The following is a 72,089-nucleotide window of genomic DNA, read 5'->3' on the forward strand; positions in this document are numbered from 1 at the left end:
GGACATTTATAGGAAAATAATGAGATAACATTCCTCTCTTTTGTTAGAAGGTAAGCTTTATTCCTGCTAAAATGAACTCCTATTTCTACCCAAAATATAGCGTGCACGTGTGTGTGTGTGTGTGTGTGTGTGTGTCAATGAAAATATTTTGCCAACTACTGGACACTATTCACATGTAAAATATTTTTTTTATCATTACCCCATTAGGGTATTAGAAGTTTCTCATTTGTCTGATTCTCTTTAGCCTTTAGCGTCTGATTACTAGGCAATAGAGCTTCATGGATAATAAAGGTGAAATCTCCAACAAAATTTTTTGGGGAACAAAAACTCCAGCTATGCCAAAGTTCTGAGAGTTCCACGTTGTGCCGCAAAGCCACTGGCTTTGAAACAGTGCCACGATTCTAGCACCTTGTGCCAGATGCTACATTTACTCAGGGTCATTTGGGCAAAAGTAATGAAAAATATTAAAGTAATGTTTACATAGCAGATATGCAATATCAATCATGTTATGCTCATTGGTGATAAGAGTAAAGATTGGGTTGTTTGGGAGAAAAGTGACATTTTCTCTTTAGTAGTGGAAAATTACCAGTAGACAGTGTTTTTGAGTTCTCTTTATTTATTTCTTCTTTCTTCGTGCAGCTCCGCTGTAAATCATTATGATAACAAAAAAAAAACCCAGATATTTCCAGAAATGTTTTCTAGAAGTGACCTGAGAGTCAAAGAAACATAGTGATAAACTATAAATTATATGTTATCTAGACTGTTATTGCTATGATGAGATAAATGGACAAAGTGTATGAGCAATCATTATGCTCAAAAAATGCTTATTAGCTGCCCTCAAATGGCAGACCACTATCCAGATCCTACCCTTCCCAGCCTTACTCTGATAACAAATTTTAAAGGCTTACAATCGCAAATGAACATCCCGCAGTTCTGCTTAGTAATATATCGTAAGTCCTGGATCCACCAAAAGGTTCAAGTTGAGAGTTGTCTTCTGGCCCCAGATGTGGTTTTCTTCAAAACCCACTGAGCTGTAGCTGTTCCTCAAACTCTTACTATGCTTGCTCCATCCTAGTGACTGGCTTTTCGATATTGATTTATTCCGTAACTGTCTGGTTAGGTCCTTAATTTCTTACCTAACTCTTGTATCTCCTGAGAGCAAGCACTAGCCCTTGATATCTTATTTCCTATTCCCAAACTGAATACCATTCCGTAAAATAAAGGGCTCTGAATGGTCGTTAAACCCCAGTCCAACCCACAAAAACCTAATTAATCCATGGTACACCTCAAAGCAGTATTTCAACTACTTCCAGCTACCTCCTTTGCCATTCTCTTTCCCTTTGAGAAATGTATTGAATCTCCCTAGAGGAGCCAGGGAAGAATGTCTCCCCTTGATTGTAACAGAAACCTTTACTTATCCTTGAAGGGACGAAAGAGGAACTAACCTTACTACCTACATTGTTGCCCTGAGCACTTCACACAGGTTATCCCATCTAATCCCCAAGTAGGTATTACAAAGATTTTACAAATGGAGAAACTGAGGCCCAGAGGGCTCAAAGTGAGCAAAGGATCAAACCTGGATTTACACTGCTAGCAGTCTAATGTCATAGTTCGTGCTCCTTCCAAGGACATGGTCCTGACTTTCAAAAGAAAAGGCTGAAGCCTAAGTCAACTACTGTTTGGGTGTTCTAAATGAGGAATAAAGAGAAGTTATTCCTGTTATGAGCTGAATTGTGTTCCCCCCAAATTCATATGTTGAAGGTCTAAACCCAGTACCTCAGAATGTGATTGTATTTGGAGACAGGGCATTTAAAGAGGGAATTAAGTTCAAATGAGGCCACTAGGGGGGCTCTACTCCAGTCTGACTGGTGTCCTTATGAGAAGAGGAGATTAGGACGCACAGAGAGACAGGGATGCGCATGTGCGCATGCACAGAAGAAAGATCATGTGAGAATACAGCCAGAAGGTGATCATCTGTAGGCCAAGGAGAGAGGCCTCAGAGGAAATCAATCTTGTCAATGCTTTGCTTTTGGACTTCCAGCCTCCAGAAATGTGAGAAAAAAATTTCTGTTGTTTAAGCCACACAGTCTGTGGTATTTGCCATGGCAGCCCTAGCAAATTAATTCAATTCCCATAGTAAGGAGCCCTGGAGTTCCTACCCATTCAGGCGAGATGAGTTATCTTAAGGCCTTTGTTGAATGATGCAATTCTTTTTTCTAGCTTGAGGTCTGATGTCTATAGTGCTTTCTATATGAACCAAATAAGTCTAATTTCTATTAGGTCTTCAGTTATTTTCTTTAGGCACAGGAGATCACATTAATGTATAGGATTGGAGATACAGATACAAAATAAACATGAGAGAGATGTGTACAACCTACCTGGGATGATTGGCACCCTTCTGGTCTGTGGGAAAACAGATTAGCTCGCTAAATATGGGGGTGGGATAGGCTGGAGATTAAGCTCTATGAAAACTCCTGAACAACAAAATTTGATAAATCTCTAGATTGGTGAACACGTGGAGGTAGTGGGAGGTTGGCGAGCCCTAAAAGGACATGGAAGCTCCGTGCTGCTTCCCCTATACCTTGCCCTATGCATTTCTTCCATTTGATTTTTCCTGAGTTGTAATCTTTTCTAATAAATCAGTAAATGTAAGTAAATATTTCCCTGAGTTCTGTGAGCCATTCTAGCAAATTATTGAACTTGAGAAGGGGGTCATGGGAACCCCGGTCCATCAGAAGTGCAGGTGGCAATCTGGAATTGTGACTGACATCTGAAGTGGGATCAGTCTTGTGGGACTAAGCCCTTGACCTGTGAGATCTGATGCTATCTCCAGATAGACAGTGTCAGAATTGGGTTAAATTTATAGGACATCCAATCAGTGTCCACTGAGAGCTGGAGAATTACTTGGTGTGGGAAAAATCCACACATCTGGTGTCAGAAGTATTGAGAATAGAAGAGAAAAATAAAGTTTCCTCTTACACCACCCTAAAAAAGTCCCTTAACTTTGGGTTGGCCTCAGAACCTCATTGGCCTCCCACTGCCCTCTAGAAAGGAAATGACCTACAGCTGGGCGAGGTCCCCAGGCATTCTTCCAGGATACACTCACACCCTCAAAAAGGAGGGTCTACCCAGGGGCAGGGGAAGGTACCAGGAGTCCTGCTATACACTGCACTTGCCACAAGGTACAGCCTCACGATATAACCCTTCAGAAGCTCACGTTCTTCTGCTTCAACTGCAAGCTTTGTTTAATAGTTAAGATGTAGTATGAAGTATTTAACAAGTACCCCAAGACTCATTGCCTTTTTCTACATTACATAGCATGATATGCCTGATGACTAAATTAGCAGGTCGGCTTTCTATTGTCTCTAGTGTACACAGAAGATGACCTGGAAAACCATCTCCCCCCTCATTCATCCATTCCAATCCTCTGGGGTGGTAGGAGGATGGTGAAAGAGTTATAACTGTGTTTTTAAAATTTTCCAAAAAGTGGAGTAGGGCAAATCATTATTTAGATATTGAAGAAATTATAAGCCCCAATCCCTCCCCACTGGTAGTTATGGCGGCAAGTTGACTTGCCAGGATGTGTAGGGCTTCACCCTGCCACACAAGCGTGATTCTCCCGGCCTGCCCATGGCCCAGGGCACTCACCCTAAGTGTGAGCATGGACTGGAGCCTGTGGGAAAGACAGAAAGGACAGGAGGGGGACGAGCAGGGAGGGCAGATATGAAAATCAGTTCTCCACTACAATTATCAACTTGTTTTCCCCTGTCAAGGGAAGAGTTTGGTAAAGTGCCATTTTCCTGGTCCCTGAGACAAGTATAATGGTAATGCCAGGACAGCCAAGAAACGCCTCAACTCATGATCAAGGCTGGAAAGGTGACTCAGCCTCTGAGAGAAATGCTAGCACTTTCCCGGACTCAAAGGGAAATTGCAAACCTAATGTCCACTTGCCTGATACCGCAAATACATGAGCTTTATTTATTACATGAACTTTATTTCATCAGAACTCAAACCTTTATCACAAATTATCAGTACCATATCTTTCAGAAAAGCATATTCCTTGATTAGAGATCAGCTCCCACCTGCCACACATTTTTCCTCCATAACACTAGGAAATGAACCAAGTTCTCTACAGGCCCTCAGGGCAGGAAGGTATCTCACTCGGGTGGTGAAGTAGACTCTCCCCAGCCTCTTTCCTCTCCTTTGGCCCCTGGCCGAGGCTACTGGCAGAAGCTCACAGTTACACCACTTGAGAAGCCATGTATGATTATTCCCTTCAGGGGAGCTGAGCGGTGGCCTGTCCTGGAGGGAGAGCAGCTGCGCCTAACAGCTTCGCCTGAGCAGTCCCAGACATTCCATCTCTCTGGGAAGCACAGCCAAGAACGTTTGGGGAGCCAGGTGGAGATGCATGTGGAGAGCAAACCAGGTACACGGTTCTTCTCTAGAGAAATCTGAAAAGGAATCCGAGGAAGAGACAGAGTGTCTCACTAGGTATTTACCATCCAATAATAGGAGAAAATGTGCCCCTATTGGGATTCTAAAAAAAAAAAAGAGTTCCTTAGAGAAGTCTCATTTACCAATGTGTATTCTTATTTCCTCTCACACAACAGAGAACAGAGAAAACAGATTGTGAAATGACATGCCCCAGGTCACGTAGTATCTGAAACTAGGGATTAAAAGGGGAGGAGAGGAGGGGTGGTCTTCTACTCTCATTTCTAAAATCTCCCATTGCTAATCCACTAACAAGGCCCAAGTATCTGGAAAAACAATAAATTTACAAAACAAAGGGAATAAAATGAGTTATTATTCATTGCTACTTGCATAAAAAAAATTTCATTTAAAAATAGATTTAGCCTAAAAATGATATGTCTTACCATATACTTATAAATTAGAATCTAGAGCAAAGATAATCAATGGAAAATAATTTTAACAAATATTTAACTTAGGGTTTAGAATAATGTGCTACCTTTGGTACAGCATAACATACTTTTATCAGCCATACAAGAAAATTTAACTGGACATGTGAAAAAATGCTAATTCTACCCCTTTTTGAAAAATAATGAATGGCATTTGTTAACATTTTAATAGCCTAATGTTAAATATTTCTTCTATAAAACTGAACAGCACTTTAAAATTGATTATATTGCTCACTGTTACTATAATTTACAGTTCACAATTCTGTATACATTTGATAGCAAAAGGAACTCCCTGATAAACATACACATGGATGATCAACCCTCCACACATGTATTAAATAAAGACATTTTCAAGTCATGCTACCCAAATACATATATCATAAAATGTTGGATGCAGAATTTAAAAGTTGATTTTCACTTTTTAAAATTGTGCTTATTTTTTGTAGTCTTCCTCTTTTAAATTCTTGTTTTGTGTGTATTTTTCTCCTGTTTTAAAAATAACATAAGTAATAGAATTTCATTACACAAATTTAAAGAGTACTGGTGTATTTTTCTCCTGTTTTAAAAATAACATAAGTAATAGAATTTCATTACACAAATTTAAACAGTACTGGAATAAACAATGGTAGATGATGAAAGGACCCAGCAATATCACTCATAAGGCCAAAGAGTCTGGTAGTTTCCATGCAAACACTGGCTTTAGACTGCCTGCATTCAAGTCCCAACTCTGCTACTTGCTACCAGTGTGATATCGGCTGAGTTATTTCTATCCTTGAAAAGAGATAACAATAAAACTGACCTCAAAATGTTGTAAATAGGGCCGGCCCTGTGGCTTGGTGGTTAAGTGCGCGGCTGCGATGCTGGTGGCCAGGGTTTGGATCCCGGGTGCGCATCGAGGCACCACTTCTCCGTTCATCCTGAGGCCGAGTCCCGCATACAGCAACTAGAAGGATGTGCAGCTACGACATACAACTATCCACTGGGGCTTTGGGGGGAAAAATAAAAAAAAAAAAAAAAAAAATGTTGTAAATAGTAAATATAATAATCTACATAAAACACATAGTACATGGAGTCAGCCTGGTGGCATCGTGATTAAGCTGACTTGCTCTGCTTTGGTGGCCTGGGGTTCACAGGTTCGAATCCCAGGCTCAGACTGAGGCACCACTCATCAAGCCATGCTTTGGTGGCATCCCACATACAAAATAGAGGAAGATGGGAACGGATGTTAGCTCAGACCCAATCTTCCACAGCAAAAAAAGAGGAAGATTGGCAGCAGATGTTAGCTCAGGGCCAAGCTTCCTCACCAAAACAAAAAAACAAAAACACAAAAAAAACCACATAGTACAGTTCCCAGCATATACTAAAAGCCCAATAAATATTAGCTTATCATCATCATCATTATTATCATTATGTTTAATGGGCAACCACCTTCAACGGTTTGATTGATTTTTCAAAGTTACTTCACTATTCTTAGTGACTTGAAGAACCTTCTCAATTCACTTCCCTTCAACAGACACTTAGGCCTATTCTGTGAATTCACAGGAACCAAATTGTGTGAATTATAACTAAATCCCAAAATAAGTAGGAATAGAAAATTAAGACAGTATCTGCTCTTTTACTCTGCTACCTGTTGGAATTTGCCTATTCACCAAGCATTTATTTAGTATCACTGGAAACAAATTTGATAGTCCTGTTCACATGGGTTTCCTGGACAATCTTGGCATAGATTAGAAAAGGCTTGTGTAGAGGGATCATTCTTGGTTCGTATCTAAAGGGACTTTACCTTCTCTGCCTCATCTATCGTCATGGATCTACCCCAACACCACATTCACTTCCTATGCACCACTCGAGGCTCCACAAACTGCTCATTCGTCTCCTCTTTTCATAATCCCTTGTGACTATACACCACCTTGAAAAAGCCCGACAGTGGAATTCCAGCCTTGATTCCTAATGCGTGCCACGCTCTGACACTCATCCAGTCTGGAGGCTGCCGATGTGGACTGCGCATGACGATCTACTGTGGTCTGTGTATCTACAGTTAGTTCTGCTATAACGCTTGTTTTGAAGTCGAGAATTTGTTCTAACATGACTGAGAAATTAGGGGAAATTTTAGCACAACGCTAATTTCACATTTGCTCATGCCAATTTCACCACCAGGTCAACACAGAAAACTGCACTGGGCTGAACTGAGCAGCTAGAACCAAGAAAATGCAAGCACGCACACGCTTCTCAAAGACAGTGAGTTCTACATTTGCTGTTCCATTTACTGTTCCAACTTCCTATCTGCTGTTCCAGCTTTCCATCCTATTTCCTTTCAATAACTCACAAGCCACAACCCTGCCGACTGATCGCTCGGCCCCACGCCCTCCCTCTTGTTTCATTTTTTCCCTTTTCCTCCCAGTCTGTTTTGTATTTTTCCTCTCTGTTCTCTGTTCTTTTTCTCTCTTTATTTCCCTTTCCCTCACTCTTCCAATTGTTCTCTTCCTCTGGCACGCAGGGTGACAGCATGGGAACAAGGCGGGTGTGCGTGGAGAGCAATTGCGGGAGCATCCCCTCCCACAGACAAATGAGACATTTTTCAAGGTCAGGGGCCATATTTATTATAACAGTGATATATTTCTTCACCGTTTACCATGGATAAAACTGTGTTACCATTTTTACTACGTCACTATCTTTTTTATGTATCACTGATGAAATTATTTGAGTGTTGACCCCAATGCCAGCCCTGTAATTTCTATTGCATGCTTTTGCAGAGCATGGTGTGTCTTAGGAACACACGTGTTAGATATAGCAGAACTGACAGTATTTATCTGTCTTGATGATGTATTGAGATTTTATCAGATTCTCAAAAAAGTTATCATTCAAAAAAGTTTAAGAACTGTTGGTCTAGGAGAGTTCGGTCCAATAGAAATGTGAGCCACATAGGTAACTTAACATCTTTGAGTAGCAAAAAAGCAAAGAGAAACAGGAATTAATTAAAAGAAATTAATTTTAATAATGTTATATTTAACTCAACTATTGTCATTTCAACATAAAAATCAACACAAAAAATGAGATACTGCATGGTCTTTTTTTTTCCTACCAAATCTTTGAAATCTGGTGTAGTCAGCACATTTCAAGTGCTTAATAGCCACATGTGGCTAAGGGCTACCATTAACAGTGTAGCTCTAAAGGATTCTATCCCTCTGCCCAGAAGAGGATGGAAGTCAGGGAAGAAGATACCTAATTCACAACTTTTTCTCAGATAATATAAATAAACCAAAAAGGTAGCTTTGGTTAAAGAGAGCCTGAAAGAAATCCACGAGCCCTTTCATGCTTCCTAACCTGATTTAGATTAATGCCTTGCTTAGTGTCAGATTTGATGCGGCCCAAGGGTGAAGGAAAAGCGCATCCATCTAAACATATCACCTATTCCAAGTGGAACTCCTGGGGAATATAGAGGGAATTTCCTCTTTCCAAACTGCTTCTCCTAGACTATGATGCTTATGAACACATGAGCACTCTTTTGACTGAGAGTTCTTCTAACAATAAGAAGCATAGTTTTAAAAATAGCTTTGGTGAACAAAAAAAGAGAAAGAAACACATTTAATTTTAAGTTGATTCATATAGGACCAAAAAATTCATAAAGAATTTATTTATAAAGAAATCAATACTTAAGAAACCATCTTAGAAATGTAGGCCTTCAACGAAAAGTTCCCTACATTCAATTGCTTTTAAGTATCAATTTGATCATCATCAGCAAAACACTCTCATGGTTTCCTGAAATGTTTTTGGGCAGTTCTTTCTTCAAGAGAAATAAGAAACAAAAGCCAAATATGTAAAATCAAAGCTCCCTTCCCTCCCCCACATTCACGTGGTAACTCAGTGGATTTGCTACAGCTTTATGAGGCATCATTGGAAAAAACACCCCCTAATGTCTCTGTCATTTGGAATAATCTGGGCAGAAAATTAAGTTAAGCACTTAGGGAAATGCAAAAGGCCTGAAAAAAACAGTCCTGCATTTAAGAAACTTAAAATATGTCATCTGAAGAGACAGAACTAAAAACAAATACAGAAAAAATTAGAGAACAATTACGGGGGACTGATGGTAAATGTAGAAGTTGTTTGAAGAAGGGGTGTTCTGGTCTCTTTAATCCCTAACCTCTCATACAGAGTGACTTTATAAGTGGGCTAAGTAAGCATTAGCCCATATATCATGGCTTGAGAGGCAAGGGGCATGACCTCCCATCCAATAATATCCCCTAAAATTCCCACTTTGGAGCAGTTATCTGTTGGCTTGCATGTAGGTCCTAAAAGAACATGCATTCATGTGTGCAAACCTTCTCCAGACTCAGGACGAAGGAATTTAGCAGTACATTGGGGTCAGCCTTGACCTTGACTGCTCATATCCCACAATCCAGAACAGGGATTCTGCCATGAATCCTCCAGACCTCAGAGCCCAGCTACAGGAACTGAGTCTTGTCTTTACCTTGATTCATTGTCTGTTCCTCCAGGTCCTCCAGCATGGAGTACTAGAATTTGTGCACCCTCAATATAGCCCCATCCTCAACATTCATCACTCTCCCCACTCTTTCCAGAGCCTAGAAATCCCACACCCAAACTCTAGTAGCTGTGGCTGGATCTCTACTATTTGAAACTGCCTCTCCCTAACATTGTTACTTGCCTAAATCTCTACCTGGTGTTTCCAGGCTGTTAGGATGATCTGACTATGGTATCTGGCTCATCAATGATGAGCAAAGTTGATTTATGACATCTGGCTTTCTACCCTGTTACTTCCTTTGTCCTTTACCATTCTCTGAGCACTCCTCACAAAGATGACTTTTCAAGAGGAGAGCAGTTCTCTATCAAGGAAATACAGCCCCTGTTTTTCCCTGCTAAACAGCACCTCCCCCATTCTTTATGCCTATTGCTTGGAGCTCTCTTAATTCTCTGCTCCATTCCCATGGGCCTGTCCATTTTCTAGAGGTGTCCCTTCTCCGATCTACTTTATCATACTACAAGCCCTCTCCCTGAAACATAACTTTAAAAATGCTTCCTTTGAAAGCTCATAGATTCTTTACAGCTCCCTATTAAATGCAAATATCCCTAGAGGAAATAGTTTCATATATTCTATCAGATAATGCCATAACTGACATCTACCTAAGGGCAAAAGCTGGTAGAAGGAGTTGAATAAGTACAGACAGAATCTACACATTAAACATCTTTAAGACACAGAATATAGAACTATCATACAGATTTTAATAAAGATTTAAGCATAATTTAATACAAGTATTTGATAAATGAATAGTATATATGACTCAACATACTCTGATCCATGAAAGTCAGGATTTCCAGAAAACAAACTGATGAATTCAATGAATTCTAAGAATCCTGAGTTATACTTTAGATATCAACATTAATTAAATTAAGCAATTTCCAAATATCTTTTATATAGGAAGGTATATTACAATAACGATATAGCAAAGTGTTAATGTACTTGTCCAGTGATAATGTCATACCTCCCATCAGTTTTGCTTACTAATGTGAAGATGTTCAAATAGCCAACTGACTGCTAGATTTAGTTACTGACAGTTAGTTATATACGGTTAATCCCCACCCAAAATTCTCAATATATTGTGAATAGCTGTATTTTATGTCCTACTTTATGATATGAGAAAGGAGAAATTTATTTTAAAAAGGATTATAATTATCTAGCCCAACTTCAGTATCACTATTAAATGTTAGGAAAAAATCCATTTTCACAAACTGCATTGACACAATCAGGGATAAAACTTGGATGTAGAAATGATGTTTAAAGTTCAAAGAATCATCATAATTTTTTTCCTGCCTTTGCATCCTCCCAAGCTGGCCAGCTAATTGTTGCAGGCAAACCAGCAGAGGGAGCACCAACCATTGTGTTTTTTTTGTACATGCGCTCTAAAAACAAAAGAGACTGTCTATTCGTCATGGATTTTTAGACATTTTATCAAGATTGGCAAAACTTGTAAAATATAAATATTATTTGTGACTCCTAAATTTTCTCTTTAACTGTTTATATTAAATCAATATTGAAACATTTTCTTCATTAACGTTTTAACTATGAAAGTAATAGCTGTTTGCTGTACAAAGTGAAACAAATCAGAAAAAAGTTTAAAAAGTTAATAATCTCCCGCCTCCTCTCTAGCTCCTGTGCATTATAAACAGACTGGTGTGGATCTTTTCATATCCTTCTTATTAAAACAAGAAAAAAATTTTTTTTAAATATATATATCCCCCGTGTAGGAGTTTTTTACTTGCTTGGGTTTTTTTCATGGTGTCATACTAAAAAATCCTATCTATAGGTAGTAAAATAGCATGAAATATCCATGCATATACAGTGGATTCAATAGGAAATATCAAATAAACACAATGTCAAGCCATATAAAAATCATGTATGTACAGAAGATCAAAAACATGCAACACTGAAATGGTATCACTGCCTTCCAAATGAAAAAAAAGTCTAAACACATATCTGGAATGTGGAAAAACAAATAAGCAAGCCAGAATACACAATGCCATCTTAAAATGTCATGAGGAATACCAGGTGAATTAATTTCTGGTTTGTAATTTATATCACTGATCTCTTCACAAAACAAAATGAAAACAGCAATATAACTCAACCACTCAAGGTTTTTTAAAAAGTCATGTGTATTAAAAATGTATTCTTTAAAATTCACAACATTTCACATATTCTAACTGAAGTAGGGGGCCAATCTCTTTCCCCTCAAAGCTACACTCCATTGAGTTGCATAATTTAACTGAAAAAGGAAAAGAATGTAGCCATGGATGTGGTCAGAAGAGACCCTCCATCCCATCCCATTGAGAGAATCCCAGAATTTCCCTATAGATTCCTACGCTTATCTAATCCCATCTTTTCGAAAAAAGAAGCTAAATATGTGGTTCCAGGGCCCAGAGACCCATCTAGCCAGCTAGTAGCTGTCTCCTAAAGTTTATCTGTTTGAGCCCAAGAAATTTGCAGAGGATTCCATAGTCCTTACTGACACTCTCCATCCACTCAATTCAAAGTGCCCTCCTTGTTTTCTCTGTGTCTCTGCATACCTATTAGAGGACACCACCTATTAGGGGGGTTCATCTTTGCCAATTTCTATGCACCTTGATCTCATAGTATGTCGCCAAGAAGGAAGCATTGCAGGGGTAGAGGGAAAGGGAGAGGGAGACAGAGACAGACAGAGAGAAAGAGAGAGGGGGGGAAAAGAGCCAAAGAAAAGGATGAGGAAAAAACTGACAAGGGTAGGAGGGGAAATTCCCTACTTATGGGATTATAGAGAGAATTACTTCTGGGAGTGGGGAGTAATTAGTCAGCTGTGGTTTCCTTTCCATCTCCCCAAAAGCAGAATAAGGCCATTTTATCCGATTTCTTTTTCCTTTTGCTAAGGGCTTTAAGCATTTAGAAAGTCTTTCAATAACCACAACTTCGTGATAAAATAAGAGAACACAGCATACTGATCCTCATTTGATAGATGAGGAAAACTGAGGAATGGAGAGGTCAAAAGCCTGGCCCAATGTCACAGGAAAGGCAGTTGCAAAGTTAGGATAAGACCCAGGGTTCTTGACTCCAGCACTTTACTTTATCCACAAAGTCAACACAAGCAGTCTAGATTTGTTATCTCGCCCCCTTCTGTCTCAAAGGCTGAGTGACAAAGAGTGCTTAGTGTGATACTGAGTGTAAATGACAGCACAGGAAGTCCATTCTCAGGGCAAGCTGTGAGACTGGCAGCTGAACGGGAGGCCAGAAAGCAAGTCTGTACAAGCACTTGCAGTCTACACTTGCTATCTCGCCCCTACTGTGGCCAGAGTCCACAGGGCCAAGGGGAGGAGCTGTGAGGCTGCGGAAGGACACTAGCAGGTTCAAAGTCCACTTAACTCAGCAATTCCTGAGCATCTCTTAGCAAAACAAAAGGCTGCAACTTAATGAGGAAGAAATGAGTCATCTACAGAGCTGGATATTTTATATTATTTTAAATATGATATCTGTATTATAATTTACTTACAAATTATACTATATAATCATTTATGAACTGTACATATAGTTACTGTGAAAATTTTTAAGGAACCCTGTTTTCTGACATGGTACTAACCTCAGAATTCAACTCTTTGAAACATGTTAATACAGTTCTCAAGGAATTCCATCCAGTCACGTATCACATGTTTGGAGCTTAAATGTTGAAAGTAAAGAAATGTCACATCAAAACAGGTTCAGTATTAACAACCATATATGGAAGAAACATTTATATGGAAACCACACCCACTGCTGAATTCACAGTTGTATCAGCCAAGACATTGTATATATACAAAGTGTGTTACTCTAGCTGTATAGCATAAAGATGGATTTATTTATGCTGTTATGACATTGTCTTTTGCTGCAAATACAAAGGAAAAGAAATAGAAAAAGAAGCCTACAATGACCTAATTCTACGTAATTGACTTTCATTATCTTCCTGTAAACATACCTTTCATTACAAGTGTTTTATTAGAAATGAATAATCTCTTTAACAAAATGAAGGAGAAAAATAAACTTATCATACATATAGGACAAATATCCCAAAGTATAATTTATAATTTCTTATATAATGCTAAATTGTGATCAACAATTCTTTTTTTAATTGATTAAATAGTAATCAAAATATCCTGTAAAAGAGATGTTTTATATAATCTTAATATCTAATCTTAACATTGACTATTTAATTATACTTAAATTGATTGAGATAGACATAGTGTTTTAAAATCTGACAGATCCTCAAATACATTTCTTTTTTAATTCTAAATGTTCACAAATTGTGAAAAACTAATCTCTAAGATACACACATTGATAGATCATAAAATCTTTTCACTTAGAATGGATTTCTGTCTGAAATATCAGGCATCTATAAAACAAAGGTAAACAGTAATCATCACAGAAGGGAATTGTTTTATGTTATTTATTTATACTTATATTTCTAATTACTGGTAAGATCAATCAGAGGTTGGCAGATTTTTCCAGAATCGGGAGGGCAAACATATTCAAGGAGGGAAAGACATACACAAAGAAAAACACAAAGACAGATGCAAAGAGACAGAAAAAGTCCAAAAGGTACTTTCTTAAAATACCAGAGTATTTCAGTTATGACATATGCACTGGCTTCGGGTTTCTAAATCAACAGACTGAAGAAAAACCGCCTTATCATCAGAACTCCAAAATATATGGATCTCAGGAGAAAGAAACATGTAGAGCTGTAGATCTAAACCGAAACTCTCTCTTGTGGAAGAAAACAAATTTTAGCTGTACAGTAAGTGGAGCTATTTGACCAATACATTAGAAATTACACTGAAAATATTCTTCCAGACAGGATACTAAACTCCTTTTCCTTTCAAAAGTGGGGAGAGAACAGATAAGGGACACTCATTGCAGTAAACAGAATGCAAAAATAAAAGGCCTACATAAAAAGACGGATGAAAACATAACATTAAAAAGAGAAGTGTTTAGCTGTTAAATCATCCAAATTGCTTTGCCAAATTTTGACATGCTTGATTTCCCGTAGTAAAAATCTCTTCTTTTTTTTTTTTTTTTTTTTGTCTTTGGGGAAAAAAAAAAAGGTAAGGAAAAATAACCAGCTGTTCCTTGTATAGTTCAGGAAACAAGTTTGATTTATTACTTTAAGGTTATTTTTGAATGAGCTGCTTGTGGCAGCCAGAGTGCAAGAAAAGTCACTGAGGCCTGTCCACTTGAAGGGCTCAAACTGTTTCCTGAACAGTCCTTCTCCACTCCGCACCTCCGAAGGCTATTATTGACAACGTGTGACTGGGGCCTTCCAGGATTTTAAAACAGCAGGGGTCCCGGCCAAACAATCGGGCTGTCAATTACTTTTTCCCCTCTTGTGAAAAAGAGGCCCAAGACAATGCAACTTCTCAGCAGGGAGTTGTGCGGCTCTGAGTATGTAACCCACTCTTGCACCACTCAGCATTCAAAACCAAGCGAATGGTTGGTGCCTTCACTTTTGTCTGTGTGTGTCAGCTCAAGCCAGAATTACCCCAAGGTAGATGTCTCCATGGAAGGATTTTTAAATTCTTGCTAGGGCAAAATTGACTCTGTACATTGTTATCTTCGGGCTTCATGGATGTTTTTTCTAAGATTCAAACGGACACAAAGAGCGCCCGGCTCCCAGCCCCCTTCTGTAGACTTGTCCTCCGGGAACGCCCAGCCCTCTCTACCTATATTGTGGCTTTAAAAACTTCCTGTGGGCATTGATGACTTGCTGTGAGGACTGTCCATCATCCCACCCCTTTGTCCAGCAGTCACTTCCATTCGAATTTGACTGACTGAGGAAGCCTGAGTTATTTGTAAAGAACAACAAGGCTTTTCATTCATAATTTTAGCAGGGGGACAGGGTGCTAATGACTGAGCTTGAATAACTAGGGAATGTGGTATTCAAGGCAGGAAGAAGCCCAACCGCTGCCAAATGAGGGAAGGAGAGGACGTAGGTGAAAAGTGCCTGTGTAAAAAGCCAAACAATGACACGAGGATCACACATGTATACAAATACAAATCGAGTTTTAAAAAGGTGAGACAATCAAAAAGATGGAAGCAGGAAGGAGGGCAGGGAAAGTCTAACAGGATTTCATTAGCTTTGGGGTCAAGTTTCATGGCAGAGTTTACAGAATCCGAAACCTATAAAGTGTCTACAGAGGAAGTGATCTTTTCTTCCAGGGCTGTTTCTCCTACAAAAACAAAAAAGTTAAAAAAAAAAAAAAGTAAAACTGGTTTTCACTCACTTTTGGTACCTTTCATATATTCAGACAAAGAGAGTTTGTTTTCCAGGAGTATTCGGCTTGGCAATCAAGTCTGGGTTCCAAAGAGCTTACTTTTGGGGTCTCTAGTCAATTTTATGTACATACAGCATAAACACAATATATAATAATTTTACATACCTGCTGCTTCCAAGGAGGAGAATTTTTAAAAATGTAAACTCTGGTTGCATTTAACTGTATAGCTCAGCATGATGAGATTTATTTTTCTTGCTAAAATAACAAAATTGTGGTTTGGGTTTTTTTAATCAAGAAATTAAAAGTGTCGTACTGAAATTTTTTAAATGTGTGATTTTATATTGCCGGGAGAGAGGGAGAATCTCCCTCTGCCCTTTTCCTTAAGGTTCTGATGGCTGGCCAAATAATTAACAAGACAGGTTAGCAGGAGAAAATAATACCAAGTTTAATAACATGTATACATGGGAGAAACTCAGAAATGAGCAACTTGTTCCTCTGTCTAAGCTGCTTGCTTAAGTATTGTAGCTAAAGGCGAGGAAGGTGTTGGGGGTGGGTAGTGGTCTGGGACTTCAGAGGGCAAGAAGACAATTCTTTTCAGGGTCATCTATAGATAACGTGGTCAGAGAGATGGAGTTTTTTGATAAAAGGGGCTTGGTGCCCCTACCATTGTAACATCTATTTTACATTATCATTACAGCCATCATGATAGAAGATCTGTTCCAGGAAGGAGCCACCATGTCAAATTCTTTAGGCAGTTAGTGGGGGAGGTCAAATGTCCCTCAGAGAAAACAATCCAGGTAAAGAGATATATTTCAGGGTGACCAAATCTTGATCTCCCACAATATAAAGATTCTTAGAAAATAATCCAAAATAACAATGTTGCACATTTTTAATCTATTGGGATTAGCAGAATGATACAAGCTGCTTTTTTCAAGATCGGTGCAATTCCATAAGTGAAGAATATTTCAATCATTATTAGAAAATGTTTACTACGTCTCTTGTTAAAGCAAGACAAATAAAGGTTAAACTGAACAATAACAAATGCTGATTTATGTAGAGATCAGCAAAAGACGTCAGGCAATGGGACTCCAGCTCTTGGTTGAGTCCATGAGGACTGTTGGTCTTAGGGAGCAGTTAGGGTTACTGAGGCCCTAGGTCAAATTTCAGACTCTGGGCTGGGTGTTTACTTAGCTCCAATTTCCTGGGTCATAAACTGACTCAACAAACATTCTTAAAAACTGAGGAACTAACTACAACCACTATGCAGTTGAAATCCGTTATCTCATCTCATTCTGACAACCATCCTGTTCTGACCAATGAGGAAACCCAAGTGTGGAGATGCTCCAGTACTTTCCATCTATTTCCACCTGAGTACCCAACAAAGGCAAAGGACAGTGAACACGCTCCTGGAATGTTCTAAAACTAACGTCCAGTGGCCTCAAGGGGGGGGGTATCATCATCATCATCATCACCTTCATCATGATTATTATTATTATTTGGGGGCTTGTGTTTTAAGAATGTGTAAGAATTGAAATAGTTAGGTGGACCATATTTATCTTGTGGCTTTCTGTACTCCCTGGTATATCCCCACAAATCCTTAGTTGCTTTTTTCCCCCAGCTTTATTAAGGTATAATTGACAAATAAAATTGTATATATTTAAAGTGTACAACGTGATGATTTGATATATGTATACATTGTGAAATGATTCTCACAACCAAGTTAATTAGCACATCCATCAGTCACACAGTTGCCTTTTTTTTTTCTGTTGAGAACACTTAAGATCTATTCTCTTAGCAAATTTCAAGTATACAATACGGTATTATTAACTTTAGTCACCATGCTGTACATTAGATACTCAGAACTTATTCATCTTATAGCTGAAAGTTTGTACCCTTTGACCTCTCTCTCCATTTCCCCCACCCTCTAGCCTCTGGCAACCACCATTCTATTCTCTGTTTCTATGAGTTCAAATCCTAGGTTTTCAAGAACAGCATTAAATAACTTTGCCCAAGACTTAGAATTAATGATTGGTTGCGAGTTCAATCACATCTTGGTGATTCTAGATTCAAAATCAGGTGAGGATCACCATGCTCTTCCGTCTACCACCCTTTGGGATCCAAAGCTCATGCCTCAGTTCCGTGAATGGCAAACAGTCGCCACGACTGGCCAGGCCAATGCCCAGGCCAAAGCATAAAGTAAGAGTGTGTTGTTTTTCACCCCAGACGTCCCTATCAGCTGTCTCTATCCTAGTGTGGTGATAACTGTTAATAACTGGCTCTCTGGGATACAAAAAAACACTTGATTTCAGCATTTGGTGATTTCTGTGTTGTAAATAAACTCACCATGGCTGATTTTCAAACTTAATATCACTAAATGCGGAGATGAGAAGAGATATCCATAATCAGCTCTTACAAGCAGGTGTGAGCCTGTTCTAGCATCTTCATATCTCCATCCTTTGTTTGGTATCTATTCCACTTTCTATTCTTGTTCTCAGTGAGCTATGAATCTCTATCATGGTTTCATTATAATAATATAATGACTCATTTATTGAAGAGTTATGACAAGTCAGACCTCTTCTAAAACTCCACATGCATTATTCATTTAATCCTCACAATGACGCTCAGACATAGGAAATATTTTTATCCCTACTTTATGTGTGAAGAAACTAAGGCAGTTGGAGATTCAGAAATTTATATAAGGCCCCCTCCCAGACCAACCTAAATCAGACTCTATGTGAAGGATCTTGTCATCTGATTTTTAAAAATCTTCCCATGTAATTCTAATGTGCAGCCAGAGTTAAGAACCACTGATCTAGAAAACAAAGCAAGAACACTTGCTATTTGAAAAAAATATAACTTTCCAATTGAATGTGGCTAACTATATGTTAGGTCTTAGATAAAGCTCAATTCACACTTCTATTTGGCTGTGTAGACACACACCATACATGAAAAAATCTCTGTAGAGATGAATAAAGTGAGAAAGTGGGTCATCTTTAGGATGTGACACAGTTTTTCTAAAAAATATTCTGCATAACCTAAATATCTCAATAAGTAAGTTAGCAATAAATTTTGAAATTATCTTCTAGCTTTCACTTCAAATATTACTATACTGTTATTTACTTATTTTGCTTAATGTGAGGTCACCAGATAAAATAAAATACGGGATATATTTATAAAAAATTATTTATTGTTTATCTGAAATGCAAATATGACTGAGTGTCCTATATTTTTATTTTTTACATCTGGCAGCCCTCGCTTAATTTCAGGGCAGAATTTTCACGCTTTGAATTAAAACTCAAAGGATCCTCTTCCTTCATTACCTCTCACCATCCCAACTTATCCATCCTCCAAACTTGGCCAATGAGTATGCCGATAAGCAACATGGCTTTACTATTTATACCAATTCCCACTGGCTTTGGTCCTTAATGTTAAATTGTAAATTTAACCCTACAACGGTCAATATTTTTATAATTTGGATGCCAAGAAGCTGTTTTAAGCAATTGAACACAGCCAGAAACCATAAACGAAATGATTGCTAGACGTGCTTTTACATACAAATTGAAAATATCTTATATGGCAAAAGACAAAATAAAACAAAACAAAAAAATACTAAAAGTAACTTTGAAAGATAAATGGAAAATGGGGGAAATATTTGCATTTTAAAATAAGATAGACTAAAATAAACAAAAGGCAAGCACCCCAATTAAAACATGGATAAAGGATATAAAATTGAATTCACAGGAAAAAAAACACAGATGTCTGGTAAGTATAAGAAAATATGCTTAACTTTAGCAGTAAACAAAGAAATACAAAATGAAATACTGAGATATCATGAATCACCTATCAGATAAGCACAGATTTAAAATTTTGACAAAACTCACTATTGGTGAGAGTTTGGAAGAAACAGTCCTTCTCATAAACTGGGAATAGAAATGTAAACTGGAGTAATCTTTTAGCGAGCTTATTAGCAATATTATCAGAATTTTAACATGTATATAAATTTGCCTCACATTCTATTTCTACAAATGTATCTGATAAAGTAAACTCGTACACCAGGACCCACAAAATGGAGGCAGCCCCAGAGGCCTGGCCCACGTTACAAATCTAAACCTAAGTCAGTCTGCACTTACAGGAAATATCTGTCAAGGAAACCTAACATACAACAACCACAGTCGTCCAAGTCAGCTCTAGCTAGGTCACCTGACCCTAGAAGACAGGACCCGACAGCCAACCATGCCCCATTTCTGAATTGCCTCTTCTCACACTCTATAAAACTCACTATTGCCCAAAATCCCTTGGGAAGAGTGCCCCACTGTTTGTGGGGCACGGTACTCCCCCAATCCATGGATTGTTTTTGCTTGCATAAAGGACATCAAGCTCATTACTAAATCATTTTAGTTTTATGATTTGACATATCCTAAGAAGGTAAGACAAACATGCAAATATATATGAACAAGAATGCTTATCACAGCATTTTTTATTCTAGTAAGCAATCTGTCCCCAAGCCCTCAAAAAGTGAGAATCTGATGACTAGCAATGAAGGATTTTTAAATAAATACTCACCAAATATTAACGCAAGTGGGATTTTCACTTCTTTACAGTTTTCTGAATTGTTTGATTTTTTTTCTTACAGTGAGCATGTAATTCAGAAAAAAATAAAAGTAATCCATTTGTCATTTGGGAAGCAGTGATCAGAAAAAAGTAAAATCAGTTATCTCTAGATAATTCTGGAACATAAAGTACTCAATATAAATAGATGAAAAGTGGTCATCAAAAAATACTAGTGATTTTTGGTAAAATCCCCACTCTGTTACTGAATGCATGCTAAGTCCCTCTCTATCCCAGCTGATTTGATTTATAATACCTGCTGAGCCATAATGCTAATGACCGGCACTAGAAGATACCTTTTGCCCCCTAAGTACCATGGGCCCAGGATATTTGGTACTATCTTATATTTCAGAGGAATCATGGTCCACTAATAACTTGAAAAGTAGTTAAGAAGGTAGGGCATAAAAACAACTTACTTTAACAATTGTATGAAGTTCTTGGGAAAAGGATACCAAATATGTGAAGACAATCGTTTGTCTGTTGCCACAAACCCTGGCCCTGTCTGAGGTTGAAAAAAAGCTCCCTTGATGTCTTGAATATGCTTACAGGATACTTTAGTGAAATCCAAATATTTCAGCTTCTGTCTAGATCTCACTTGAAGTCCATTATAAAGTTACAGTAGTATAAACATAAGGCTCTTTTTCACCCACACTCTCAGGATATATTCAGAGAATTTTAGCTTCCTAATAAACCAGTTAAAATTGTACTGCCAAAATGAGAGAAGGACAGACCTGTAAACTGGGGCCCAAAGAGATCAAACAATTAGCCCAGGGCCCTGCTCAGAGGCTGCCTCCTTCATGAGCCTCCGGAACTCTGTTGGGCCAACAAACCCTCAAGCATCCATAGCTCCCAGTTGAAAACTGACTTAGTAGACTCCCTCGAATGGCTTTCCAGGATTTTCGTGGCTATTTATCTCATCTTCCCATTTAGATTGTCAGCTCCTTGTAGTCAGAGACTAGTTAGTTCTCATCTCAAACCCACTGATCCAGCAGCTTCCAGGCAAGGCCACGAAGACAAGAATTCTGCCCCCAGGAGGCCACAACATGTTGATATTAAACAAGAGGGAGTACTTGATATGTGTTTTCCCCAGAATGCTGCAAAATAGGACTTGTTATATAGTTCAAGACTCTAAATCTAAGACTTGTGTTAGATTATTATTATTCTGAGTCATATGCAAATTCACCTTTGTTGTTGTTAGTGCCATGGAGTTGATTCTCACTCCTAGCAACCCTGTCTAGAGCAGAACAGCACCCTGCCCAGTCTTTTTGCGCCATCCTCTCACCTTCAGGCGCTCTATCAGACAATGCTTTGCTGCTATTCATAGGGTTTTCTTGGCCAATTTTTTTAGAAGTGGGTGGTCTTGTCCTTCTTCCTAATTTGTCTTAGTCTGGAAGCTCCACTGAAACCTGTCCACCATGGGTGACCCCGCTGGTATTTGAAATACCAATGACATAGCTTTCAGTATCACAGCAGCACGCAGCCACCAGAGTACGACAACTGACAGACAAGTGGTGTGGTTCCATGACCAGGAAATGAACCCAGGCCATGGCAGTGAGAGCACCAAATCTTAACCACTAGACCACCAGGGCTGGCAAATTCACCTTTACATGATCGTAATAACCTAAAGAATTTAGAAGAATGAAATATATCATTCTAGTGTACAACAAATACCTCTGCCACATGTCATTTAAGTAATCATATAAGAAAATGTACATCTTCTTCCTAACAGTGGACGGAGGTTCAACACACGTTTCAGACACAAAGCTCCATCCCCAAAATACACAGTTAAATTCAGTGTTGGCTGAGAGCCCAAATGTGGAAGTGACTCTCAAGGAAGAAGGGACTCACATTTCTCATGCCTCCAGATTTCTTGAACAAGTAATTCAACGAGTAGACATTCCAGTCAGAAACAACCACATCAGCTAAATAGGTCCCTTCTTCCTTAAAGTGCTTTACCTACTTTGAGAAGGTCCCACATGAAAACAAAAATCAATGTAAGGTTAAGGTTTCCATAGAAATACTGACAATTAATAGCTGAATGTAGCTAATAATAGTCATTAAAACTTGTTCTAAATCTCGATTTTTATTCCCACATGAGCAGAAATAAGATACATAAAATAAATTAAATTATTCTTACTAAATAATCTTAAAACTTTTTGAAAATATAGAGGCAAAATAGCTAATTTTACCAAGTAAACTACCAAACCCAATTTAATTGAAATGATCATTGCCACTTAATGAGAGCTTCTCATATGCTAGGTTTTGTAGATACTTTATATCATCCAATCCTCACAACAACCCTCTTACAGTTAGAAACCAAGGTTAATTACTTCATTCATTCATTCATCCTGTTTAAAAATAATATTTGAGTTCAATTGAAGTGGAGAAGAGTTCAACTTCAGTATGTGCCAGGCCCTTCAGTGCTGAAAATAAAATGGTGTGCAAAATCTGACCTGGATTCCAGATCTCATGGAGCTTAGAATACACTGAAGGAGACAGTTATTAATCAAATGATCACTTAATTACATGTATGTTTGTAGCAGAGAAGGCCAGGAGAGGAAAAAACGGAGATTTGACCTAGTCAGAGAGGTAAGAAACAGCTTTCTTGAGGAAAGGACAGCAGAGACTTGAAAGATAAGTGGGAGTTAATATGGCAAAAGGCCAGAAAAGCAAATGGAGGAAATAGCATATACAGATCTTCCTCAACTTACGATGGGGTTGCGTCCCAATAAATCCATTGTAAATTGAAAATAGCATAAGTCAAAAGTGCATTTAATACACCTAACCTATCAAACATCAGAGCTTAGCCTAGCCTACCTTAAACATGTTTAGAATGCTTACATTAGCCTACAGTTGGGCAAAATCATCTAACACAAAGCCTATCTTATAATAAAGTGTTGACTAGCTCATGCAATTTATTGAGCACCATACTGAAAGTGAAAAACAGAATGGTTGTAAGTGTAGCGGGTGTTTACCCTCCAGGTCAAGTGGCTGACGGGAAGCAGCGGCTCGCTGTCCAGCATCGTGAGAGAGTATCGTACCACATATCACTAGCACAGGAAAAGATTAAAATTTGAAATTCAAAGTACAATTTCTACTGAATGCACATGGCTTTCACATCATCATAAAGTCGAAAAATCATAAGTTCAACCACCCAAGTCAGAGACTATCTGTACAAAGGCCCTGTTGCACGAGAGAGGCAATTTTGAGCAACTAAAAAGTAGTAATCATAGCTGCAGGGCAGAAAGCCAGGGATGTGATCTAACAGGAGGCTGGGCAGGGAAAGGGGCCAGACTAGAACCTTGAAGCTGGGTTAAGGACTTGGATCTTTATTCTAGGAGGAATGAGAAGCCAGGGGGACTTGAAGCATCAGGGCATCCTGATCAGATTTGCCCAAAGCGGCCTAGACTGAATCCAGATCCAGTTCTCTTTAACTCGAAAAGCCTCCAGAACCTATTAGGATATTTAAGAATTCAACTTCAGTATAATTTTCTTTTAGAAATTACAGTTAAAAAAAAAAAGAAGAAGAATTTTGAAGACCGAATTTCTAATTTTGCAAATGCATGATTTAACATTTTTTAGGGTATAATGTAAGTATGTCTGCACTGTCACACTAGGGTGAGAAGAATATTTCCCCAAATAGCAAGGAGATTCTCACATAGACCGTGAAAAGCAAAATCGTTCACTGTTTTGTGGTTTTCTTGCAGCTATTTTTAAAATGTGTTCTTGAAAGTTAGCAAAGTGCTAACTTCTTAATTTGAAATTACTGATCAGTGCTTAATTTTAATTATCAATATAGTCATACTTTTGCCAAATGTATTTTTCAAAGTAAGAAATTCAGAAGAGTTTATTTTTTACCTATATTCTCTAGCCACCTATCACCAGCCTGTTTGTTAATTTCTTTATTACATAGTTTAAGAATAGGTGTTACCTACAAGCTTCCTTCCTATTACATAAAATTTCCATAAAGATTTATTTTTTAACTTTATAATATTTACGATTTCAGAGATTAAAAATCATGATCTTAACAAACTTATTTCAGTCACTTCCTGATAATTATGCAAAATACAGTGGTAATTTCCAGGCTAGGAGAATGACTCAAATTCTGTGATGAAAAAATTCAAAAACTCTTAATTTGATGTTACAAAATTAAGATGAAAAACATTTACTTTTTAAATTACATTCATTAATTTCACTCACTCATTGAAAAGCACTCTTTGAGTGTCTAATGTTTATGGAGATCCGAGAGAGTGTCTTCTTTTTTTAAGGGGGCCTGCCTGGTGGCGCAGCGGTTAAGTGCACGAGTTCCGCTTCAGCAGCCGGGGTTTGAAGGTTCGGATCCCTGCGCGCACAAACACACCGTTTGTCAAGCCATGCCGGGGCGGCGTGCCATATAAAATGGAGGAAGATGGGCATGGATGTTAGCCCAGGGCCAATCTTCCTCAGCAAAAAGAGGAGGATCGGCATCAGATGTTAGCTCAGGGCTGATCTTCCTCACACACACACAAAAAAGAACGAGAGGGTAAAGAATCTATTTCAGTTCCAGGCCCCTAACAAAGTCCAAGGCAGCTCTGATATAGACTCTCTAGATCCTTTTGGAGAGTCACAACCAACACAAGAGTGTGTACAGAAAAGCTCCACAATATTCTCAAATGATTCACAATTGACTGTAACTTCAAAACACTTCCTGTCCAAAGGAACAAACAAATTAAATCTGCATGCATTCTTATTCCATTTACCAAATTAAACATTTTTAGATTTGACCTGTTAACTGAGATTAATTCAGGGCTGGCTGGCAGCCTCGACACTGTGGCATCTGGACCGTAAGAAGGGCTTTAGTGGAAACTGTTTGACTCCATCTTCCTTAGAGAACAGGTTGAACTTCCTGTGACCTTTTGATCAAGTGTGGACACATAATGAGAAATATCAAACCAAAATCTCCTATTTATTCAGAGGTTAATATCTTCCTATTGCTGCTAAGCTTGGCGAGTAATATCTAAATACTCATTTCAATTTATGATTTTCACTTAATATGAAGCTTTAGCATCTGGATTAAAAGGATTCCAGAACAAAGGGGATCAAATGTTAAAAACAAACTAAAACAAATAAATCTAGGGCTATTCAGAGAAAGGGAAAGAAACAATGCAGGGTTTTCCCTGATTAGACTTTCTCTACACACATCAGTCCTACAAAGGAAGAGGCTTGATTTTCAAGTCAAGGGACAAATATATTGGAAATATAATGAGAAAAATCATGCTGGCCAGCACAGAAATTCTGTTTTGCCTTGTTACAGAACTTCAGTCCACATCTGACTTTGCATTAATTATAGCAATAATGTGCTTGGATCTCGAAGGAAGATTGATTAACCAGTAGGAACCACCAGGTGGATTCAGGCTGAATATAAGATCTCTGAAAAAGACCAGACCCCCAGGAGCCTCCAGGTCAAGGTCAACTCATCAGGACCACTCCACTTACTCTGGGATAACTCCAGATCTTTCCTCCAGTTTAGTTAGGGATAAAGGACATCACCAAAAAGGTTGGATGCAGAAATAAACTGTTCCCAGTTCTCCAAGCCATATAGATAAGAACTCAAGTGGTCTATTTTGAAATCCTTTGTATCTTTTACTGCAGCCCTCCCAATTCCCCCTTAGAGGTAATATCAATAGATTTTGGAAAATCAAAGCAATTCAAAAAGTGAAATGACTGGTCATGGCTGCCAACTCAAAAGGTCCATTATTGCAAAGCCCTTTAATTTAAGAAAGTCCCTCCCAGAAGAGTCCATGCATAACTTAAAGTTACTATTGCAATTAGGGTGTGAGGAGAAATAATGGTTGAAAGATCTAAATTGTTACTCTTGGAAGCAGTATACATTGTTGTGTTCTGGGCCAGCTTTAAACGTGAATACATAAATAAATTGCCTTGGTTATAAAACTAACAAAATATCCAAATAATCACTAGCTATTAATTTTTCTTTGTCTCAAGAACACATCATATCACTGCAAGATTTCTCTTCGGTTATCAAAACTGGGTCTGAACCCAGTAAGGCCAAGTGGTTTGGTCAATCTCACAAAGAAACTGAAACTAGAGTTGTTTAAAGCTACATTCTCCCTTTACTACAACATAAATCAGAAGCTTAGACGAGTAACTGCAACCTTGAAAATATCTGACTTAACTCTGCCGAGGCACCTACTGGTAAAGAAGCTTGTCTACTCTGTCCCTATCGATGGCTTCTACTGAAGATTATAGCAGGCAAAATTCACATAGGTTTATACACTGCCTCATTTAAAATAAGAAATTGAGGATAACTATAGTTATAAAATGAAGTAAATCCAAATAAATGAATACAGAAAATAAAATGAAGGCAGAGATGAGATCCCAAATATATGACACACAGTGCTGTTCAATGGCTAGGACTAAGAAGGCATGTTACTGGGTGCGTCCCCAAGAACCTGGAGGTGCGTTGTAGTGCAGCACGGGTTTCCACGGATCGGTATTGTTCAACATTAGGCAAACGGCAACACTTGCTCATGCTTCAGAGTTGCCTCTCTAGAACTCTCCCCAACAGGTTTGAAAATGGGCTCCATTGTGAAGTGTTACATAACATTCTTTCATAATTCTGAAGTATCTTCCAAAATTAATCCCAGTTAGAATTTTGTAATGCATCATGAGAATAGATTTTGGAGCAAGAGCTGCACCAAACACTTCATTGCGTGTGCAGGCACACCATACACACACACAAACGTAAGTCCTCTTTGGGATTATAACTCACTAAGTAAACTTTGGAGACACACTGTAGTGCTTCACACACCACATCTGAAAAACAATAATTGCACTAAATAAAATAAATAATAAGAAGTAAATTAGAAAGAATCCAACAGATTCTTGTTTTTACCTTGTGCTTAAGTTATAAGTTAAATATTTTCCCAGACAGCAGGCTGGAGGCTGTGGGAGAATTGGGGGGGGGGGGAGCTAGATTACATGGGGTACCTTCTAGCTCATGAAAGATAAATATAAATTCCTAGTTTCTTCCCTGTTGACTCAATAAAAAGATAAGGTGACCTAACGAGCCGGAAGCTCCTAATTTAAATTCCATTTTATGCTTTGATCCAGAACAACGTATCTTGGCAGAGATCCGGCAGCACCCCGAGAGCAGCATGGTTCCAAGTGTCTCCTGAGAAGCAGCCATCTGCTGCAAGGGTTTGAGGAGGCGACGAGAAGGCGTTTCTTTCACCTGCTCTGCCCTAGACTTGCTGCCCGGACACTGGCAGCCCGTTCCAGAAGAGTCTTGCACAACTTTTGGCCCCCAATTCCTTCCCCTTGGTAAAAGTCGGAGTTCTTCCGAACCTGGGTACCTCATCTCTAAACAGAATGTATCCGAGGAGATGTTAGGGAAAGCTACCTGTTGTGGCGTTTATAGTATAAATGTCTTTTTATTCGTTTTGAACCAGCCGGCCTAACGTACATTTTGGAAGGCAACCTCTCCTGCCCCCGTCGAGACTGGGGAAGAAGGCAGCCCCAGCCCCGCGCTGGGCGGGCGCCCCCTGGTGGCCGGACGAGCCATAAACGCAGCCGAGCCTGCGTTCACTCGGACGCTCTAAGGACTGGCGTCGGGCGAGCGGCCCGGACCAGGGAGGCCCGGTCGTCCCGCGCCCGCAGCCCCGGGGACGCCGTGGAGCAGGCCGAGGTAGCCTGGTCTACCTTCACCCGAGGGGTGGGGGTACGTAGGCCAGCGCCCGGAAATAACGCATGCCACTTCCCCTGCCATCTCTGGGTTCCAAACTCCGGGCGAGGGGGGAGAGCCCTAGATAAACATGGAGAAGGCAGGGCGACAGCGCAGCGCGGCAGGGAACGCGCCCGGGGCATTCTAGAGCGGGAGCTCGGGAACAGGCAGCGAGTGCCAGGGTAGCTGCGAACGACATGGGCTGCAACTGGACCCGGGGAATCAAGCACCACGTTTTCCTAGCCCCGTTTCAAGAACTCTAACCTCGCACGGGGGCAAGATCGCAGGTGCTATTCGGGAGTTTTGACCCTACTTCGCTGTAAAGTAAAAACATTCTGTAAATCATTAGAATCCAGTATTAGGAGCGTGTGTGCGCGCGCGCGCGGGGGAGTGTTTTAATTTCCTACTGGTGCTCCCACGTGCAAGCACGTTTCTTAGCAAATGAACGGCAATTAGAGCAGTGTATTTGTATGCATTTCCTATCTTTCTATTTTTATTTTTTAAGTGGGAAAATACAGTCCACTTTCAAAATGGACAATAGGATCTTCTTGAGAAATGTTCTAGGTGACAAAGAGAGTAAGAAATGAAGGATGACTCTTCTGCTCAAGTGGAGGAGAGAATCTACAGTGGAGCAGTGAGCGCCCCCCCCAATGTCAGAAGCCCGTGATGTCGCCCTTAAGTAATCGTGCATGTATTACTGAATTAACTAATTTTAAAAAGGCTTAGATTGTAGGATTTCCTTCAGCTATTGCGCCAAACAAAACACCAAGATCTTCAAAAAGCCTCCATCTATAGCTAACTCCACTTTTAAAAATAAAATCTAATATTAAACCGAAAAACTGCAAATCGACACAATCAAAAGCAAATCCCGGCCAGAGCAGAAGGTACTTGAAACCCGAATCTGCGTTCTGTTCCTCTCGTACACGGCTCTGAGGTGGGGGAGGCGGTTTGTGCTGGTGCCTGGTGTATAATCGGGTTAATCCAGTAGACAAAGAATAAACCAATAGCCCTCCCACCTCACTTCCCGCTCCCCTTCCCCTCCCCCTTCTTCTCTCCCCGTCGCCCCCTCGAGGGGGAACAGAAAAGGGGAGAAGTGGGCTTGAAATGGATTCCGAATAAAGTCTTAAAACCTGCAACTTGTTTTTAATGCTAACACTGCACGGCCTGGATTAGTTTTAAATGTTCATTCCCTTTTCCTAGTGGCGCGGAGAAAGTTCCCTAAGTCAGCCCGAGCCTATGGCTTGTCCTCATGGCCTCTGGGGAAACCTTAAGGGCAGTGTTTCCTTGAAACTAGATAAACTGACCCGGCCGTGCCCAGCCTGGCCCCGCGGGCGCCCCGCGTGACGGCGCCCGGGCGGCAGGACCGGCCCGGGGACGCGCGGGGCGGCGCGGTTGCCCTTTTGAATGCCTCCTGCGGCTCGGAGCGCTGGCGGGCGCTGGAGTGTGAGTGAATGTAGCCCCGCGGAGCCAATGAGCTGGGACCGGATGCGATATATCCTCTGGGACAACAACTGCTCTGTTCCGCCTCGGATCCACATGACGCCATTTACTGCTGCCGCGGCCGCCGCAGAGCTCCCTGCCTCCTCCGGAAAGGCGAGGGCGCAGGCCAACGGCGAGCCCCCCCGGCCGGGCCCCAGACCCTCCTCCTCCTCCTCCTCCTCCTCCTCCTTCTCCTCCTCCGCACCCACCGCCCCCGCCTCGGCCTCGCCGCCGCGCCTCCACAACGCCCAGTCTGCACCGCCGAGAGCTGCGCGCCGCAGCGCGAGCGGACGAGAGGGGCCGGCGGAGCGCGCAGCGCCCAGGCCCCCGCGCCCGCCCGGCCCGGCCCGCAGCCCCGCGCCCACGCGCCGCCCCCGCGCGGACGCGGCCGCCGCCGCACTCTGAGCCATCTGGCTGTAGTTTCTCTGTAAGGCCGTTTTCTTTTCTCATTCGCTCATCTGCCAGGAAAAGAGACTCGCGTTTGGCGCTTCGGCCTCCAGTTCATTGAGAAAAAAGAGGAAATACTCCGCGTGCGCTTCTAGAAGGGGGGTCGCCTCCAGCCCCGAACTCCGGCGGGTTCATCGGCTGGGGACTTGGCTCTGGATTTTCCTCGCCTTTTTTCCTCCCGCCGATTGCTCGGAAGTTGGACTGAAGCAGAGTTTGGAAAGAAGGGGGGAAAAGTTTGCATCGGGGCTGGATTTATTTGCACATCGCAAGAAGAAGAGAATCCAGCAGAGAGGGGTTGGTGCAGAGCCGCGATCACGGTGAGGCGCGTTTGGCTCGTCCCCTCCTGGCGCCGTGGTCGGCGCGTTGTGGGCAACATGGAGTAGGTGCAGCCGGACCGGGAGTGGGGTCTGTCTCCCCTCGGGCCTCCCTTTCTCTAACCCCGCAGGTTCCCCTCAGGGATCCCGGGAGCTGCCCGCGGTTCTGCGTCGCCTCGGGCTTGGCCTGCCTCGGCGGGGGCTGCGGTGCGCGCCCGGTGCAGTGTCCCTGGCCCCACGACCCCACGCGCCCGCGCTCTGGGGGGCTGGGGTGGCGGACGGCTCGCACCGAGTCTGCTCCCGGCCCTGCATTGGCCGCGAATTCGGCGCTGAGGACGGGAGAGGGAGGGAAAACACTGTGTTTTCCAGGTCGCCTTTGCAGGCGCCCGCGCCTCTAACCTGTTCCTCCCCGGGGAAGGCAAGTCCTGGGAGAGGCTGTCCCGGAGCAGGGGCGCCGGCGGGACCGAGGGCGCGTGGGTCGCTCGCCTCACGGGGGCAGCGAGACCCCGCGGGTGAAAAAGGGACAGGATGCCGGGTGGAGGGAGCCCCCCGCCTCTGCCCGGTGTGGACGGAGGCGAGCCCGGTGCGGGTGGGAGCGTCGCCCTGCCTGGCGCCGGGTCTCTGCGGTTCGGAAGTGCAGCGTTCTCTTTTTTCCGTTCTCCGCGGTCGGACTGGGTCAAGCTTTTTTTATTTTTGGAAGATTGGGCTGACCCAACACAGGAAGAAAGCCATCAAGCGATAGCGATCGTTTTCCATTACCTGAAAATAGGTGTCAAGAGAGGCTAGTTTTTTATTTCCTTTGATGGGCTGATCTACTTTTTTGTTGCTGTATTTTAATTCGGAATCCTGTGCATTTTTACAAAGCAGTTTCTGTGTCGGTTTGCCCCACCCTTGTGCTGAAGTCCTTTCCCCCTAATCCTTAGTCTGATCACACACCGTTCTTAATGGGGGTTTCAAAGCACTTTCAAAGCGGGGGGACATGAGGGAGTGCGCGGGGGGCGGGAGGGGAGCGCGGCTGCGAAGGAGGCCAGGGATCGGCAGAAATCATTTTGGTTAAGAAAAAGATCCTCCCTCCCCCAAAGATGCTACTTTCCACTGCAAGCAAATCTTCGCGGAAAGTTTCCACCCCAGGGATCTGGGTCTTGTATGCCCAGCGTGTGCAGTGGGGCCCTGTAAAATGTCTTTTCTTTAAAAAGCAATTTTTCTTTCACTTTAAGAAATATGTGTATATCTCTATATTAATATGTAGGCGTCTGCAGATTGCAGGCAATGGCCTTTTGGTCAGCGCATGGGGGAGTCGCCCAGCGTGCGTGGGTTAGACCTCGGTGTCCCGGCTGTGTGTCTAAGGCACCGGCTTCCTCGCGGCGTCGGGCTGGAGACCTCTGCCCGACGTTCGAGGGCCTTTGGCGGAAGGCCCTGCAGTGGGCTGCGTGCCCTCTGCCTGGGGGTGGAGTGGCTCCCTCTTGGAGCTGGGAGGCAGTTCTCCGAGGTGGGGGAGGTTTTAGCCGGGAAGGGAGGGAGGGGGAAGTGTGCTCTAGCGTTTCAGGGCATGTCCCCTTCGGAGGCGCCCGCGCCCCCCGCCTGTCTGTCAGTCTCGGGATTGTGCGCAGGGGGGCCAGCCTGGCCTCTGGGCTGCGTCGGTCCTCCCGGAGAAAAGTCCCTCCGGGCTCCGACTGTGTCCTACCTGCTGGGGACGGTGTTGGGGCACAGATAGAACCGATAAACGGAGTGAAAGCACAGAGCAGCGTAGTCTTGTCTGCTTTTCTGTTGGAAGTGAGATCCTGTTTCCAGCTCTGCCTTGTTTGGAGTTGGGAGGCGTGTGTCACCTGCCTGTGTCTCTCCTAAAAGCAAAGACTGGATAAAGGTGCACTTTTTGCCCACTTTTATTCATTATAGACTTGGCGAATGGGAGGATACTTTTGAAATTTACAGAGAAATTGCAATTTAAGCGATTGCTTGTCAGAATGTAGATTTGAGATGACACTTAAATTTTTAAAAAACTTCCTATTATCACCAGTCAGTTTATGTTCTCAACTATTAAGTTTTTGGAAAGGAGCAAAGCAGTTAAGATTTTGACATAATTTATTTCTAACACAGGGAGAACAGTCTTTTAGCTACAGAATTTAAGATAGTCTCCTAGGCTATCAGATTATAAAATATTTGATTCTCAAGTTGTTGAAAATAAGTAAGTTCCTGTCTTGTTGCACGTAGTATAAGTTTGCTTTACTGTGCTCCTGGTACTAACAGGATTTAAATTGATTTGTTTTTAATACTATGTAACTTTGAGCTACTATGTGATTAATGATAATGTATCATTGTTGTAAAATTTATAACTGTTCCTTGGGTGGAGTATTTACTTTTTTGCATGTCATATTCATCCTATGGGATTTTATAAAGTACAGAATACTAGATAAATCATAGTTCAGGGTATGTGATGTAAAAGCATACAAAGTAAGAACGAAGGAAGAATTTCTAGGCTGTATTTATTGATGTTTAAGGCAAAAAGGACCGTGATAAACTTAAACTTATTTCAAATTTTGAAAAGGTATTCAACTTTTGAAAACGTTGGTAGCAATGTTGTGTTCTAACATTACTTTCTTGCCATTTTTACAGTGAACCCGAACTTTGCAAATTTTATGTTTATTTGACTAGGGAATTGTTACTTATATGATTGAAACAAGGATCAGCTTTGTGTCACTACACATCACGGGAGTAAAGAATTGTCAGTACCTGGCCATAATTTTTACTTTTTGGTGCAGGCATTGATCATATCGCTATTCTGATACCCCCCCACAGCCACTCCATTTCAAATCCTGTTACACCAGGGGAAGTGGGAAATGAAGAGTTAACTCAGGTGGGTGGAGAGTGGGAAGTATCCTGGAGTGTAAACCATCTCTTTCCTCTGGGTTTCTGCAGGAATTCAGATGTGTTCTAAGCCTGCTGGAGTGACCACACTTCCAAGACCTGATGGAGGCCAGAGCTCAGAGTGGCAGCGGGTCACAGCCCTTGCTGCAGGCACCCCGTGACGGTGGCAGGCAGCGTGGGGAGCCGGACCCCAGAGACGTCCTCACCCAGCAGGTACATGTGTTGTCTCTGGATCAGATCAGAGCCATCCGAAACACCAACGAGTACACAGAAGGGCCGACTGTGGTCCCGAGACCGGGGCTCAAGCCTGCTCCTCGCCCCTCTACTCAGCACAAACACGAGAGACTCCACGGTCTGCCCGAGCACCGCCAGCCTCCCAGGCTCCAGCACTCGCAGGTCCATTCTTCTGCACGAGCCCCTCTGTCCAGGTCCATCAGCACAGTCAGCTCGGGGTCTCGGAGCAGTACGAGGACAAGTACCAGCAGCAGCTCCTCAGAACAGAGACTGTTAGGATCCTCCTTCTCCTCTGGGCCTGTTGCTGATGGGATAATCCGGGTGCAGCCCAAATCGGAGCTCAAGCCAGGTGAGCTTAAGCCGCTGAGCAAGGAAGATTTGGGCCTGCACGCCTACAGGTGTGAGGACTGTGGCAAGTGCAAGTGTAAGGAGTGCACCTACCCGAGGCCTCTGCCATCAGACTGGATCTGCGACAAGCAGTGCCTTTGCTCGGCCCAGAATGTGATTGACTATGGGACTTGCGTTTGCTGTGTGAAAGGTCTCTTCTATCACTGTTCTAATGATGACGAGGACAACTGTGCTGACAACCCGTGTTCTTGCAGCCAGTCTCACTGTTGTACACGTTGGTCGGCCATGGGCGTCATGTCCCTCTTTTTGCCTTGTTTATGGTGTTACCTTCCAGCCAAGGGTTGCCTTAAATTGTGCCAGGGGTGTTATGACCGGGTTAACAGGCCTGGATGCCGTTGTAAAAACTCAAACACAGTTTGCTGCAAAGTTCCCACTGTCCCACCCAGGAACTTTGAAAAACCAACATAGCATCATTAATCAGGAATAATTCAGTAATAAGGATTGTTCCCTTTTTTTAACACACATATGCAACCCACTAAACAGTTATAATCTTGGCACTGTTAATAGAGGGTTGGGATAGTCTGTGCTGTTTGCGGTGAAATGCTTTTTGTCCATGTGCCGTTTTAACTGATATGCTTGTTAGAATTCAGCTAATGGAGCTCCAAGTATGGGATACAGAACTTGGTAACCCACGGTTCCATAAGCTAAAGCAACAGACACTCCTAGGCAAAGTTTTTGTTTGTGAACAGTACTTGCAAAATTTGTAAATTAGCAAATGACTTTTTTCCCCATTGTTTTCTCCAGAGATAATGTGCTATATTTTTGTATATACAATAATATTTGCAACTGTGAAAAACAAGTTGTGCCATGCTATATGGCATAGTCACAAAATATTATACTAATATGTTGTACATTCGGAAGAATGTGAATCAATCAGTATGTTTTTAGATTGTATTTTGCCTTACAGAAAGCCTTTATTGTAAGACTCTGATTCCCCTCTGGACTTCATGTATATTGTACAGTTACAGTAAAGTTCAACCTTTATTTTCTAATTTTTTCAACATATTGTTTAGTGTAAAGAATATTTATTTGAAGTTTTATTATTTTATAAAAAAGAATATTTATTTTAAGAGGCATCTTACAAATTTTACCCCTTTTATGAGGATGTGATAGTTGCTGCAAATGAGGGGTTACAGATGCATATGTTCAATATAAAATAGAAAATATATTAACGTTTGAAATTAAACTGAGCTGTTTTGTCTTATTTTACCTTTTCTTTTTTTTTTTGTAAGTGAAAGAAGCCACATTTTATGTTAAGGCTAGCATGTCAGTGAAATAGTTTCACTTATCTATAAGATTATTTTTATCTTACAGTTGGCTGCTTTAAAGTGGGGATTTGGTGATTTTTCAGAGAGAATTGTAGCACTCAGGAGAGAAATCATTGAGCATTTGACCCACTCGTCTGTATTCATCATGTGAGAGCTTATTTTGGTTATATCATTGCTCCTGTTCTTCCCTTTTACAGATTTGCTGACTTGCCTTTGTTTTGCAGGTTTTTAAATAAAATTTGTGAACTAATTCATTCAGAAGACTTCCCTAAAAGATTAACACTTAGACTTTTTCTTAGTATTAAGAATGAATGCCATGAGGCTAAGTCAAGACCAGAGGAACAAGTTTAGTTCAACAAACATTCTTTGAATGTCCCCTGTGTGTCAGGCATGCGGTATATCCATACAGATCAATGCTTATAATTGAAGCAAAAATGTTTCTTGACTTATCTGATCATGACTGTTTTTTCCAGTCTATTTGTGTTTAGAGTCTCAAGTTTATCACCATGATACCCAATTTCTTATGTTAGAAAAGACGTGGAAAATATGTTTTGATTCAAGTCTTGGGTATCATGAAATTTCATCCTATATTGGGCTAATAATTCAAGCCCAGGCAGGCCAACTTGAGAGACCCTGTCTTATTTAATCAAATTATCCAGAAAATTGTTAAATTTTACTCTCAGAGAAAGAGGCAATATGGCTAAAAGTCAGTGTTTGCACTTGTCTTTTGGGAGCAAACACAGAGCAAGCTGCTACAAGCCCATCTTGACCAATATTAGGTTTTCTTATTTGTAATAAGTCACTTGATTAATTAGTCACTGTGTGGCTGATGATTTTTTCTTCCAAAAGCACGACCGTTTGCTGCCAAGAATCACCGGAAGTCTAGGAAATGATTTACCTGTCATTATTGTTTAATCTCTTGTTTCCTGTTCTGAGGCTTCTCTTAGGTTAAAGGGTTTTAGTACAGTTTGTCTTCTCTTTTGTTTTTTAAAATTGGCTTTCAAGGAACTGTATAGCTTCCTAAACCAAGACGTTCCTAGAAGGACCTTTAGTTTCCTCTCCACTTTCTCCAAAAAAACACAAGGTTAAATGGATCTGGAAATTATTTCCTCTAAGTTGAAACTTTGGGATACTGAATGTTGTGATTCTAATACTCTTAAATTTAACCCTAACTGTCTACGAGGAATTAGAATGTTGAAAAACAAGACAGGGTTCTTATTTATTGTATAGTTTTCAAGATTTGTAAAGCACACAAATTTTGACTAATTAGCTTTGTTGATCAAAAACTACTATGTGCACTGATAGAACTTCTTTGGTATAGCAATTATGAGTAAAATTTTTTTCACCACATAAGCAGCTTTCAAAGTGTTCTGTAGACAAATTGCATCAGATGCAATTGGGTGTTTATTGAAAAGGTAGATTAAGAATCCCTACCCATGGTTATTGGATCAGTCTCTGGTGGTGTGGCCTAGGAATTTACATTTTTAATCATTCCTCTAGTGATTGTGTACAGTTTGAGAACAACTGACCTAAGAATTGCTTTCTAATTTAGCTTTTTTTTTTTTTTTTTAGTGGAGTCTCAGGTAAAGCACAATTCACTGTTTGAATGTAGAACATAGTGATAACCAACTGAAGTTAGAAGAGGTTTGGTATAAGTATATATGAAGTCCTGATGAAAATCATTTAAAGATATATAGGAAAATAGGATTTCTCAAGAAGCTTCCAACTAACCTATTAAATGTTGAATTTATCTATAAACCAATATAGAAGACATTTTTAAAACATGGAAAATTGAATGTTTGTATCTAAACAGATTGAAAACAGGTGGTGCTCGCTCTTAACATCAGTGTGTTAGAGTTTTTAGATATTGCGAGTCATCTCACTGAGATACAGATGAATAACCACCTCAAGTTCCTAATCTCTAAAGTTCCTGAAAATTCACATTATAAATACAATGAGTTTATAATCCAGTGGCCATTATTTTGGTATTGTGATAGATTATAATGGCACAGCAAACATGTCAATTGATTTAAGCATTTAGGAAAATCTTAACTATATATATTTTTTCTGGTTTCTTGCCTTTTAATTTTTTTAGAAACCTGTGCATTCTCCACATTGAGATTCATTTAAGAATGACAACTTGATTGTTGTTACTTAAAGTATTCATTTATGTGTGCTGAGGAGGAGAATTTAAGGCCCTGCCAAATTTCTGCCATGTTGGAGCATGCTGTGGGGATTGTCTGAAAGAAGAAAGCCAAAACCAAGTGCAGGTACTCCCAACCAAACTGCATAATTTCTTTCTCCAGTACACTTTGTCTCAAGGACGGCTTGCCTCCAGGATATGTAAGATACTGATGATGTCAGATAAATGAATTTGCTCTTTGCACAGTGCTGTGAGGTATGTATTTAATAGGCAGCTGATGGGTTTGATGTAATTTATTAACTTGTGAACATCTAGGTCCAAATTTTGAAAGGTTTAATGGGTTTAGAGTTTCACTTGCGGTTATATCCACAATTGGCCATTTGCCTTCCTCTCTTACATGTGCAAAAGGACCAGGATGTAGGTACACGAGTCTCAACTTTGAAAATTGGTTAGACTGTGTAGAAAGAAAAATAAAATTAGGGCATTAACTAGTTACATCAATGTTGTAACTATTATTTGGTTTTCGATATTTGTTAAGGCAAAAGTTCCGTTGATATCTATTTTAATTAGGAGTTGATATCTATTTTAATTAGGACAATTGCCTCATTTCTCTGTGACATGCCAAGCGTGGGTCTCCATTGATTGAAGACCAGAGCAGAATTGTAAAATAAGGCCTATCTGATTTGGCCTAACTGGTCATCAGAGTGAAGCTATATACATTTGGAATATTAAATCACTTTTTGGCCGTTCATGGGAGGAAAAAACTGTCAGATTATAACATCCTATATTTGAATTTTATTTGGATTCCACACCACCACCCTCCCTACATCATGAAAGACAATCATGTGAATAATGAGAGATGAAAATGGAAATACCACTAACGATAGTGCACCTCTGGTCAAAATTAAACTTAAAATATTCATTTAACTTACAGTCAGGGCCAGCCCTGTGGCTTAGTGGTTAAGTGCGCATGCTCCGCTGCTGGTGGTCCGGGTTCGGATCCCGGGCGCACACCGATGCACTGCTTCTCCGGCCATGCTGAGGCCGCGTCCCACATACGGCAACTAGAAGGCTGTGCAACTATGACATACAACTATCTACTGGGGCTTTGGGGGGGGGGGGGAACTTACAGTCAAAAAAGAAAAAGGAGGTAGAAATATAGCAAATAAGAAAAAAGATTAGCACTTCAACTTTTATCCATGGCTAGCAAATTTTCACAGTTTTATTTAAAACTGCATTTTGATTGACCTAAAGAATTTTTAAAAGCCAGTCTTATTTGGCAACTAACTCATGTTTTTTTAAATAAACTATTAAAGGAGATGAGAATGAAGCCTGTTGCCTTGGCCTCTGGCTTGCCTAGATGAGCCTATAAGGCTTCCACATACCTTAAAGGAGTTTATTTCTCGAAACAGTTCTAATACACATAGAGAAGAAGAAATAATTTGACTTAATACTTGGAATGGAATTTGGGTACCAAAATAATTTGGCATTTCAATTTAACAAATATTTTTTGAATGCCTACTTAGGAATCACAGGGCTAGTTGATGTAATGCAAAAGGAAAGGGTTAGTGCCTCTAATTCAAGCCAGGACTTTAATAGCAAAGGCAAAAGCAAGGTGCTATGAGAGCACAGAAATTGGGAAAAGCGCTGATGCCTTCTCAACAGTGGATTTGGTCTCCAGTTCTTTGCAGGGATTATAGCTATTTAAATGGCCCAAGAGTTTTGCTAAGGGAGATGCAACAGAATTAGCATTACTCGTTAAATAAAACTACATTCACCATGCTCATATCCTAAATCCTAAATGAAGCGTAGAGATGTTTGATTAATATTTGGACAGCTATATTTTGTTATGTTTATTCTTAATTTTAAGATTCATGATTCGCTAAAACGTTTCCCTAAAAGATAGAGATTGAAAAATATATATATATATTTTTTTTTTTTTTAAAGATTTTATTTATTCAGTTTTTTTCCCCCCAAAGCCCCAGTAGACAGTTGTATGTCATAGGTTCACATCCTTCTAGTTGCTGTACGTGGGACCCGGCCTCGTGTTGGAGGGAGAAGTGGTGCCTCGGGGCGCTCCCGGGATCCGAACCCGGGTCGCCAGCATCAGAGCGCGCGCACTTAACCGCCAAGCCACAGAGCCGGCCCGAAAAATATATTTTTAAGACGTGACTAAGAAATAAGTTGGAAAGACCCATCTATTCTTGCTTTTCCAGTTTTTGTTGGAATTTACCTCTTGTCATTAATCCATAATTTTAGCTTGCTTCTGTACCTGGAGAAGGATGAATACTTGTGAAGAATGAGTTGGAGATAATTAAGCTGATAGAAAAAAAGAATTGTGTCCATGATAGTGTGAGAGGAAGTGGTTAAGCTTTGGAGCAATTCTCCCCTTGCCAAAAAACAATGCCTGAGACCTGGCTGCTCAGCTTCACATGGATCTCAAAACTTAGATGAGCATCTCTGGCACCTAAGTGACTACATCTTCCATTTTTGAAATGATTTTGTGCTCCAAATAACATCTGGTTTATTGACTTGGATCAGTAAGGCTTACAGTCAAGCAGGGTTCTGGTAAATACCATATTTGCATCATCTCTCATTTCTCCAAGTTTTTAATAGGCTTAGCGTACCCTTGGTAGTCCTAAACCCAGCTTTCCTGCTCCAGAGTAGGCACAAAGTAGCCCTAATATCTGTGGCTGTTCATACCAGAAAACTGCTCCCAAGCTTCCTGTTAGAAAGTCATCTTTATAAGTCCAGAGCAGCATTTAAGGATGCATATCTAATGGTCACTGAACATTATAAAGCCTAGTAATCAGCAGCCTCATCTGCATCAAGAACATACAGAGCCTTAGGATACATTTAGTACCTGCTATGTTGGAAAGATATTGGCTAGGATGTCCCAAGAAATGTTTGTCTCTGTCCCAAGAAGTGTTTGTCTCTGACTCATCACTCTGCTAGTGAGGAAGTGACTCTAGGAGCATGGGCAACCACACACTCAACATTTGCATTCAGGTCTAGATGTCACCTGGATTCTCACCCACACAATTAGGATAGAGCCTAATTGATTTAGTTTCGAACATTCATTAACACTCTACCTTTAAGCTTAAATTTTGGAAATGGATTCTTTTACAGACTGGTGGTCTGATTCTAATCATCTGTGAAAAGTCACAAGATAAGAACCCAATAACGTATCTTCTGGGTCTTTGCCCTGCCACATGAACAATCCAAACTACAGGCCCCGGGTGCAAGTTCTTGTCACTGATTTGATATTTATTGCATATCTTCAGCATAAAAGACACTACAGTAGGTGGGAGAAAAAAGCATTCACTAGATCTGTGATTGTGGACTAGTAAATTAACAATGTTGCTCATAGCCCCTTGGAAGCTAATAATCTAGGACTTAGATTCTAAGTCATAGAAAATGACTGGTAGTGTTACCCACTTCCTGACCTGGGCAATTTGATCTCCCCAGGGGACATTTGGCAAGGTCTGGAGACATTTCTGGTTTTCGCTTCTGGGGGTTAGAGGGAGGAACTATAGGCATCCTGTAGGTAGAGGCCAGGGATGCTGCTAAACATCCTACAATGCCCAGGACAGTCCCCCATAACAAATAATTATTCAGCCCAAAATGCCAGTAATGCTGAATTTGAGAAACACTGCTACAGAGGAAGCTGAGGGAGTAGTGGGGAGAATGTAATATATCCTGACATGCGGCAAGGAAGGCTGTCAGCTGTGTGAGCGAGAATGATGTCAAAGGACATGGGGAGATCGCTGTGGCCATAACTTTGGAATTTCCATTCTGAGTGCTAAGCCTCTGAAATTCTTCTAGTGGAAAAATGCCCTACATTTGTAAATATCTATATGTGTCCAGTATACCTACTTTTCTATAGTACTTTAGGTTCACAAGCTTTGGAGACAAGTCCCTGTGCAAATGCCCCTCTCTGTTACTTATTAGCTGTGTAGCCACAGGCAAGTTACCCAAATTCTCTAAGCCCAATGTCTTCATCTGAGAGAGAATAATTCTTAACTCAAAGGTTGTTGTGAAGGTTGAAGAGATATGTGTGAAATATTAACTCTCTTGAATAGTACAAAGTAAGTACTAAAGAAATATTTACTATTATTTTGTATCTGAATTTTTTTTTTTTTTTACCTCAGGCACAATGTTAAATACTGGAGATATAAGACAAATCTCCTGCCCTCCTATAACTTGTCTGTATGACAACTAAACAAATATTTACTATAGAGTATAATGTATGTGATAATAGACTTAAAATACATATGAAGAGGAAATGATTAACTGTATCTTGGGTGTGGTGTATGGGATCAGGAAAGTTTCTCAGAGAGGGTAATGTCTGCAAAGGGACTTAAATGATTCCCTAAAACTGAAGTGGTGGGTAGGAGTTCACAGACAGCCAGGTGTGAAAGAGAAAGGGATTCATTCTTGAATTTAAAAGAATTGACATGAAACCAAAAGAATTGATAAATTTCAGGCAAGTGTTTTTTTATAGGAGATTTTAGTTCCTGAAAATTGGCTTCTAATAAATACGTGAGTGCACGTGTGTGTATGTGTATATATATACACATACATATATGTATACACACACACACATACTCAAGAAATGTGCATCTTTAGAATTTATTGATGTCATAATTGTTTTTGACATTTCTCATATGGGTATAATTTGATTCAAGTAGCAAAACTTAGTCAACTGTCTCATGAAATTCACAGGATCCCTTTGTCACCTAAAAAAACACACCAAATGAAAAAACTAGCTTGCTCTGGTTTTAATTAATTTGTGCTATGTATACTATCTTTTATATTAAGCTATTTTAAAGCTCTTGGAGAAAAAATAGAGCATAAATTATTGTAAATAGTACTCTAGCTAAAAAAATGTTGGGTTGTTAAGAGTAAAGATCTGTTCAGAAACTCCTTTTCTTCTTTATAGACTTATCTTTGATTGTTGATAGGTGCTAACATGTTATTTTCTTCCCACTCACCTAAGTAGTTGACAAATTGAAGCATCTTTTAAAAATAAACTTCTATTGAAAAGAAGACTCAGGTAAATTCTTTTATAAAGCACTGAAAATTTTCATATGACAATAACTCTAAATCAAACTATCCATAATTAAGACAGAAGTCTGAAAAAAGAAAGAGCATGAAACTATTATTGTTGGATATTAACTACCTCTGAGATGTTAAAGGCATAAAATTCATATGGCTTTCATAAAAAAGATGAAATCTTGCCACTTGAGACAACATGGATGGACTGTGAGGGTATTATGCTAAGCAAAATAAGTCAGACAGAAAGACAAATACCATATGATTTCACTCATATGTGGAAGTTAAACAAACAAACAAACACATAGATAAAGAGAACAGATCGGTGGTTACCAGGGCAGAAGGAGGAGTGGGGAAAGGGTGAAAGGGGTAAAGGGAGACATGTGTACGGTGACTGATGGCAACTAGACTTTTGGTGTGGAACATGATGTCTGTAAAGAAGGTGAAATATAATAATGAAATTTATACGATATAAATCAATGTTACCTCAATAAAATTTTTTTTTTAATTTATATGGCTTAATAGGAGGAACATTGGCTATAGAATCATAAACCATGTATCTTCTTGGGCAAGTTACTTAATCTCTCTGTGGTTCAGTTTCTTAGGGAAGAAAATATGTACTTGATGAGTGGTCTGACAATTAAATGAGATACTACCCTATAAATAAGTATCCTGTTAACGGGAAACTGTTAAACGGATATCATTAATAATATACTTACGTGTTCAATTTACTACAGTTTCTCCATAGAGAATGTATGCATGTATATGTGCATGTCTCTGTGTGTTTGTGTGCACATATAGATTTTTCCAATATTTCTACTAAAAAAATAACTGTCATGGATTTATATACTTTAGTTTTATCCAACGTTAATTTACTTTGAGAGCACTGTCAGACAAAAGGACTTTAAGAATTCACTCATAGTCCCAAGTACTATAACTTTACATTGATAACTTCCCAATTGATTTGTGACAATGCTACCAATTTAGATTGGGTTTTTTTGGTAAGGAGAAGTGGGGGCTAGTGGTCGTTGTCCATTTGGGAAGAGCCCAGCACTGGCATATAGGAGATACTCAATGAGCATTTGATGAATGAATGAATAAATTCAATGGAAAGTAAAGGTATACTGAAAGTGTCCAAGAAAGAAAAGCTATGAATAATAATGAAAAAATGTAAATATCAATTGAGTGGTATAGATATAATACAGTTCTTCAATTCTAAGATGAACATTTGTGTTCTCATTTATGCATCTCCGAAATTAGGATGCATCTTACAATCAATGGTGTTCTGCAATTGCCGTTGGCTAGGCAACAGTCATGACATACTAATCATTGTTTGCAGTGCGTAAACTTGATCATGGCTGTTTATGTTGTTCCACTCCAATTGAGTTAATATGCATTGTTGGTTCTACACATTTTAAGTTTAATTGTTGTTTAAAACGTCTTCATGAAACAGCATAGAAATGAAAAGTTGTCATGTACCCCAAAAGCAAGGATATTAAATATTGTGTTATTGGGCTTAAATTTAATATAAAGAAAAAATATTTGTTATTGGAAAAATTATTGCCATCTAATTATTCTTGCAAAAAACAACTAAGTGCATTTGGTGCACTTAATGGTGCACCTAAGAAAGGGAGAGACCCACAAGTAGATGAATAGATGAGAGAAATTTTAAAGCAATGCTAAGCTGACATGACCAATTTATGTCTCTCAACAGGCTAACATTAAGATTTTGTCATGAATTTATCAGCAGTACTTTACTTTCTTCGGGGTTCAAAAATATTGCTGTCTTTTACAATCTACGGTGTCTTAAATTTTCAAAAATATGGTAGTTATTTGGGATATTTAGAGAAATGTGCCATGTTCAACCAGGGTACTGAGGACAGGTGAAATTTTGCCTGGCTCTTGAAAAATAGTAGTGAGGAGGTGTTCTGGAAAGCCAAAAATCAGGATTGAGCAAAGTCTCGTTCAGGGGAGAGTGAATAGATCTGTCTGGCTGAAACCCACATTTATGTAAGGGGGAAGTGAAAATGAAGAGTAGAAAGGTAGACTTGGCCTCAACTCTGAGGAATCTGAATGTCAAATCAATGAACCTGGGTTTTATCCTAACGTGTCTCCCCAAATCCATTTTTGGCCATTCCATAACATTTTACAATTGACAGTAAGAGTGACCCTTCGAAAGTGTATTCTAAACATTTTGATCCCTTTTTAAACAGACTTGATGACTTCCTTTGGCTCTTTGAACAAAGTTCCAGTTCTTTTAAGATCCTGAATGATCTGCTTCTTCCCTATTCCAAAACCTAACCTTCTGCCCCTTTACACCCTAGCCACAAGGGCCCACCTTCTCTCTTCTTCTGACATCAGTTTCTTTCCTTCCCTCCATACACCCTTCAGAAATACTACTGCCTTTACATGGAATTTTCTTCTTCCTTAACCCTCATCCCACATCCATTCACCTGAGAAACTCTTACTCTTTGTTTAAGATTCAGTGAAAATGTCACCTCCCAGCAAAGATCTCTCTAACCCCTAGTCTAGATAACGGCTCTTGTGGTTCACTGTCATATTATTCAGTCTTTTTCTTCCATAGTACATATTACCAATGTAGCTATATAATTATCTTCATGATTGTTTGTTTAATCTTTCTCTCTATTAGACCTTTTTTATTTGGTTTACAGTTGGATTTCCAAGGCCGAGTCCAGCACCTGGTACATAGGAGGTGCTCAATAAGTATTTGGTGAATAAATGAATGAATGAATTCAGTAGACAGTAAAGTTATACGAGCAGTGTCTAAGAAAGAAAAGGTATGAAGAAGAAGCCATTTTGGAAAACTCAGCGGATTATTTTATGTGGAATTAGTTAGAAGAGTAAGAATTTAGTTAAAGAAAAATCTACCTCTCCCTCCTTTCATGGCCATTTGTGGGGGGCAGCTGTATCATGTTCTTGCTCTTATACATCTATCCTCAACTGAACTGATTGTAAAGTTTTTAAAGACTTGAATGAGAACTTCTTTCTGTCTCCAGTGCTAATCGCACAACATAGATGCTCTCTAAATGTCATTTGAATGAATGGGTTTTATTAACCACAATCCAACCACTGTAGAGATAGGTCGATCATGATTTTATATGTATACATTTCTTATCTTTGATACTCATGACTGTTTAAAAAATGTATATATTTTTCTTAGCTGACCAGCCTCTACTCCATCAATCCAAACAGAAATATGGACTCAGGTTTCCTGGTGGCAGTGAATTAGATCACAGAATCACATTTTAATGAACCAGAATTGAGAAAGTAGTTGAACAATATAAAAGAGTTTCTCATGGTCCTTCAATTTAAGAACCATTTATGTAATGATTTACCCAAAATTTGCCATTCAATTCCCTGGTCAGTTATTATTTGGAAACATACTATTTTATTTTAATTGATTTTCCTAATCCTAATAACTATAGATTGCAATTATTTTGCGATTGTTCTAATCAGACTAATCCAAAAATGGAAAAAGAGTTATGAATTTAAAAACTACAACACTAAATTTCATATTCTATTTGAATTTCATAGAACTGCTCAATAAAGGTTGCCCAAGAAATGTACTGAAGTTGTCACTGTGGACTTCCCAAATTCTAGGTTGGTTATTACTGTAGCTTTCTTTTCTCTCCTATAGGAAAGGAAAAGATGTTGACCTATTGAGTATGGCAGATTCATTTTTATCGTTTTAATCTGTCTGTCTCATATATTATTAAACTCTAAAATTCACATCCGCAAATGTGCTTACCAAAAAGGAGAAAAGAATCTACTTCAACTTTTTCAAAAGTCAACAGATTTGCAGGTACATTCAGATACATATAATTATCTGCTTATCCCATCACCCCTCATTCTCCCCAAATAAATCACCTTTCCTAGGACTTTGAGTTTATTTTTTTTCAAGGAAAGATCTTGTACATATGTTGAAGGGAGAGATGAAGCAAGAATTTGACTTAAAAGGCCAAACCTTCTCCTAGTTACCTGCTTAAATCCTTGGAACCAAGCCTGAACTTTAAGTAGCAATTTAAACAGTAAATAAATTCTGCTAATGGCTGTTAGATTGCTAGCTGGGGAGATTAGTATAGGGAGTAATTCTAATTAAATAGAGAACACTGAAGAGAGTTGAAACGTTTCAAGAGTAGATTTTGTCTCCCATGCCTCATTAGGAATATAAAATCAGCTTCTATTGTGAGAAGGACAACCTTTCAAAAGGCTGCTCTTTTGCCATAAAGAGGTTGTATAGCCATCATTTTCAAATTTTGCCTTCCTTTTTCAGTAGCAAAGGGTATTTTTATTGCCCAAATCTAATTAAAACCATGCTAAATCACCATGTTCTATTTTAAGTTAACAACAATTCATCTCCCATTTAGATCCATAAAAAGGCCGACCTCAGCCACTGTAGCAGAATGTAAGAATTCACAGATTCTTCCCTCCCAGCGGTTCTTAGATAGGGCATGGGGGAGTGGGTGTCGGGCTGATTCACCTCCTTCTTCACCTCGCCTTCTGTACCCAGAGCTCACTCATCTTGCAGCCGGCTAGGTACAATTCATAAACAGAAGTGGAGAAGAAAATGGGGCCACAGTCACTAAGTGATAGCATTGGTCTGCTTGATGGTCAGTCTTAGCAATTTAAAATTTAATTGCATAATTCATTAAGTTAAGAAAATGGATGACAGAGTTTTGTGGTAAGCTAAACTATGAAAGTTTGTAGAAGAAAACCTTGTACGTGTTTTGTCCCTTTCTCTACTAATATAAGTGAATGCTAGTTCTACAGCCATCGTCTTGATTCTTTGACCTGTGTTTGTTCTGCAGGTATTAAAAACATGAAAGCATTTAATACAGGAGAGATTTCATTTCATACAGGAGTTTATTCATTTTTTAATGTAGTATAATTATCATAGTTGTAAAGAAAAGCTTAGACACTGAGAAAGGGAAAAAAATCACTTTCAAATTGTCTAAATAAATTTCTGGGGGATCTCTCTTATAGAGGAGAATAGAGGAATTACCCCTGTGGCAATCACTGCTCTGAGCATGAGGTGATGAACCTACCCGGTATCTTAGCCAGAAGGAAGGACCAGGTACCTGGTTCTATCTCCCTCTCTCCTTAACTCAGTTACTCCCCACTCGTGGTTCTCCATGTGGAACGAGAACAAATTATACTGCGGTGTTGTCACAGATTACATCAACACCATCAATGCAGGTTGACCCTTTGCTGGGAATATACGTGCTGGTAGGGAGCACACCTGTAACCAAGACTTCTCTGAGTCATTTTATTTATTAGTTTATTTGCTTATTTTACTAAGGGAGTAATTTCCTACAAAAATAAATAGTCCAATTTATTTATTTACTCTACTTATTCATTGGTGCAGTGTCCCAGAAAGAACATGAGCTTTGAAGTCTGTAATACTCTCATTTACCTGCTCTACCCTGGTCTACCAGATGAAAACCGTGTGACCTTGTGTTGAGAGTCTTAACCTCTCTGAGTTTCTTCAACCTTATTGAAGGAGAAAGCAATACTTACCTCTCAAGTTTTATAAGAATTTATAATGAGATAAGTTATGTGCATTTCCAAGCACAGCACCTAGCTCACTGTGGGTACCTGATAAGTGTTAGTTTCTTTTTATCCCCAATTCTCTTTACATTTCCAATCATATTAATTTCTAATGTGCTAGCCTGTGTCTCTCCTGATATCCACGGTTTTGGTGTTTCAGCTTTAGATGTGTAGTAAAGCAAGACACATTGGCTGAATAGTTGTCTTTAAAATTCTCCTCCTACTATAGTGCCCCTTTCATCCTGCTCATGAGGAAGGATTGCAATGAAAGTCAGTTCCCCTTTTGGGGAGTCATGTTGTTTCTCTCTTTTCCAGGGTGCCCAGCATTTTCCTGAGCTGCTCAAGTGTCAGAGAAGAAGCCTTACTAAACTCTGGATGGACCCTTGGATGCTGGTTTTGAGACACTGGGACGTAAGCAGTGTCTGAGGCATACTCACTGTGGTAAAGGCTCTCCAATCTTGAGCAACCCTGCTGTCCTGCTGCTGAGTCTCTGCAAAATCCAGTTGATGGGAGACCTTCCCTTTCTGCGATGTAATTACAGTTATGTTCTGAGAGAACAAATTTTTAGCTTCTCTGATAGCACATCCTCTTACACCAGGGGACGGACCTTGCCTTGCACCACCACCAAGAGGAGCACCAGAGATCTAGTACAATCCGATCTGCTGTGAATGCGAAGCAACGGCAGCACTGAGTCCTGAACCACCAGGTGGGCATACATTCCTGCTACACCCAATCTAAAACTGGCTGTCTCTGTTTCTTTACCTGCTCCCACGTACTTTGCTCCTGCTGCCTTTAGTGCAGTCTACTGAAATAACATGAGCAAAGGGAGTAACTAGATGACACTTCCTAGAGTATATCCTTTCCCAGTGTCAATATATTGCCTATATTATTCCAGATTCTTCACCTCCCTCTCTGTTTCCCTCTCTTTCTCTCTCTCTCTCGTCTGTAGGAGTTCGAAGCTTGTGAGTTTAAATTGCTCATTGAAAGGCAATGAAAAGGATGTTGGGTGTCAGGCAAACGTGGAGTTTCCTAAAGCAGTTCAGCAGAGACATGTCTTACAGATAAAATTCCAGAACAACAAATGCCACGTCAAGAAGGAATGCCTTACAAAACAGAACTATTTTTTAATTGCTTGATTGATCAAAGAAATGCTTTGTTCATCTATTTAATACAGTAAATTATTGGCAGTAAATAATCTGCTCGAGGGCTTTGCACCTTGGTTGTGGGGATGTCACTCTACAAAAGCCACTTGGGGGAACTCCTCATAAGTGGGGAAATGTGGAGTACGTGGAGCAACAGTGTGGAGAACTGGATTCTGATCCTGATTCTAACACTAACTGCGTAACAGCAGGCAAGTCATTTAATTCATTTTTGTCTCGTGTGCAGTAGAAGAATTGAATTAGTACTACCTGGTCACTAAAATCCTTTACAGAACTAATGAGTTCTGATTTTAGTAAAGGGAAAAATAGAACTAGGCAACAGTTAAACTCTTGCATTGTTTTCCTGTCTAGTCACCAGGAAGCAATTCTCCACTTTCTTGAACCACTCCTATCATCCCCAAAGTACACTCTCAACCCTCCACACTAGCCGTGAACACAGTGGACTACATTTTCAACACAGAATGAACTGATATCTCCTATGGAGTCCATTACACTGGATTCATGTATACCATTAAAAAAAGGTAAACGTAGGCTGATTGTCAATTTAAAGGAATTTGTTCAAGTGAAGAGTTCTTGCTTAGAGAAGAAATTTATCTTGAATAAAATGCTACTCTACTGTTCAAAATTGTTAATTTTCAAGAGGTAACAAAATGGCTTTTCTCATCAGTAAGTGGTTCTGTTTGTTTCTGTGTTTTGCTTTTATTGAAACCAATATTTCTGACCAGATTACCTCCTTTAGCCTGAATGGTCTCGAGGAGTAGTCTCCAAAGTTGGGTGGGGGCTCCCCAGGGGCATGGATCATTGGAGTGTAGAAACAGCATACCTATTTTTTACTTCAAAAATAATAAAAATTAATCTTTCTTAATATTAAATATAGAGGTACACACTAGTGACTTCAAAGGTCTCATCCAAGTGTCAGACATTCATCTCATGTGTGGAGAGCAGGATCCTGAGGGAAAGTGGAGGGGTTAATATGGCTCTTCACTAGTACCTTGGTTTCAGCATATACCAACATTTGACAGTTAGATGTTCCGTGTTAAGTGCATTTGCCCATTGTATTATCCAGTTTAAACTAATCTAACTGATATCTGCCCTGCTAGCTCAGTCAGTAGAGCATGAGACTTTTAAACCAACCTAACCTAACACTCAAAACATAAACAAAGGCTTAAAAATTTAATTCAAATAATGCAAAAGCACAAGTAAGCAGTAAGAAAATGACAGAGCTGATTTTTTTTACTCCAAGTGCAAATTTTTCATTGGTCAAGGTACAGGAAAAAAAGAATGATAATCTGAAAGGAAATCAGAAAAAAAAAGAGTATGTAAAATATGGACTTATATTCACTAGTGTTAGCAATGAAACACACCTTAAGTGTTTATTTTATATAATAGTACTTCATGACATGTCATTTTTCCAACATTTCTTTTTTTTTCCCCAACATTTCCAACTGTCAAACCGATTACCGATATTAACTGAGCCTAACCTAGAATCAGATTTTTAAATCACTGTATCACAAAACATTAATTTTGAAATTAAATATATTCAATGATGGTGGTTTTATTACTTGTAGTAACAGCAAATTTATTTTTGTACTGTTAATAATACAATAAAGCATTATTAGAAAACATTCATCATTCTATTTTTAGCATATCCTTTTTAATTTTTGTTTTTGCTACATTTTACTACAGACACAATACATTAATATAGCAATACTTGTATATTTATAAGTTACGACAGAGTACACTCTAAACTTTTACTGATGGGTTCATGAACAAATATGTTCGGTTACCATTAAGTTAGAGAAAAATTTAGAACATGACTGGGAGGAAGCCTTCTTTACTACCTATGGGACTCTGGGAAAGTGTCTCAGGTTTCTCATCTGTACACTGGGGTTAAAAATAGTATCTAATACATATGATTTTTGTGAGGATTAAATGTGTGTGTGTCTATCTTTTTAAAAGTCCCTAGCAAGATGTTAATGTGTTAGATATGCATTCATTCATTCATTCGTGTTGTTACTGTAGCATTTCCCAAACTTTGTTCCAATATATATACTTTTCTGGAAAAATGTCTGTATAAATTTGAGCAATGCTGCATACTCATCTTTTCCTAGAGATTTGCAAAACAAATTACTATGTTAATAGTTCTGAGAATTCTAAAGTAAAGGAACACTGTTTAATTTTATTTAATTCTTCATTTATCAGATATATTTAACCCCAGAAGCCCTTTTTTTTTTTTTTTTTTGGTGAGGAAGATTAGTCCTGAACTAACATCCGGTGCCAATCCTCCTCTTTCTTCTTTTTTTTTTTTTTTGCTGAGGAAGATTGGCCCTGGGCTAACATCTGTGCCCATCTTCCTCTACTTTATATGGGATGCTACCACAGCGTGGCTTGACAAGCAGTGTGTTGGTGTGTGCCCAGGATCTGAACGTGCGAACCCCAGGCTGCCGCAGCGGAGCATGCACATTTAACCGCTACGCCACCAGGCCAGCCCCCAGAAGCCATTTTTTTTTAAGGAACATATATGAATATATATAAAACACAGGTTGGGAAAACTGCCTTTCTGATTATTTATGTCTTGTCTTAAGGTTGTTCTGCTACCTATATGTCATGAATATTAAAGTTCAAGTTCATTGATATAAACTCTCAGTGCCTCGGTCCACGCACAGAGAAAATCTATGCTTAAGCAAGTTCTGATTCTGATCATGGCATCTCTCCTTATTGTAGTGCTTCACGGAAATCAAAAAGATACCAGGACAACTTACTCAGTGATAGTTGAACAGTGGCTTCATTAGGAAAGTGAGGGGGGATTCTAATCCCATTGGACTCAAATTCTTGGGCTGTTAAAATAAATGAACTTAAACATGGCTTGACCTGTCTTTTATAGAGCATGAATCAGGTATGAACATTGTTGAGCACAAATGTAGCAACAGACTTTTCAGGGACAGTTTGCAAAGTACAGTACACTGCTGTTAACTCTCTCCGAAGAATGAGTTTCCATTTCCGTCTCTGGTGCTTAAGGTTAAAGTCAGTCCAGCAGAATCCCTGCTCCGCTTCCCTCATGGGAAAATCACATTTCCTTCCAATCTCCTGCAAAAACTTTTCTAAACAACTGTCAACGTTAGCTAGCAAAACTTCTAACCCTTCCTGCCAATGGCAAAGGACATGGAGAGGCTTTTGAACATCCTTATTTAAAATGTCATTGAAATCTTTCCCAATTCTTTTTATTCTTTTTTGTGCTTTTTCGATAATATCATCCCTATATTCTCCTGGAAATTCACAACCGAAATTTCAATATTAGTGTTTCTGAAAAAAATATGTGTAATATATGAAATGAAAAGTAAAATATAATGGAAGAACCTCTTTAAACTGCTTTAAGAAAACTTAATAGCCTTGAATAAACAGAACTATTTCCAAGAATAACAACAATTCTTAAAGTGGTTTTTCTCCTTTTTAAAAAATAAAATAGAGCATAAAAATATGTTTCCTAAGTCACTAAGATGTGTAAACAAAGGAAGCACTGTAACTTCCTGGATCAGAAAAAAAAATCTTTTTTTAAATTTAGTTTATCTACTTGCAAGAACAAACATATCTGAAGTATAAATAATTATAAAGTCACAAATAATTTATTCTGCAGATGGCAAACTTTTGAACAATTTCCAAATTTTCAACACTGTAAATAATATATAATTTAAGACTCTGTTCTTTAAGTTACACGGATGATGAAAGATATTTTTCTTCTGAAATGCTGTCACAACTAGTTTATAAATTTGCTCATGTTAAAAGCCAGATATTTCATAATTAAATGATTAATGAGGCTGTTTCTTTAGTTCATGGGTCAGATAAGGGTCTGAGTTAAAGATTTCCTAGGGTTTATGAAAAAGAAAATATATCCTTCCATCTCCTTTTCTGCCTAAGAAGGCCTAAGACACTCCTCCCTGGTTCCCTGACACAGCGGTCGTTTGGAGATCTGGCCTGGAAAAGGTCAGAGCCTCTCATTTTCCCACGGAGAGCTTTCTACAAGCTTTCTTCCTGAAACTCAGAACGGATCACGTAACTCTCCTGCTCAAAATTCTTCCATACCAGCACACATCCTCTAAAACTTACCCCTTCATCTGTCCAGCTCTACCAACTGCTGAGCAATTTCTCTCCTTCACACCCCAACTTTACCCTTCCCACAGACACTCTGAGTTCCTAGAGTGACATTCATCAACTATTATTCAAACTGTTTTCTTGGGTTGGCTTGGATTTCCCACCTTCTACTGCTCTCCTCATCTGTACCTCTAAATTCCACTGTGAATCCTACCTCCTCCAAGATGCCTTTCCTGATGCCCTCAGTTAGAATTAAACTCTGCTTTCTTAAATTCTCAAGATACCTGTTTTGACCTCTGGTATACCTTGGATTTTTCCAGGATTTAACCTGTTTCCGTATCTCATCTTACTGCAGGTTCTCTCCCTGGGTCAAGTCATCTTATTAGCTATTATTGAAAGGAAACTGATTCCAAAATATATATCTTCAGTTCCATCCACTCCTCTAAGCATCCCGTTAAAACCTGCTTGTTGGCTGCATGCCCTGTGTTGGATGATACTATCTTCATCTGCCTCGTCACTCAAGATATATCCCGGAATCACTTTTGACTCATGTCTCTTCCTTATCCTTCACATCCAGTGTGTGTCCAAGTCTCATCAACTTAATCTCGCAAATTTCTCCAGCATCTGTTCCCTTTACTTCGTCCCCACTACCAGTGCTCCATGCCAGACTTTGTTCATTTCTTGCCTGGACTCTTGTACTAGGCTTGTTCTCTCTTTCTAGTTAGCCTGTGTCTATTTTGCCTTTCACTTATTGCTAGAGTTATCTTTCTAAAACAACAATATCATTGAGAATGTCATTTCCAAAGTCAGATAGAATTCAAGACCTGGATTTGCAACTAAGTGTGTGACCTTGAGAGAGAGAGACATTATCTCTTTAAGCTTCAGTTTCTTCAAGGGCCAATGGAATAAAAACAGTACCTACCTCACAGGATTTTTGTGATAACTAAACAGTATAATGCATATAAAGCTTTCGGGACAAAATTCGTTCTACAAACATACTCTATCAAAAAGCTGCAAATATGAGCTCCTATTATATTATTATCATCCTCCTCTTCATCATACTGGCTAGACTCCTTGGTGTTGAAAGGGTGAATTATTAACCATCATTAAATAAAAATGGGCTTTATTAAATAAATAAACTCTAATGAGAAAGGTTGATTGCAAATCAATGCCTGCAATTTGGAGCATTTGCTCTGAGGGCTCATAGTTGAAACCACTATTATTCTTTTGTCCATAGTGTCCATAGTCCATAATTTGTTGTTAGGTTTCTCCCAATGGGCTGTCACACAAGCCTCTTTCAGCTATACCGGAGGATGGCTGCTCCTATGGCCCCCAAAGTAAATTCAACATACGTCAAGAACTGTATGTTTTAAGGCTCATCAATTCAAATATAAATTCCAAATTTGATGAAATAAATCTCACTCTTTTGCTCTGATGAAGTAAAGGGCACTCAGAGCACTTAATGTTTATTAAATACTCTATTGCTTTAAAAATTGAAGTTCTTTATTACGCTATTCAAAAATTCAAGACACTTCACGATTTGGCTTCAATGCACATTTCCAGATTTATCTATCTCCACTACCCCAATTCTCCTCTCCAATGCAAACACACTTTTACATGTCAGCTATACCTGTAAGATCATATGTGTTCTTAGCTTAATATCTTGCCTTATGGGCCTTATGGACCCCGAATCCTCTTCTCTTGTTCTGCTTAGTAACACATTGTCTTATTCTGCTAGGCCCATTTTAAATGTTAGTCCCACAGTAAAGCCATCCCCATGACTGATATCCCTACCCATCCACACTTTCTTTTGGACTTGCACGCAGCATTTTATTCATCACATAGATGAATAAATCACATCACAGAGTAGCTAACTTTACATATCTGAGTCTCTCCTGGTTAGATCATTAGCTTCTTGAGGATCACTAATCTTTGTACAAATAATGTCCACTATAGCACCTGGTTCATGGATACTGCCAGGATCTTTGTTGAACAGAATGATACTATAGTGATGTTTAGTGTCTCTTTTATAAACTGACTTATTGGAACTGCTTCTAAATAACTTTTCCCAACTGGGTTGTCAGTTACTGGAAGGCAATGACTATGTCTCATTCTTCTTTATATCTCTCAGAGGGCCTAATATAGCATTTTGACCACAGTACGGGCTTGATTTAATTGGATTAGTGGCTTAATAGTAAATCTAAGTACTCCTGTTTTGACATTTTTGGGATATTGAATTGTCCAAGATTTGAACAGAAATATGGGTATACCCAAAGTGGGTAGTAGATGGAGGTTAAAGGAGATAAATGAAGCACTTGGTTTCACTCTCCGTTAACCTGTGCAGAGAATAAGGAAATTCTTGGCCTCATCTGGCAGTCAGTATATTCCCTTTTTGAGTGTTCAACTCATCTAACACATGTGCTAGGCTTAGTAGAGGAAATAGTCATAACCTTCTCTCCCCTCTCCCCCAAGGAATATGCCTTCAAAGACCTTAGCACTTCTATTTCTTCATCAGATATATAAGTTAAAACTTCAATTTTATGATATACAGAGGATTTCATTCCATTTAACATAGGCATAGGGGGAAACCAATGATGTTGCAAGCGAGGAATATAATTTTTACTGAGTTGGGGTTATTTATTAAACATTCTGAAAATCTGGATAAAACTAATGATTTTCTAAGAAAATATGAATTAGCAAGATTTATTCAAGGAGAGTGGAATATGAATAGATGAGCAACCATAGAGGCAATTGGTAAGATTGTTAAAGATTTACACCTAAAATTGTGTCAGGTACCATAGACTTATAGGCTATACTATCTATACCATAATTATAAGAAATTGTAATTCCTGTCTATTCAAACCATTCCAGAACACAGGAAAATGGGGGTGAGGGAAGGAAGTTTCCCAATTAATTTTAAGAAGCTTGCAAAAGAGTAATACTCGATTTGACAAAGATGTCTCATAAAAGAAAAACACAGATCAAACTCATTTATAGATATAAATGCAAAAATCTTCAAAATAATATTAGAGAATTAAATGAGGTGATTAAATAAAACAAATAAATCATTACCACCCGGGGTTTCTGTCCAGAATTCAAGATTCGTTCAAATATTTTAAAGGGGTAAAACATGTGGTTGTTTAGATATTTATGAAGAAGGCACTTGGTAAAATTCAATATCTATTTATAATGACAAATTTAAGTTATTTGAGAGTGAAAAGAAATTTCTTTAATAAAGAGTATCTACCTAAATGAATAGTAAATATAAGGATGAAAAAATGAAACCTTAGAAAAATTCCCATAGAACCAAAAACATATCAAGGATAACTTCTACATCCACTTATTCTTTCATTGACTATTTGTTGAGCACCTACCATGTGGTTCTGGAGATTCAGTGGTGAACTGAAAACCCCTGCTTTTATGGCACTTACATTCTAGAAGAGAAGACAATAAATAAGATAATTAAGTTAAACATATATTAGATAGTGATAAGGACTCGGACTCGGGAGAAAAATAAAGCAGTGAAGAGGTACAGGAAGTGTTGGAGGGTGTAGTGATTGCAGTTTAGAGAGGGGAGAAAGGGAAGCCTTACAAACAAGGTAGAATTGAATGAAAGACCTCTAGGAAGTGAGGGAAAAGATCATGTACATATTTGGAGGAAGAACTCCCAGGTGGATTGAAGAAATGAAAGGCCATGAAGAGGATCAAAGGGGCTGGAGCAGGGTGAACTACAGGAAGAGCTGAAGGAAACTAGGCCAGAGAGACAATGAGGACAGATTATACAGTGCCTCGCAGGCCATGGAGAATACTTTGAGGGGAGCCTTTGAGGGTTTTGAGCAGAGGAGTGACAGGATATGAAGAGTGTAGAGCACAGACCACAGGAGGCCAATGGCAGAAGCAAAGAGACCAGCTGGAAAGCTATTGCAATAATGCAAGGAAGAGATATAGGTGGTTTGAACTAGGGTGGTAGCATAAGTGATCCAATTCTACTTAGAGGTTGAGCTGACAGGATTTCCCGATGGACTGAATGTGTGGTATGAGAGACAGAAGGGAGTGAAGAACTTCTTCCAGATTTTCGGCCTTAGCAACTGGAAGACTAGAGGTAGCCTGAGATAGAAAAGATTATAAGAGAACCATGGTTGAGAGGGAATATTTGAAGTTTAAGTTTGGACATATTAAGATTGAGATATCTATTAGATTCCAAGAGGGGATATTGAGAAGGCAGTTGGATGTAGGATTATGTAGTTCAGAGGGAAAGTCTATCTTAGAGATATACATTGGTTTCATTGGCATAGACAATGTATTTAAAGTCATGAGACTGGATGAGTGACTGAGGGTAAATAGTGCTGGGTATTCCACTGTTTACCGGTGGAGACAGAAGAAGGAATCAGCAAAAGAGACTGAGAAGGACCAGCCAGAAACATAGAAGGAAAACTAGGCCACTGTGGTGTCTTGGAAACCATAGAAAGAAATTATTTCAAGAAGGAGGGAATAATCTGTTGAGTTAAATGCTGCAGATGGGACAAAGAAAATGAGGTCTGGGAATTGGCCATCGGATTCAACAATGTGTTGGTTACTAATGATGTTGGTTGGATAAGTTTTTGGTGGAGTATTGGGGTTAAAGAGAGAATGCGAATAAAAAAGGTGGAAACAGTGGGCATACATAAAAGAGGTTTGCTGTGAAAGGAAGGAAAGACATGGATTAGCAACTGGAGGGAGAATTAGAGTCCAGAAATGTTTTGTTTTAATATAGGAGAAATGATAGTTTATTGTAGGAGAAATGCCACTGAATATGATCCAGCAGAGAGGAGAAATTGTTGAGGCTGGACAAAGGATTTCTAGATCATGGTCCACAAGCAGTGAGAGGGATTTAGAAAACAAAAGATGTTGACCTTACCTGGGAGCATGACCATTCACAGAATTGGGAGAAAAGATAAAGAATAAGGGAGCCAAACACAGCTAAGTGTGCATTTTGTGGAAATTTTTGGAAGTTCTTCTCTAATTACTTCTCTTTTTTCAGTAAAATATGAAGCAGATTATTAGTTGAGAGCGAGGCTGGGGAAGCAGGCTGTTTGAAGAGAAGGAAAAGGTATGAAAGAATCATCTAGGAGAATAGTTAAGGTAGAGCTAACATCACTGGGCAGCACTAACGGTCTCCTACAGGTTAGTGATCATGCTTTGTGATCACGCTAATTAGTTTGTGAGACTAATTAGCAAGGATATGTTTTTCTCTAGCTCTGTCCAGACATGCTGGTGCAGAAAAAGAGTAGAAAAAAGCAGGGCTGTATTTAACCATGGTTGTGGTTTAGTTAGATGAGCACAAAAATTGAGAGGGGGCAAAGGAATTAAATGTGTATGCATGGGAGTGATTATAATGATTGAGAAGGAATTGAAGCTGAATAAGGAGGAAAGTGAATACTAGAGGGACATCAATGTGGTAAATTAAAGTTGGCCATAAATTCTTTGCTAGTGTGTTCATTGAAAGGCAGAGTCTGACTCCTTCCCTCCAGTATATTGAACCTAGTCTGGCATGAGAAAGTTGATTAATGAACAAAATGTGGTAGGAGTGGAATCCTAGGACTTCTGACAGACCCAAGTGAACTTCCAACCTATAGTCAGCAACAACTAACTTGAATGTGCGACCCAGTTGAGTCCTAAGATAACTGCAGCCCAGTCTACCTACATCAGCAACTGCATCGGATACCTCAAGTGAGAACTGCCCAACTGAGCCAAATCAAACCAAAGAATTACGAGAGAGAGTAAATTTTTGTTTCAAACCATAAAAATTATACAGATATAGTGAGAAGGTGGTGGGATCAATGGATTGTTTATCCCCGTGGGGATGGAAGGATTGCTGAAGTTGGAGTACTAGAGGGAGCAAATTGGAAAGATGGAGGCCTGATAGTTGAATATATGAAATTGAGATTATAAAGGGTTTCGGTTAATTGGTAATGACAAGGTCTAGAGCAGCACCAACCATAGAAATATAATGCCAGCCCCATGTGAAATTTAAAATTTTCTACTAGCCACCTTAAAAAAAAGTAAAAAGAAACAGTGAAATTAATTTTAATAATATATTTAACTTAATTTAATATATTGAAGGTATTATCATTTCAATATGTAATCAAAATTAAACAGTTATTGATGAGATAGTGTACGTTCTTTTTTAATACTAAGTTTTTGAAATCTGGTGTGCATTTATCCTTACAACACATCTTAATTTGGACTGGTCACATATCAAGTGCTCAGGAGCCACACGTGCTAGTGGCTACAGTACTGGGCAGTGCAGGTCTAGAATAAGACCTTGAGGAGGAGGTGGCTAAAGAGAGGTTATCAAACAACTGAAAAGCCAAGGCATTGGGTTAGGCTAACCCACAACTATGAAAGGAGTAATGTTGGAGAAATTGAAACAGAGACCAAAGCTCAAATTTTCAAGAAATGAGACAAAATGATGTAAGAGTGCAATAGGATAACTTAACAAAGAATGATGGGGGTATAATCTGATGAATTGAGATTCAAAACTGAGTGTTTAAGGGAGGTTGGAAGGTGAAGAAGATTGTCTAAAAGCATAATGAGAAGAAGTAAGGCTACCTAATCAGCCACCAGGCCCAGTGACAGTAGGGGTGTAGGAGAGAAAATGGCCACCCCATGTGAGGATCTCAAAATCTGTTGGCTTCAGGGCAAGGCCAGGTTTTAGCTAAAGCAAGAATGCAAAGAGTTCACAGAAGAGGTTGAGGAGTTCCAAAAGGTATGGTGCAAAGGGGTCAGGAGATGAGGAGTGATAAGAGATGGGGTTAGAAAAAGTGTTTTACAGAATTCTCTGCGGATTGGAATCTGGGCAATAAATAGGGAGCTGAAAGTCTTAATCATTGTGTGACTGGGACAAGAAGAGGGATTAAGAACACGATGACACTCTTCCTGATGGTTCCAAGGAAAGTTGCTGTATTGAGAATGTTGGCAGGAGCAAGGAATGGAGGTCTTGCTCGGACCACACAGTGCTCCAGAGCTTCCCTTGATACCTGTTTCCTTTTGGATCTGTCCATGGAGGCCTTAAGGCCAGTACTACAGGGTCTTACTCAGAGCATATAGACATCCTCTTGAACCCTGCCAATGCGATTCCTATTCAGGATTGTTCTAGAGATCCTATCCAATGTACTTAGCTGAAAAAAATCAATAGGAAAGGTGGGACAGTATTCTAATACTGTAAATAGATTTTAAGAAAATTATCTTCAGGAATTGTTAGACAAATGTCCTTAGTTTTGTGTCTAAGGATGTCCAAGCACATGTTTCTAATAGCTATTGTTAAACAGTCTAAATGTTATTGATATAAAATTGTTAAATAAATTATGACACAATTATGTAATGAAAAATGTTCCATTGTATGCACCAGTTAAAAAGGATGCCATATGTCTATACTCATTGTCAGACATAAAAAAATATCCAAAGTATATTAAGTGCAAAAGGCAGATTACATAGTCTGTGTTTAAAATCTCATTCTTGGAAATATGTGTGTATTTCATTCACGAACAAGTGTGGGCACGTGCACATACACATGTGCGTGTGTGTGTGCTTCTGTTTATTTAGGGTGGAAGAACATACATCAAATTGTTAACAGTAGTGATGTTGTCTGGGGATGAAATATGCAGGTCTTTCACCTTATATTTTTTACATTGCTGAATCATTTACTGTGAACACTATTTTTTTCCCGTGAGTTTTATAATTTAAAAATGCAGACATTTTATTAGAGATGGAAAACTTAAGAATAAACAATAGAATGACGTATGTTCTAGATTTCATCTTTTTGATGGATGCTACTGCACCACAGAGTGGGAGCAAACATCCATTGAAGGGGTTCAGAAAAGCAAAAGAGAGAAGACAGAGGAGTTGCTTCTTGAAATAGGAGTAGTTATTCCTGAGGTGGAGAAGGGAGGGCAACAGCCATTTCAGGTGAAGAGAATTGGGTGTATTAAGGCTAAGGGGTGGATCAAAGCATAGGTTTAAGGAAAATCCATGGTGATAAAGATGAAGAGGAAATGACTTTGGGAAAAAGAATCTACAGGATCTGGTGACCAATCGAATCTCCTTGACAAAGATACAGTTAATGATGTAATCCAGTTTTCCAGGTTAGATAATAACACTAATCATAAAACTAGGGAACGCAAGATGCAAAGTAGATTGAATGGAGAGGTTCACACATTTCATTTTTGACATGAGAGGTTTGAGATGTATGTGGAACATCCAAGAAGAGTCTGGGAGGTCTTACATATGTAGGTTTAGGCTCCAAGGGTGAGATGGAGTCCTCTGTGAGCTTGTTACCTACTGAAAAGGAGGCCTAGGTGTTGAGGGGAAGATGGGGTGACAGCAGAGACCTTCTTATTCAATCTAATTTTTTAGATTGAATCTAAATAGATTCAAGACAATCTAATCTGGACTTTCCTGGGTTTCACTCCTTGTCGTGCATCCTCCATCAGATCCCTTCTAAGAGCCCAGTTGAGCTTCATATTGATATTAGACTAAGCTCCTCAAATCGTCCTTCCTAATGCCATTCCCCTTGTGAATAACCCAGCTACAAAATAAGCAAATTCTGCTCATTCTCTGAAAGAAAGTGGCTTAGCATGGGCTGAGTAGCTACTAGATGCAAGCACTAGGCTAGGCTTCTTACAGACAGGACTCCATTTAATCCTACAACCTGTTGTGAGGTAGATATTATTATCTGCCACTTATAGATAAGATACTAAAGCTCAAAATGTCAAACTAATGATAAATGGCAGACGCCTCCATTCAAACTTTATCGCATTCTAAAGTTTGCATCTTTATCAACCAACTTCCACCCTATTGCCTCTGTATTCATCATAATTTTACAGGGTTTCTTTAAAAATGTACAAAAATAATACAACAACAAGAAACAAAGCAAGGGGCTGGGGGAAGGTTGTCCTCTCCAGTCACAACGTCAACCTAAGGAGAAGGAAACGTCTATGGAACTTTCTAGGAAAATTCCTTTGACAAAATGATGATAGTTTTCAGAGAATGTCATTCTTAGAACAGTTTAACTGATATTAATAATTGTCTCCTAGATTTTATACGTGGATTTTACTGCTGATAGAGTTCAGAGCAGAAATTAACCAGCATCACCTGTGTGTGAAATCCAAGATGATGAATAAATACCTGTATTATCTATGGGGCACTGAGGTGTCTAGTGTGGTACTCTTAAAATGCTAAATATTTTTTTAAGCACCAATATTGTAAACAGTACTATTCAAGACACTGAGGAAGGAAAGACCACGTTTGTCCTCAAAAAATTGCATATACCTGGAGAAATAAGAGGAAAAGGGGAACCAGGTAATGCATTGGCTTTAGTTAGGAGTGTCATTATAAAACAAAACAAACAAAACCTCAGAACTTTCTGTGGTCCTGCTTCCCCTCCTATGCAATGAAAATGTTGTGAATATAATGCCATAAGAGATGTAAAAACTCATTATGCGCATGCTCACCACACCCCCCAAAATGTGTCCATCTCCTAGCCATCCCCTCAATACCATCATACAAATGACCATTTTGGATTTACAAACCCTCTCTCTGCTGCAATGAAGTATATCTTGTTCAGTAATTACAACTTGTCTGTCTAAACTAGTCTTACCAAAAACTTAAGGATGAGATGAACACAAGTGTGGTTGCAGGGTACACAGAGGTATTTAATAAATAATTATAGTACACCGTTTGTGATCTGTATGAGCCTTAAAGCAAGGATTGGTCTCTCCAGATTAGGTAACACATTCAATTAAAACAAACAATTTTAGTTCTAAGTCAAAATCTGCTGTGGTAGTAGAAGCCCTGAGTTTTATTTGTTAAGCTGTGTACTTCATTCTGTGTCCCTTAGTTGTCTTATAATAGGACACTAAGGCATCTTCCTACTCTGTAGTTCTGTTTCTAACCACTGAGGTAGCATCACGATTAACCATTCAGATTTTAGTTGGAGAATGTGTACGCACATTGTTGGTTGCTTTGCCTACAGTACTGCTTTCGGGATATCTAAGTTTCTGGATACCAAAAGCTTCAGCAATCTAGGAAAAGAATTGCTTGGCCATTGATCTCATAATCATTACAAAAAGCTATGGCAAGGCTCTGCCATTGATTACTAGATAAGGCAGAGCTAATTAGAAAATAAGATTCAAGCTTCCAGCCAAACTCACCTCCCAAGTCAAAACTCAGCCAAGTGTAAATGCAGTAAAACATGATTTGCATTGAGCTGAAAGTAGTGACCAAAAGAAAAAACGGAAATGCAGTAGTTAGCAAATGTGGACATTTTTTTTTTTAAGTCAAAGTCTACTAGTAAATTATTCAATGTCATAGGCTTTCTACCGTATTTTTGTCAGACACAGGCCTTAGTGAAACCAATATCTAATTTTATCATTATACCTTATAAAAGGAAATTCCATATCTTTTTTTTTAACCCGGGACCTCTTGATTGCAAAGCTCTATTATTTGGCAAGGGGTAGTCTCTAGAAGGCAAAGAGTTAAAGACATCACTTTAAATGACAAAAGCTAAACACTTTACCCTACTTTCAGTCTCTCATCTATTCATCCTTTTCAATGTGAACGATTTCAGCTTTCTAAGCCCTTCAGCTACCTGCCCCTAATTTGTATTCCTAGGGAGAGGCCTGGCTGGTTATTTTGCATTTGTGTGTTAATGTTGATGAGCTTCCTTCTCTGGGGGAGGGGAGAGGAGGAAACCACAGAGCTGGTGTGGGGGTGGAAGGGAAGGTGCTGGGTTTGCTGAGAGAGGCATGCTGAATTTTAACCTTGAATGACTCTTACAGCGTTTCTAACAAAGCCTTCCTGATTTTGGGAAATAGGACACCCTGTTAAAACTCCTGTGTATACATACATTTGAACCAAGTAGGTTAGCCAAAAGCGAAATGTGGATTTAGCGAAATTATTTAGTTATTATAATAATAACTAAAGAATAATAATGTGCGAGACTTTCAAAGCATATGAATGCCTCAGGAGAGCTCTTTAAGTCATGAAAGGGATAGATTTACTGCTTTTGGAGGGAGGGGGAGGAAAGAAGGAAAATGTTAAATATTTTATCAAAATAAAGGAGAGTATTTTTTCCTCCATTATTAATAGAATATGGGAAACAAAACGTTCACAGAAAATCATTTTAATTAAAATAATCATATCAGACATCTTTGTAGTTTACAAACACTAACGCCTTGATTTAGTTCAACTTGTTTCATTCTGTTTCTGAGGGCAAAATTCAGTCGGACTAAATGAAATGAAATACTTCTGCTATTTGTAAAGCAAAATAACAATGTACTCTCTTATTTATAATGGAATAAACAGCAGTGTAAAGAAGACAGCTCCATAATGAATAATTAGTACGTGTAGTCTAGCTTTTAATTAACCCAAAGAGGGTGCCAAGACGCCCCCCGGAAGGAGCGTCTGTGACCCACAATGGAGGTATACTCATTAACCAGCAAGCTAGGGGACAATTTTATTTTTCTACCAGCTTTAATCAAATTCAAAATTCTAATGAAGGCACAGAATATCACTGGCTTTGCCTGATCAGTGATTGTTATAGGTTGTTGTGTGGCCCTTTTTCAAAATGAGAGTAAATCATATCATTCAACATAGAAGAAAAAAAATTTAAGATGCAATCCTGATAACATTTTCTGAGGGAAAATACAAAAGAATCTTGGGAAAGAAGGCATTTGTTCAGGATATTGCAAATTAGCGAACAGAGTTGTGAAGTAAAAGATCAGAAATCAGAGATCCGTGTTCAAACTTGGCATCTAGGACAGGCCCCTCAAATAAACGTTGACTCTGTAACTTGGCAAGTCCCTGAACTTTCTATGTCTCAGTTCTTTTATTTCTAAAATTAGGCTACTTCTAAAAGACAGAATAACAAAAATGCTAAAAAAAATATTTAAATAACTTTAAAAATATCAGAAAGGGTATTCTTGTCTGCCTACTAATAGTGCAAACGGTTATTGGTTGATTTATTCCCATTTTCTCTGTAGTTTTACTAATTTAATATAGTATCTGCCCTTTCATGCTGTGTTTATTTGCATCCTAAAAACACGCTTAATGGACTCATCTTGCGGTACCAGGGAACTGTAGATGACCAATGTAGGAATTCACAATAAATGGAAACAATGTTTAGGTCTAAAGTCTGTGGTTAACCTAACAGTCTTCAAGAACACCGGAGAGAAACGTGCTTCTTATCTGATCATCCTAGTCCGCTCTGGAATGAGAGTCGCAACACGCTGAAATGGATTTTCCCTGTCAGATCAAGCTAAGGATCTGCATTTGGTCCTTTCCTCCATTGCAGGACCTGCAAACTGGCCATTCTATTCATTTATTTATTCCATTACTCATTTTGTAAATACTTGTTAATACATGTTGTCCCAGGTACCAGGTCAGGAAGATCTATACCTTTATGGTACATACACATGGCATTGCAATCAAGTAGAGGAGACACATAGGTAATACTACTACAGGGTAAGTAATAAGACCTTAGGTGTGTGCACAAGAAATTAAGGAAGTTTAGAGAATAGATAAGGAAAGAGCAAAAATAAGAACAAAACAAAACTCTGGAGATGACAGGGAAAGTTCGACAAACAATGTTCTGAAGCTAGCAGCCAGTCATTCCAGTATGCAAATTCTGATTCCTGGGAAGATACAATCTCACCCCAAGAATATTAGAGGAGCTAGCAAGGATAGAGAATAGCTGTTTTCATTAAAATAATTGTTACATTTAATATGTTAGTGACCATTTTAGAGACAGTTTTACATCACTTGAAATGTTTTTGTGAAAATGAGCTATTTCACTTTCCTAACGCATCTCTTGGTCAGGGTTGAACCAACACAACAAAGGTGGTTTCTATGTACCTCTCAGGCCTGATTCTCAAGAGAATACAGCTGTCAAAGAGTGCTTATGGTAAATGATGTGGGTCAAACTACAGGTTGAATTTACTGTCCTTTAACAAGGAGAAAAACACTCACGTGAATATATTTAACTGCAATTCAAGATATTTGAATAAACAGAACAACCGTGTCCAATGGTTTTTTTGCCCACCTTTGTATCCCGAGTAAGGTTCAGTCTTACATTAACTCTGTTTGCAGAGATTATAATAGCCTTTCAAATACACTCCCACATCCTTTCTCTTTCCCACTACAGTCTACCCTTCTCATTGCTGCCTGCATTATCTTTAAAAATAACAAACACAACAACACTCCCCTCTTCACAAACCTCAGCAGGATCCCTGCTGCCTATAAAACCAATCCCTAATCCCTTTGCACTGATGAGGGCTTCCCAGCCTCAACACACCTATCCCCCAGCCTCAGCTCCTGAACCTCACCACCTCCTTGAAGCGCAAGGCCTGTCCTCCATTATAACCCGTTTTCTTTCAGGACCCATGACTTTCAACAGGTGCTTTTTCTCATTGAAAATGCAGCCCCTGGACATTCTTCCCTCCATCACACCCCTTCTGTGAGGCTTTCCCCAACGCCCTCACTCTAGCTGGTTGTAGTTTCCTCGTGTTTGCACATACTTGGAACACGATGCTACTAGGGAATTAATTTATAGTGTTGCAAGTATTTGCTTACATGTGTGGGACAATAAAAAATTATATCTTGTCTTCGTCCAGGTTCCAGGTACAGAGATTTAAAAGCCCTGGGAATTTCCTGAGTGATAGGAGTGAATTTTGTTATTCATAAGGAGCCCCTTTCACCATAGCTGAATTTATGCTAATGAAGTGACTCAAGGTGGGCCTTTAGATCATCTCAAGGGAGGGACTGGCCCTACCAGAAAGACCAGGCATGTGATTAGAGGGTTAGAACTTTTTCAGCTTTACCCTGCAACTCCAGGGAAGCAAGTGGGTCTGGAGATTGAGTTCAGTCCTGTGGCTGATTTAATCAATCATACCCACATAATGAAACCTCGATAAAAACTCTGGGCAATCAAACTTGGTAGAGCTTCCTGCTTGGTGAACACACGGATGCGGGGAGAGTGGCATGGTACTGCCACACTGTTTACTACAGTGGCTGCACTATTTCGCATTCCCACCAGCAACATGCTAGGGTTCCAATTTCTCCGTATGCTTGCCAACTCTTGTTATTATTATTTTTTTTATTATAGCCATCCTAGCAGGTGTGAAAATGTATCTCATTGTGGTTTTGATCTGCTTTTCCCTAATGATTAGTGATGTTGATCATCTTTTCATGCGCTCATTGGCCATTTGCATATCTTCTTTGGAAATAGCCTATTCAAATTATTTACCCACTTTTAAATTGGGTTGTCTTTTTGTTGTTGAGTTGTAGGAGTTCTTTATATAATCTAGATATTAAACTATTATCAGATATATGATTTGCAAATATTTTTACCATTCTATGGGTGGTCTTTTCACTCTCTTGTCTGTACATTTAGTGTTTAAAAAATGTTTAAGAAACCATTACCAAATCCAAGACATGAAGATTTGCCCCAATGTTTTCTTCTAAGAGTTTTACAGTTTTAGTTCTTAAGTCTCTGATTTATTTCGAGTTAATTTTTTATATGGTATACGGTAAGGATCCAACTTTATCTTATTTTTCATGTGGACATTCAGTTTTCCCAGCACCATTTGTTGAAGAGATTGTGCTTTCCTCATTAAGTGGTCTTGATATCACTGTCGAAAATCAACTGATAATTGATATGATGGTTAATTTCTGGACTCTCAATTCTATTCCATTGGTCTATATGTCTATCCTTATTCCCTTACCAGACTGTTTTGATTATTATAGCTTTCTAGTATGTTTTGAAATTGGGAAGTATGAGCCTTCCATCTTTGTTCTTCTTTTTCAAGATTGTTTTGGTTATTCTGGGTCTCTTGAAGTTCCATATGAATTTTAGGATGGATTTTTTCATTTCTGCAAAAACACTATTGGAATTTTGATAGGTTTTGCATTGAGTCTGTATATCTATTTGGGTCTCATTAACAATATTGTCTTCCAATCCATGAACATGGTATCTCTTTCCATTTATCTAGGTCTTCTTTAATTTCTTTCAGAAATGTTTTATAGTTTTCAGTGTACTTGTCTTGATCCTTCTAGGTTAAATTTATTCCTGAATATTTTATTCTTTTTGATACTATTGTATATGGAATTTAAAAAAATTTTCCTTTTTGGATTGTTCATTGCTAATGTATAGAAATGCAAGTGATTTTTGCATGTTGATTTTGCATCCTTCAAAACTTTGCTGAATTTGTTTATTAGCTCTCACATTTTTTTTTTTGGTAGATTCTTTGAGTTTTCCACATGTAAGATCGGGTCATCTACAAACATAGTTTTGCTTCCTTTCCACTTTGCATGCATTTCATTTATTTTTCTTGCCTATTTACTCAAGTAGGTGTGTACTTTTAAAAATAATTGTTATATCTTATTGATGAATTGTACCTTTTATCAATATATTATATCATTATCTCTTAATCCTTTTTGGTTTAAAATCTATTTTCTCTGATAATAATATAGTCACATCCACTCTATTTTGGTTACTATAGGCATAGAATGTTATTTTCCATTCTTCTACTTTCAATCTCTTTGTGTTTTTGTGTCCAAATTGAGTCTCTTATAAATAGTATATAGAACAATAGTGTATAGAACATATATATATTTTTAATATCCATTCTGCCAATTTCTGCCTTTTTTTTAATAATTTTATTTATTTATTTTTTTCCCCCAAAGCCCCAGTAGATAGTTGTATGTCATAGCTGCACATCCTTCTAGTTGCTGTATATGGGACAAAGCCTCAGCATGGCCGGAGAAGCAGTGTGTCGGTGCGCGCCCGGGATCCGAACCCAGACCGCCAGCAGCAGAGCGCGTGCACTTAACCACTAAGCCATGGGGCCGGCCCTAATTTCTGCCTTTTAATTGGAGAGTTTAATCTATTTACAGTTAAAATAATTGCTGATAAGGAAGGGCTTACTCCTGCCATTTAGTTGTTTTCTGTATATCTTACATATGTTTTGTTCGGTTCCTCCATTACTGACTTTTTTTGTGTTTAGTTGATTTTTTTTCTTTTTTTCTGCGAGGAAGATCAGCCCTGAGCTAACATCTGCCAATCCTCCTCCTTTTTTTTTTTTCGCTGAGGAAGACTGGCCCTGGGCTAACATCCGTGCCCATCTTCCTCCACTTTATATGGGACGCCGCCGCAGCATGGCTTGACAAGCAGCGCGTCGTTGCACGCCCGGGATCCGAACTGGTGAACCCCAGGCCGCCGCAGCGGAGTGTGTGCACTTAACAGCTTGTGCCACCGGGCCGGCCCCTAGTTGATTTTTTATAATGTGTCATTTTGATTCCCTTTCTTCCTCTTTTGATATTTTTTTTTAAGTTATTTTCTTAGTGATTACCTTGGGGATTATAATTAACATCTTAAACTTATAACAACCTATTTGAATAGTACCACCTTAGTTTCAGTAGTATGCAACATTCTGATCTTCCGTGTCTCTGCCCCTCCCTTTATGTTGTTTTTGTCACAGATTATACGTTACTATATTGTGTGGCTATTAACATAGATTTGTAATTATTGTTTTATGCACTTTCCTTTTAAGTCATAAAGGAAAAAATGAAGTTACAAAGGAAAAGCAAAATAATACAGTCTTTTATATTTACCTATGTAATTACCTTTACCAGTGTTCCATATATTGTCATATGGCTTTGAGTTATTGTCTAGTGTCCTTTCATTTCAGCCTGAGAAACTGCCTTTAGCATTTCTTGTAGGACAGGTCTACTAGTAACAAGCTCCTTTAGTTTGTTTGTCTAAGAATATCTTCATTTCTCCTTTATTCCTGAAGCATAGTGTTGCCAGATATAGAATTCTTGGTTGACAATTTATTCTCCTTCAGCACTTTAAATATGTAATTCCACTGCCTTCTAGCCTCCATGACTTCGGATGGAAAATTAGCTGTTAATTTTATTGAAGATCACTTGTACATGATGAATCACTTCTCTCTTGCTGCTTTTAAGATTCTTTCTTTGTTTTTGTCTTTTTAACAATTTGACTATAACTGATGTCTTGCTGTAGATCTTTTTGAGTTTATCCTTCTTGAAGTTTGTGCAGTTTCTTGGATGTGTAGATTAATGTCTTTCATCACATTTGGGAAGTTCCAGCCTTTATTTCTTCAAAAACTTTTTGGGCCCCTGTCTCTCTTCTTCTTCTAGGACTTCCATGATGTATATGTTGGTTCATTTGATTGTGTCCTACAGGTCCCTCAGAATTGTTCATCTTGGTTTGTTCTTTCTGCTCCTCAAACTGTGTAATTTCAACTTCTTATCTTCACCTTTGCTGATTCTTTCTTCTGCTTGTTCAAATCTACTGTTGAGCCCCTCTAGTGGATTTTTTATTTCAGCTACTGTGTTTTTCTGCTCCAGAATATCTATTTGATTACTTATAATTTCTCTTTATTAACATTCCCCATTACTTTATATATTGTTCTCCTGATTTTCTCTAGTTCTTTTTCTGTGGTTTTCTTTAACTAAATTAAGCATATTTAAGATAGTTCACTAGTTTTTGACTCATTCCAATTGTAATTCCAATGTCTGGGCTTCCTCAGGGATAGTTTCTGTCAAATGAACATGTTTAGTCTGGAAATCAGATTTTCTCCCTCCTCAGAGATTGCTTTTGTTCCTTGTTGAGGGCTACAGTTGTCCATTTACACAGTGAATTTTCCTAACTGTTTTCACAAGGTCTGTATTTTTTATCATATGTGTTTACAAAATGTTCAGTTCCATTTCCCTGCAGTCAGCTGGTGATCTATTTTCTTAAATGTCTGAATTTTTTTAAAAGTGTGTATGTCTCTAAATCTTCCAGTAGAAGCTGTTGCTGGGGACTCTGCTGCAGTCTGAGGGGGCCAAAACAAAGGCAAAGGTCTGTCCCTCAGGGAACTGCCAGACCATCCAAAACGCATAACCCTAAATTTGTGGAGGACAAGGTCCTTACTGTCCATCCTGGCACCAGCCACTTGCTCTAAGAGTATGGGCTGCCATCCCCAAGGCCAACGTGGGCCTGAGGAATGTGGGATGGTAGCTGATTCATGCAGGTTACTCTATTACCAAAGTTCAGCAGCCTCTTCCTTTATCAAGTACTTCTCTAGTCGTTGTAAGTGTCTGATCATGTACCTAAGTTCCAAAATAGGTGATTCTGATAGTTTTTTTTCCAGCTTAATCATGCTTTTGGTGAAGAGACTGACCCCTAGAGCTTCCCACTCTGCCATTTTCCATGGCATCACTCAATGTACAGCTTCTGAAATGTGCATTTTACTATAATCTTAGAGTGAGTAAATTTCTTTTACTTGGTGTACATTGTGTGTGGGTGTGTGTATTTTCCCAAATACATGACCTTTTAATTTCTAAAAATTTTTGTAGACCAATTCATCTGAGAATCTTCAACCTTGCTAAGTTTTAATAAAATTTAAAATAAATTCTTTCTATAGACCATAAGCATTATGGTGGTATTTTAACTGAATAACATAGATGTATTTCCTTTTGTAAATCTTTCTTCATAATAGAAACAATAAGATTTGTCACCATTTTTGTTCAGTTATACTGTGATTTGAATCAGTCAAAATATTAATGAGGTTAAAATGTATTTTAATCTGGGCCGGCCTCGTGGCTTGGTGGTTAAGTGAGCGCGCTCCACTGCTGGCGACCCGGGTTCGGATCCCGGACGCGCACCGACATGCTGCTTCTCCGGCCATGCTGAGGCCGCGTCCCACATACAGCAACTAGAAGGATGTGCAGCTATGACACACAACTATCTACTGGGGCTTTGGGGGGAAAAAATAAATAAATAAAATCTTTAAAAAAATATATATATAGAGTCAAGATGGCGGCGTAGGCAGACTCTGAACTCACCTCCTCCCGTGGACACAGCCAATTTACAACTACTCGTGGAAAAATTACCCCTGAGACAGAGCTGAAAACTGGATAAGAGGAACTCCTGCAACAACGGACAATCCTAACTGGGGTGGAAGAGGCAGAGACTCCCTTCCGGAGAGGAAAA

The 72,089-nt window shown here is 39.2% G+C and overlaps 1 protein-coding gene across 1 annotated transcript; it reads left to right on the forward strand.

The window, feature by feature from the left end:
- The first annotated feature begins 29,641 nt into the window (after positions 1-29,641).
- On the forward strand, positions 29,642-34,956 carry SPRY2 (sprouty RTK signaling antagonist 2). The gene is made up of 2 exons (XM_004423102.3): positions 29,642-30,266; positions 33,180-34,956. Exon 2 carries the CDS (start codon positions 33,231-33,233, stop codon positions 34,176-34,178), a length of 948 nt encoding a protein of 315 aa, XP_004423159.1. The 5' UTR covers positions 29,642-30,266; positions 33,180-33,230; the 3' UTR covers positions 34,179-34,956.
- Positions 34,957-72,089: the final 37,133 nt, after the last annotated feature.

Source organism: Ceratotherium simum, chromosome 10 (assembly GCF_057802395.1).
Source record: "Ceratotherium simum simum isolate JZ-2026a chromosome 10, ASM5780239v1, whole genome shotgun sequence".
NCBI lineage: Eukaryota > Metazoa > Chordata > Mammalia > Perissodactyla > Rhinocerotidae > Ceratotherium > Ceratotherium simum.

Excerpts from the sequence above, each read along its gene's own strand:
- SPRY2 (XM_004423102.3), top strand. The coding sequence starts at position 33,231 with ATGGAGGCCAGAGCTCAGAGTGGCAGCGGGTCACAGCCCTTGCTGCAG.